This window comes from Sebastes umbrosus, chromosome 16, assembly GCF_015220745.1.
Source record: "Sebastes umbrosus isolate fSebUmb1 chromosome 16, fSebUmb1.pri, whole genome shotgun sequence".
In the NCBI taxonomy this organism is placed as follows: Eukaryota; Metazoa; Chordata; class Actinopteri; order Perciformes; family Sebastidae; genus Sebastes; species Sebastes umbrosus.
In genome coordinates, this window is record NC_051284.1 from 10281698 (window position 1) to 10352911 (window position 71214).

General features: G+C 39.7%; 6 protein-coding genes across 11 annotated transcripts; 2 read left to right on the forward strand and 4 right to left on the reverse strand.

Moving 5' to 3' along the window:
• Positions 1 to 6205: 6205 nt before the first annotated feature.
• Positions 6206 to 26820, reverse strand: maco1b (macoilin 1b). 2 transcript variants are annotated; one of them, XM_037796429.1, is made up of 11 exons: positions 26381 to 26820; positions 22835 to 22976; positions 21357 to 21483; positions 19651 to 19774; positions 18756 to 18934; positions 16401 to 16962; positions 12776 to 12934; positions 12204 to 12386; positions 11974 to 12094; positions 10513 to 10687; positions 6206 to 8535 (listed from the first exon to the last, which is right to left on the reverse strand). In XM_037796429.1, the coding sequence occupies exons 1-11, from the start codon at positions 26458 to 26460 to the stop codon at positions 8333 to 8335; spliced, it is 2055 nt and encodes a 684-aa protein (XP_037652357.1). In that variant the 5' UTR covers positions 26461 to 26820; the 3' UTR covers positions 6206 to 8332. The 2 variants fall into 2 exon arrangements, with proteins under 2 accessions (XP_037652357.1, XP_037652356.1); XM_037796428.1 differs by having other exon boundaries at positions 16401 to 16965.
• A 1641-nt stretch (positions 26821 to 28461) lies between these two features.
• On the forward strand, positions 28462 to 33407 carry rhd (Rh blood group, D antigen). Its single transcript, XM_037796430.1, is given in 11 exon segments — positions 28462 to 28493; positions 28495 to 28652; positions 29684 to 29870; positions 30615 to 30765; positions 30878 to 31025; positions 31167 to 31339; positions 31528 to 31665; positions 31740 to 31867; positions 31957 to 32036; positions 32983 to 33056; positions 33213 to 33407. Coding segments are annotated over 11 exon segments (1296 nt in total). The 3' UTR covers positions 33240 to 33407.
• Positions 33408 to 33442: 35 nt separating this feature from the next.
• tmem50a (transmembrane protein 50A) lies at positions 33443 to 39568 on the reverse strand. Of its 2 annotated transcripts, none has more exons than XM_037796432.1 (7): positions 39414 to 39568; positions 38892 to 39000; positions 37437 to 37549; positions 35550 to 35617; positions 35260 to 35352; positions 34307 to 34367; positions 33443 to 34202 (listed from the first exon to the last, which is right to left on the reverse strand). In XM_037796432.1, exons 2-7 carry the CDS (start codon positions 38991 to 38993, stop codon positions 34157 to 34159), a joined length of 483 nt encoding a protein of 160 aa, XP_037652360.1. In that variant the 5' UTR covers positions 38994 to 39000; positions 39414 to 39568; the 3' UTR covers positions 33443 to 34156. The 2 variants fall into 2 exon arrangements, with proteins under 2 accessions (XP_037652360.1, XP_037652359.1); XM_037796431.1 differs by having other exon boundaries at positions 38892 to 38997; positions 39414 to 39565.
• Positions 39569 to 41948: 2380 nt separating this feature from the next.
• Positions 41949 to 44244, reverse strand: mgst3b (microsomal glutathione S-transferase 3b). Its single transcript, XM_037796433.1, has 4 exons — positions 44014 to 44244; positions 43758 to 43880; positions 43416 to 43488; positions 41949 to 42275 (listed from the first exon to the last, which is right to left on the reverse strand). Exons 1-4 carry the CDS (start codon positions 44137 to 44139, stop codon positions 42175 to 42177), a joined length of 423 nt encoding a protein of 140 aa, XP_037652361.1. The 5' UTR covers positions 44140 to 44244; the 3' UTR covers positions 41949 to 42174.
• Positions 44245 to 46244: 2000 nt separating this feature from the next.
• Positions 46245 to 49935, forward strand: rsrp1 (arginine/serine-rich protein 1). Of its 4 annotated transcripts, none has more exons than XM_037746574.1 (5): positions 46245 to 46369; positions 47520 to 48008; positions 48104 to 48276; positions 49395 to 49475; positions 49588 to 49935. In XM_037746574.1, exons 2-5 carry the CDS (start codon positions 47543 to 47545, stop codon positions 49744 to 49746), a joined length of 879 nt encoding a protein of 292 aa, XP_037602502.1. In that variant the 5' UTR covers positions 46245 to 46369; positions 47520 to 47542; the 3' UTR covers positions 49747 to 49935. The 4 variants fall into 4 exon arrangements, with proteins under 4 accessions (XP_037602502.1, XP_037602501.1, XP_037602503.1 ...); XM_037746573.1 differs by having other exon boundaries at positions 46250 to 46481; XM_037746572.1 differs by lacking the exon at positions 46245 to 46369 and adding an exon at positions 47193 to 47404.
• A 3769-nt stretch (positions 49936 to 53704) lies between these two features.
• Positions 53705 to 62168, reverse strand: syf2 (SYF2 pre-mRNA-splicing factor). Its single transcript, XM_037747108.1, has 7 exons — positions 62059 to 62168; positions 61669 to 61767; positions 60804 to 60929; positions 60021 to 60138; positions 57524 to 57614; positions 56871 to 56969; positions 53705 to 54143 (listed from the first exon to the last, which is right to left on the reverse strand). Exons 1-7 carry the CDS (start codon positions 62074 to 62076, stop codon positions 53978 to 53980), a joined length of 717 nt encoding a protein of 238 aa, XP_037603036.1. The 5' UTR covers positions 62077 to 62168; the 3' UTR covers positions 53705 to 53977.
• Between the last annotated feature and the right edge of the window lie 9046 nt (positions 62169 to 71214).

The window sequence follows — 71214 nt, forward strand, 5'->3', positions numbered from 1 at the left end:
GAGAAAAGTAGACTTATGCACTTTAAAGTTGGACTCATGTTTCATTCAGCCACATGGCTTCTTCTTTATTATTAGGCTTCTAAATGCATTGTCTATTGATGACCACAAATAGATTGGAGGGTGGAAACTACTACAAGATGTTTCTGAAAACATTTTTTTCAGGTTGATATATAAATCAGCTAAATTCATGTTATGCATCATATTAAAGCAAGAAAGTTTTTTGCATCATTTGGTAAAAAAATTCCATAATAACCTTTCAGCATATTGTAATTCAAGTGTTCTGAGAGAAAAGTAGACTTATGCACTTTAAAGTTGGACTCATGTTTCATTCAGCCACATGGCTTCTTCTTTATTATTAGGCTTCTAAATGCATTGTCTATTGATGACCACAAATAGATTGGAGGGTGGAAACTACTACAAGATATTTCTGAAAACATTTTTTTCAGGTTGATATATAAATCAACTAAATTCATGTTATGCATCATATTAAAGCAAGAAAGTTTTTTGCATCATTTGGTAAAAAAATTCCATAATAACCTTTCAGCATATTGTAATTCAAGTGTTCTGAGAGAAAAGTAGACTTATGCACTTTAAAGTTGGACTCATGTTTCATTCAGCCACATGGCTTCTTCTTTATTATTAGGCTTCTAAATGCATCGTCTATTGATGACCACAAATAGATTGGAGGGTGGAAACTATTACAAGATGTGTCTGAAAACATTTTTTTCAGGTTGATATATTAATCAGCTAAATTCATGTTATGCATCATATTAAAGCAAGAAAGTTTTTTGCATCATTTGGTAAAAAAATTCCATAATAACCTTTCAGCATATTGTAATTCAAGTGTTCTGAGAGAAAAGTAGACTTATGCACTTTAAAGTTGGACTCATGTTTCATTCAGCCACATGGCTTCTTTAATGCATCGTCTATTCTAGTGGGAATGTCAGTAGGCTAATGTCATGATGACCATAGATAGATTGGAGGGTGGAACTATACTTCAATTCAGTTGACTTTCACCTTTTCAGGTTGATACATAAAGCAGCTAAATTCATATTTAAAGCAAGTTTTTGGCATCATTTGGCAAAAAAAAATCCATAATAACCTTTCAGCATATTGTAATTCAAGACTTCTGCACTTTAAAGAAATCTATAGCCTGTGATGGGAGACTTTGGCCAATCACAGGTCATTTCAAAGTGAGAGTGCTCCTTGGTATTTCCTCAACTGATCTCAACATGGCTGGCGGGTCACTAACTTTCTCATTTTACAGTTAAACAGTACACTTCAAGATGTCTTTTTCTGAAAACATTTTTCAGTTTGATATATGTTGTTATGCATCATATTAAAGCTTCAGTTTTTGCAGAAAGGTTTTTGCATCATTTGGCCAAAAATTCCATAATAACCTTTCAGCATATTGTAATTCAAGGGTTCTGAGAGAAAACTAGACTTCAGCACTTTAAAGTGTGACTCATGTTTAATTCAGCCACATGGCTTCTTCTTTATTATTGGGCTTCTTTAATGCATCGTCTATTCTAGTGGGAATGTCAGTAGGCTAATGTCATGATGACCACAAATAGATTTCAGGGTGGAACTATACTTCAATTAGTTGACTTTCACCTTTTCAGGTTGTGTCAGCTCTGTCCACAGAGACAGGTGGAGACAGAGCAACATTTCCTGCTACAATGTAGCACATATGAAGAAATAAGGAAAACAATTCTTTACAAAAATTAAATGTAAACTCCAAGATTTTGATTCTCTCTCTGATCAAAATAAAATACAACATCTACTTGGAGAAAATAGTGTCATCGCCATAGAAGCTGCAGGATATGACAGTGCATGTCACAGCCTAAGAGACAACCACAACAACAACACATAACAGATGTAACTCACACTCTGTCTTTTATTTACTCCTCTACTTCATGGGATGTTTTTTTTGTTGTTGTTTTTTACATTTATCCTTTGATATTGCAATATATTGTTATTAATTGTTTTTTATTTGTTTGTTTGTTTTATTGACACAACAAACATGAATTACTTCTTTATTGTTTTCTTTCATTTACATGCATGTTCTTTTTAAATATCTATATATTGTAATTTGCTTAATGAATTGTATATATGTATATATATGTTTTTGTTTTTATTTTGTTCTTTTTTTATTTTTATTTATTATTGAATTGACGCTTTGGCAATATTGTTCACCTGACAGTCATGCAGTCAATAAAGCAAATTGAATTGAAATTGAATTGAATTGTAAAGCAGCTAAATTCATGTTATGCATCATATTAAAGCTTCAGTTGGCAGTATATTTTTGGCATCATTGGGCAAAAAATTCTATAATAACCTTTCAGCATATTGTAATTCAAGTGTCCTGAGAGAAAACTAGACTTCTGCACCTCCTCATGGCTCTGTTTTCAGGCTTTAAAAAATCTAGCCCGTGACGGGAGACTTTGACCAATCACAGGTCATTTCAGAGAGAGAGAGAGCATTCCTATTGGCTGTGTGTTTCGGCTGGTGGGCGGGTGCTTGGTATTTCCTCAACTGATCTCAGCATGGCTGCCGGGTCACAAACTTTCTAATTTTACAGCTAAATAGTACACTACAAGATGTTTCTGAAAATATTTTATGCGAGAAATAGGCATTACAATAACAGAATATTGATTCATATTTGATCAGCGGTGCCTAGTTTGACCGTTTGATCGGAGTTCGTGAGTGATTGACAGCTGCTCAGAGACGGCAAGGCTCCAGCTCAGCTCTGATTGGTTGTTTTCCTCTGGTCTGTGAAATCTTGCAGATGCCATTAGGAGCACCAGAGGACACCGGAGGACATAAAGGCACATTATTTTTTTCAGACTACCTGTCTCATGCATCATATGCAATCATATTTGCTCCATTTCTACCCACTACAGCTTTAAGAAGAACTAACTTTTATTTAAAAATGGCCTTTCAATGTCTGTTTCAAGCAAGATGCTCTGATTTTGTTACATACCCACTTAATATAATATTATTTCTGATAAATTGCATCCTATTCCCTCTACTGGACGTAACCACATGTTCTGCCCTAGTGTTGTAAGGCTGTGAAGATCCTTTCTCAACAAAAAGACACACTGTCAGTGAGTCATTTAAAAAAAAAACGAAAGCCAAGGAGTCCCTGCTTGACATCTGGAGGAGAGGGGTTTCCCTGATGAAAAAAATACAAAGTCAGGGAGATCTAGACTGTAGAGTCTACAGTGTGGAGTAGACAGTCCTGTATAGGCAAGTCCTGGGAACTTTTGGTTGAAACCAAGCTAAAGATGCCTAATTTCACAGTCCTGAAGAAGAAACTCTTCCATTCATCCAAGAGCAATTCATGTTACATTGATCTTTTTTTGTGCATGATTCAAAATACATGTTTATGGGGCACCCCGGTATGTGCCAAAGCCGCAGCGGCCTAAGTTTCGAATCCAACTTGTGGCTCTTTGCTGAACGTCGTCCCCTCTCTGCCTATCCAATAAAGGCCAGAAAAGGCCAAAAATCATCTTAAAAAAAAAAAGGGGGACGAGATACGGTCAACAAACAACAATTCTGTTTAAATTTCTCTTTTATAGTCCCACTTTCTGCAGAGTGTTTTTTAGACGATGCAAGGAAACAGTATATGTTTAGTGAGATAGGCTAACCAGTTTATAGCAACCACAATCATACCCACAAATGATATTTTTATTCAATTAATGCTCGGGTCAAACCTCAATTTTAATAATAACTTTAGTGTTATTTGGTAAATATTTGATAACATCCTGATTTATATTATAACGTTGCTGTTAAGTGATCCTCATCCTCAAACTAAGATATAAAAAAAATATTATTTGGATGTTGGTGCCAAAACCTTTGTATTGTATCGGGTCCATTGTATATTGAGTTTCTCTGAGCTTACATCATCACCCACTGAATGAATCACTCAGGAGAATGGCTCTCAAAAAATCCTGCAGTACCAGAATTCATAGGAGATGACAAGCTCAGATACAAGAGTGCAAGCTCAGATACAAGAGTGCAACAGGCTAATACGTCCCCAGGGGCATATTAGACAACACCACCACTAGCTTCAATCTGAGGCTCAGTTAGCAGTAACATTGTATTGAGTTTATTCTGCACAAAAAATACTTCCAAGGGAGAATTACCACCGCATCAGTGTAGCACTGTAAACCAAACTGTCTCTCTGAACTCCTGCAGGTGCATTCCTTTTACATTTCTTTGTTGGCAGCTACAACCACGCTTCACTGAGAGGCTTGAGACAAAAGAGTGCACTCTTCTGCTAGTAAATCTGCCAGTTACTGAAGCATGCCAGACGTATCTTGACTTTTAGAGCTGCAACACAGGTAATAGTTACAGTAGGTGTGTTTGTTTGGGAAGAAAAATCAATATGTTTCTGCTGGAGGAGAGAGGAGAGGGGGTCCAACTGAGATTATTCTTCAATCTGAAGGGGAGTATGAAAGACAAAATACACATGATTTATTTACACGAGGACAAACACAAGTACACACATCCATTCACCCACATTGTAAATACACTATCTGAAGGGATCATCTGAGAAAAGTAATTCATTTTTAATATGTTCCACCATATTCCGTGTTTTTCAAAGGGACAATATAGAAGCAGGGGGCGCGGAAAGTCTATTTCTGTCAAGGAAATTTGGTCTCTATAGTTAATTGAGTAGGTCAAACATGAGAGCTCTACCTGGAATTTCTCATTTATGGCTTCTTCTCTCCAAACAGCTGGATTTACTGTAGATTAGTGAGGTCTAATGGCATCCTGAGTACAGCTGTGCCAAATGCGGACTGGTAGAAAAGACCTACTATAATCTGTTAATTCCACATGCTTGACTCTGCCAAACAGAGTTGTGCCAAATTGTAACAAGGAGAGCAATAAAATACTGAGGATTGAGTGTAAAACAAATTTATGCCCAACCTAGACACCGGTTAATGCTGAGAAAATGAGTGAGTGGCTTTATTCATATTTGTCTCGCTGCACAGGTTAATGGAGCCGCGTATTTGTTGCCGAGCAGAGGGCTCCTTTCCTGCATTGAAACTCACTGTCCTTGGTTTCTTTTTCTCTCTCCCAAAATTTACCAAATGCATTTGATGAATGAATTATCATTCCAATCAAAAATGCGTGGCAGCCCATAATTTGCTCCCGTTTGTGGTTCCATCACTGACTGAAATCTCAAACTCAGAGGTCAACAGAGTGATTACATCGGAATCTGAAAAGTAGACAAAGGGGACGGGTGTAGAGAGATGCGCTTAAATAAGCCTTCTCAAGACTAGCATTCCCCTCTGGCATTATTGACATGGTGCACACTCCCAACTTCATTTAACTACCAAGCCAACGCTGCAGGATAGCTTTGTGTGAGCACCGTTGGTCACCATGTTTTGACCAGCGGAGATTAGTGGTAAGCATGAACAAATTATTCATCAGTTTCTTTTGTTAGAGTTAAATGGGATTTTATGGTCTTGAAAAGAGGGAATTAGTGGCTCTTGACAGAGTTAATAACCAGAGTGTGTGGACAGATTATCTCTTAACCCACATTATATGGATGAACACTGCCTCATAGTGGCAATAAAGCAACAGTGCATCTAATTTCCAATACCAGAATATAGCCAGATTACCAGATCACAAATTATAATAGAACCCATATGTAACATATTGTTTTACTTCAACTATATTAATGTAGCTAAATCATTAATTATAGCTAACAGCTAACAATAAAATAAATAAAAAATGGTATTTTCCTTCAAAACTGACAATACACCTAAAAGAAACTGATGGGTTGACAGTGTTTGAGATATAGCCATACATGAATTATGGTTCTGGGGTACTCCAGCATTTTAGTATTGCACTTCTAGAAAGTTTAGGGACTTACAAGAGACAGATAAATAAAAGAACGGTCACAATTGAAGCAACAGAGGTTGAGATAAGATGACGTTTAGTCTCTAGTATGGCTCAAACTCCAAAGATCCTACATTTCCCACAATGCAACTGTAAAGTGTCTTTTATTAGATCCCCTGCCTCGCATCCTAAATTCCCAGTCCTTTTAAACCTCACAATTTCAGTTTGTAAAGCAGGCTTTCTGAGACTTCATATTGAAATCTCAAGCCAAAGCTGAACTATGACAAAGCTTGGAAAGCGAAAAAAAACAACCAACAACAACTTAAAAACAACAGCAACAAGCAAAGAGCAATCAATTTGCAAGAAAAAAATGTTTATTCCTTGTAAACCTCACAGAGCGAGAGCATAGCCAAGGTCAGACCTGGGGAGAAACAGAGCAGTGACTGTGGGCATAGAAAACAAATAACAAAACAAAACACTTCTCTATACTTCCGACAATCAGTTGACCAAACAACTGACTAAACTGTCAATTTTCACAACATTTTTTTTTTTTTCCAGGAGCCAATGACAGCAATCTGAGCGAAAAAAAAAGAAGCATCTCCATATAGAGTAGGTGAAAACCACACGCACAACAATGACCATTTTCAGATGATGGTGAAACCACATCAGACTCAAGCGACTTTCTCCCTGCAGGAAAATAACAATAATACCAGAAACAGGAGTAAGGAAAACTGTTTTAAAACAGCCACTTCCCCCCCCCCCAACAGTTGCAAATACTGTAACATTCACAAAAAGAAATGTGACTTTCTAGTCCCTTACTTTTTAACTACACAGTCTACTACAAACAGGTGACCACTTTCTCTACCTGCTGAACAGAAACGTCTGATATTCAACTGGATATTTGACATAAACACGTCAGCCAATGTATCTGCGGTACATTCTTGAACACGTTACTAGAGAAACAAGCATTCCCCGTCTTGGCACACGAACTGAAGTGGAGGATTTAATTAAATTAAATTATTTAACTGCCTATATTAAAGTTGGCATTTTCCAAAGCTTTGTTTTACATTGCACAGTCCATCTTTTACAATTTTCCCTTTTCCAACATCAGCATGTGTTTTCTAGAGTGCAACTTTAAATTGGAAATCAAAAAAGGGCAGCAGCTAAACCGAGGGATTTGGGGGGTTTAACAGCAGTAGAGATGAGCTTCTGTGAGTGGACATGTGACGAGCCGCAGACCTGAAAGCGGTAGAATCTGAGGTGGCTAACATCACGTCGACATACTGACAATAGGAGTACAATTTGGTGCCGTCTAATGTGACTTACATAAGGGACAAAGCTGCTCTCGAGTGGACGCGATGGAGCGGCTTCCTACCAGTTGGGAAATCAGCAGGGAGCCCAAAAGCCAAATCGGCGTCTGAAGGCAACTTTGTCCCACTTCACAAAGCCAGGTCAAATTCTTATCCTTTCCAGCTTAGCCAGATGCTTCACAACTAATTCAGAAGGGTTGGGGCCGTATCTCATTATCAAACTCACTCTTATGTCCTCAACTCAAGGCACTGTGATCGGGACAACTGATGAAAGACTACGCAGAGTACTCTTAGGGCACTCTTTTCTCAAACTCAAAAGTCAGCAAATAGAGCAGGGGGGAAACCAAATTGCTGTTTTCACAGATGCTGAACATTAATAGCTGCTTGGGTTCATTTCATTTTAAGGTCTCTGTTTTTCCGCTTATAACACAAGATCTTTACCAACCGGGTTGCAATCAACACTTGAATCTTAAAGAGTGAACAAATGAGAACCACACAATACACTTTAAAAACTATTTACCATCAAATCCCGAAGCGAGCTGAGAGCAGGGTTAACTTGATGTCTTAAAAAAATAAATTAAACATAACAAGCGGTGAGAGTCTGTGCCAACTTTGCACTACATTCCTCTGGTTGTACAGATGTTGCCTTACTACCCTGGGAGAAAAACAATTTGTCAAAAGAAACTGAGATACAAGTCAGGCTGTGTGTGATAAAGGAGAACTCTGTTTTCCAAGTTTTAGGAGGCAAAAATCAAATAATAAAGCAGCTATTCCCCAGGACCAAAGAGCAGGTAACTGGTTGCAGGTGGTTGCAGTGGTGGTGGCGGTGGTGGGAAAGGGAGAGCAACACCCTTGAGATGAAGATACATACCCGATTCTGTGAGGTTTCACTAGACACTTAAGAGAAAAAAAAAAAATCTGGGACTTCCTAGTTGACATGTGATGTCCGTTTAAAGTTTTTTTTGTCTTTTGTTTTAACTACAACAAATACAGTCACACAATACGACATCCTTCTGACCTGGCGAGGAGAGAAAATAAAAACCCAAGAGAAAAAACAAAGTTCTCAGCCGCAGACGTGCCGAGCAGATTGGAAGGTGGTGTGGCCTGCAGGAAAAAAATAAAAATTGATGGGGAGGATGGAGGCAGTGGGAAAGGGCGGGACGAAGCGTTCACTTTTTGAGTGGCTGGTAAACGGAGGCGTTGGGGTCGAGGCCGGAGGGATTGGTGTCCATGAACTTGGAGGAGTAGTGGGGGGTCACGGGGCTCATGCTGCTGGTGTCGGCTGTGTAGGAGATGCTGGGCATGACGGCCATCACTTCGGCTATCTTCTGCTTCAGATCTTTTATCTCCTGGTCCTTCTGCAGGATCTGACCTGGAAACGGACAGCAACGGGTCAGTCCAAAAACAGGATCACTTTGTGAGCTCACAAAGTATTTTTGAACCATTTTTCAGTGTTGGGTAGAGCAGCCAAAAACTGTACTCAAGTAAAAGTAGTTACTTTGCAAAAAAGAAATGCTGAAGAAGAATTAAAGTACACTGTAAAAAAAAAAAAAAAAACACTGTAAAAAAACAAACAGTTTTTAACAGTTTTTTTCAAGAAGTTTTACATTTTTTGTCTGTATTTCAAAATGACAGAAAAAAAATGTAAAAATGACATGTTTCATTTGTGATTTATATGTAAATGGTCTTAGATTTTACAGTATTTTTTGTAATCACAATCGTAATTATCTGTATTTAAGCTTTTTTGATCATTTTTAAAGATAATTATTCTGGTTTTTTTTAGAGGTTTATGACTCTATTTCAACAATTCATTTATGTTAGAAGAAAAGGATTTCATGGAATTCTAAAAATATTTCTTGTAAAAATACAGATTTTTTTGCAAAACTTCTGAGAGTTAATGTAAATTTGGGCTTTTGCAACATAAAATTACATGTTTCATTTGTGATTTATATGTAAATGGTCTTAGATTTACGGTGTATGACTATTCTAACAATAAATATATGTTAAAAGTAAAATATTTCTTGTAAAATTACAGTAATAAAGGCTAATTATATAAAGATAATTACTGTTTGTTTTTTTTGTTTATTTATGTTAATTAACGGACAGTAGTTTTCCATTTTTTAACAGACATTTTCTGGCGCCCCTGCTGCCGGAAAATTTCCGTTATTTTACACTTTTTATTTTACAGTGTAGTCATCAAAATATCTACTTGGGTACGAGTACAAACATATTTACTGAAAAAGTTACTTGAGTAGTGAGACTTTTATTTGATGTGGATATGACTGGAATTATTTCAACAACAGATGGTCTTCCTCAGGTAAAGTTAAAGAGGTGAAAATACACCTGTATTTATTTGTGATGAAAGTCATCATCTCCTGATTAGATAACCTGCCAAATATACACCAGACAATATTCAAAGTCTGCGTCTCTCAAGTGTGATCACAAAATATGACATTAATATTATAGACCTACTCTATTAAGTACACCAAATCAGTAAATATTTTTTTTCAAATTACATTCTTTGCCTGTTGTCTCCTATATTATATTATGTTTTAGCAAATAAATCGGCAAATCTGAAAATGTCTCACATCAGATGAGTCATTTAGGCTGATTAGGAGATAATGCTGTGATGTTTCATCATTAATATATCATTAATATATCATTATATCATTCATGTCCACATGAAATAAAAGCAGTCTGTCTTTTTTTTTTCATGTCTCTACTTTTCTGTCTCTCTTCATCAGGCTACACAAAGCGTTAAATACACACCGCTCGAACACCGTTAGCTTGAATATTTACATTATGACAGAAAGCAGGTGTAGTAGTAGTTTTGAAGCATGATATACTGTGTGTATATATTATTAAACTTGGCATTATTAACACAACAAACACACAACTCAGTGTCAGCATGGTTCTCTGTAAATATTAGCTGCTAGTGCTATTCCAAAGCCATAACGTTAACGTTACTCCAGCTGTAGTTTCAGCCGTGCCGCTTTGAATGGAGTCATGTGGAGGCGTGGCTGCGGTATAACAGATAACAGAGAGCCAGCAGATCTGGGACCAGCTGCCTCTTAACGGATCATGAATGCAAAAGATATTAAAATAAATAAAAGTAGCGCAATGAACATATCCAAATGTAACGGAGTAAAAGCAATGTTTTCTTCACTATATATCTACTCAAGTAAGAGTAAAAAGTATGCTGCATTAAAACTACTCTGACAAGTACAATTTACTCAAAAAAGTTACTTGAAACGGAGTACATGAAACTCATTATTACCCACTTCTGACCATATTCTCAGTCCACGTATCGTGCGTGAGTAAATGTGTTGTTTATCGAAATCAGACTGACCTTGTGCAATCTCCAGCTGTCTCTTGGCGTCTCCCAGCGCAGAGAAGAGGTCCAGTTTGATCCTGGTCTCTGCACTCAGACTGTTCTCCAGGTGCTGGGTCTTGTCCTGCATGGCTGACAGCGCCGACATCAGCACCTCTGTGTCTTTTTCATTCTCCTTATATTTATGAAGCTCCTGAGAGACGGAGGAGAAAAAGATACAATCGGAGGTCAAGTCAGGAGGTTACCGTCCTGTGTGACTGGATGCTTTAGCACACTGGTGTCAGTGGGCATTTGATTCATTTTCATAACGTCCGTAACTGGTGTGGACAGAAATTCATCGCAACTGATTTGCATGAAGAACAAATGGAGAGCCAAACCTTCACCTAGAATGTAAATTAAACAAGTGCATCACTACAATGAGTCCAACAACCCCATCTGTTAGCACAACAGTGCTGTGAGTACTGTTATTAACTAAAATAAATCTCTTAACATGTTGACTGACTCCTCTCAGAGAGTCTTTACAGTATACACAGTAACAACCTGTAGCTGACTGCTGGTTTGTTCATGTCTAAAATGAGGTGTTTTGTGAGACAAAAATGTCAAATAGATATTTTCTATGCTGCCATGAACAATTTGAATATTTACCAGTTTTCTAAGCTGCCTTCACTTGACCTGTGCACCCTAGCATTATCTAGTTCTTGGGCATTATAACTGGCGCAGAGCTCCAAGAAATGCTCCATCATGATACGGGCATACATACACGGGTTACATTTTGCTGCATCACTTCTGTCTTTTGTGTGGTCGTATTGCAAAAGCTATTTGCATGCACTGACAAAAGCAGAACTGACAATGTACACAAGACTGTGATAAGAGTTCACATTTCAGGAATCGAAACTTCAATGAATCGCTGAGCAGTATCAAAAAGCTTCTCAATAGGGCTGTCAAAGTTAACGCGATGATAACGTGTTAACGCAAATTTGTTTTAACGCCACTAATTTCTTTAACGCATTAATACAACTTGCGATTTAGCCCGGCCGCTATTCGATCTTTCGGAGGTTGTAGCAGGCTAAGTTTTAAAGCTAGAGTGAAGATACTGGTATCATATGAAACTAGAAAACCTAAGGAATAAATTTAAAATAATAAATATATACATACATTTGCATAAAACAAGCATATTTATCCACTCCCATGTTGATAAGATTATCAAATACTTGACAAATCTCACTGTAAGGTACATTTTGAACAGATAAAAAATGGGGTATTAATCGTGATTAACTATTTTAATAGATTGACAGCCCTACTTCTTGATAAATAAAAAGTTTGAAAATAAAGTTTGTAATCACACTGTGACTCTACTGCACTACATATGACCGAAAAAAGCATTACATATGACGGAATGAACAAAGAGAGACAAAATGCATTAGAACACAATAATATTGTGAGATCTTAGTGATGACGGTTCCTATAAATATTTCTTACCTGAACTTTCAATTCCAGCTCTCTGATCTGGTCCTCCTTTAGCTTGATGTCCATTGTTAGTTTCTTACACTCTGTTTCTAATTCAGTGATCCGCCGCCGCAGCGTGTCTGTGCACTCCCCTCTGAAAACATGGGAGGAAAAAAAAGTAGCGGATTTATGATCATAACTTGAAAGAAACAATTTGCAAGTCAGAAGTAAAATGGTTATGGAAAACTACATTTCAAACGTACCTGGATGCCGCTGCTAGTGCTACTGCTCTGGCTGCTGTGGCCTCCTCTAACTTCTTTCGCTTCTTTTCGTCTGCGAGCTGTTTCTCGGCGTTGGCTCGAGCCTCCTGCTCTGCTTTGAGCCTCTTCTCCAGTTGGCCCACTGCCTGTTTGTCCTTTTGCTTTGCCTGCACAGCATTATGGAGCCTACAAGTGCACGGACACACAGACCGTAGAAGAGCACATTAACAATCAGGATATACAGAGTGGCAGGATCAGCTTTTCTTACCTGTGCTGTATGTGTCCACCACTGTTTCACATCTATAGAACTTATCTGAGCAGCCCATACAAATTGTTTGGTATTTGTGACTTCATTGACAAGTTTGCCCCAATCTGAGGGGCCTCTCTAGTAGACATTTCCCAGTTAGAAATTAACTTAATGTTTTGATGCGATGGTTTTTCTGCCGACAACTGCCCTTTCCTACAGTGTTCATTTATACTAACACATGATAATGAACACCCCCAATGCCCCAGTTAGTAATGATCCTAAATCAAAACGATCACTAGTGTGACTTTGCTTTGATCCAGCCACTCACTTGTTCTGCAGCAGCTCGTTCTCCTGGCGCAGTTGGCCCAGCTCAGTGCGTATGGAGCGCTCAGCGCTGCCCAGCGAGCCAATCTGGCTGCGCAGGTCCTGCTCAACCTGCCGGCTGGCCTGCAGGTCTGCCTTCAGTTTCTTCACATCCTGCTCCAATCTGTCCCGGGTGGAAGAGTGAATAGAGGAGAGGCAATTTGACATGCTGCTTATAGGACATTCAACATGATTTAAATACTGATGTTTCATGTACAGTATATCAATACATGCATGCTGTTATGGATACATAAATCCAGATATTGTGGCCAAACCGTGGATTATTACTCATGGCCCAGACAAGAGTAGCAAACAGCTGCCTTAGTAAAGCAGTCCCTAAATCATTATTGCATCCAAAGCATGTTCATATTCAATCTATACAGACTTATAAATAAAATAAGTCTTACATGAGTCAAATAGTGTAACCAAGAAAACTACACTTTATGCTTCTGAATGTTGCATAAATGGTGATGACCTTCTTTCTGAATTGAAAGTGGGTAAAGAAAGCTTCATAAGCGTTTATATGTCCTATTCAGAAGACAGAATATCATCGGTCCTAGTCAAACTTTCAGCATCATTTCAGCAAAGAGCCTGAGATTTATGATAAAAACAAGCTGAGACCTTAAAGGCAGGGCGGGTGATCTTGAGAAACTAACAACAGTACATTTGATTTTTTTTAAAAAGATCTAGCCAAAAAAACGAGCCCAGTGTTGCCGCCTCTTTTCCAATGAACGTAGCTGCTAAGTAGCTCCCTTAAGTGGCCAAGTCGACAACACTGACAGTCTGTCGCTTCAGGCCTCCCGCCAATATACAAAATAAACAAACATTTATATTAGTTTATTACATTTATTACAGTCCTGCGACAGCCACAGATACCAGATTTCGTTCTGTTTTTCGTCAGAGCATTTGATTTATTAATTGCTGTCAGGAAGTAAAGAGAAGTTCAACTAATATAACAAAACAATTCTAAAATCTTTACCAACCCTGCCTTTAAAGTTGAATTAGATGTTGGTATACATTTATTTTGGTTTATTTGCAGTCATCTGAAACAGAAAAAATTGCAACAAGAAACCCACAATGCAAAGAGTAAACCACAGACAAGATTAGATTAGACACTCAGAGAGGCACTAAAACAACCACAGACGCTGCACATTATGCCTATTCTCTTTGACATTTTAAGTTATCTGTCACCATCAACCCGACACTAAACCCACTTCTACCCCTGAGAAATCACTCCCTTAAAAAAACATGATCTCTTAATAAATCAACACTCTACTATGTTGTGTGCAAAAGATTGCAAACATATCAAGAGTGACATTTTTCAACATTCTCAGCCCAATTAAATCACAAAAAACAGCAAGACACCCGCTTAATGACCATCTGTTTGCAATCTGTCGATTCACAACTAAGGCAATTCACAATTCAGGCATTTGTTTTTGATGGATCTGTTCAGGTTATATAAAGCAGGACCATTTTCTGATCCTTTGTTTGTTTTGCTCCAGGTGCACAAGCTGTCAAAAAGTAACCGGTGCGCTCCATAATAAACACTGGGAACCACTTAGTTTTGGGAGAGAGGTATAAAATAAACAATCCATGAAATAAACAGCAGCCTGTCAAAGAGTTTCAGTTAATGATATGCCAGCGTGAAGCGGCAAAGGATGCGAGAAAAAGCAAACTAAAAAAACATAAACCAATGCTTTGAAAGTTATGAGATGAAAGGCTTTGAAACTTTAGTATTCTGATCATGCTGGAGATGAGAGGTTGTCCAAATCCTGTTCAAACCTTTCTGCCACTTCAGATCCACACTGACACTCCTCTGTTGACCGGAGATATTATGCAAAATACCATAGGGCTGTGAGACACTACAAAACATTATAGGAAGCCATCAAAGGTCAGCTGTGTGATGCAGGCTATATTTTCCTACAAAATGTAATGTAGGTCTGCTGCATGGTGTGCACAGTGCAGCTGTATTATACAGGGGGGGAATTAAAAAATGTAATTGAATTGGTCTTGATATTAGTAACAAGGAAACAAATGTCACCAGGACATCCCCAGCATCAACACAGACCTCGACAGTAGAAAAAATGCTTGAGTTTGAGACAATATTTGGTCTAAAAGTCACACCATGGCTTTGGTTCTTAAAGGTAAACAACACCTACATTAACAATTCCAATATGTTATTTCCATGGCCTAGTAAAGTTCAATCACTATTTGTGAACATGAGCTCCTCTCTCTCAAAGCTGGAAACCAGAGAAGTAAGTCTCAAACTTGTGATGTCATAGGGTATAAAGTCTGGAGCAATGAATGGGAGACTGAATGTTTATATTATTTTTTATACCCAAATGAGTTTTATTCTATTGTAGTGTTCTCAGTTGTGAAACAGAACCAGGAGCCAGTCCCAGCTGACATTGGGTGAAGGCGGGGTACACCCTGGACAGGTCGCCAGACTATCACATGGCTGACATAAAGACAGACAGATATAAAGGTCAACCCTCTTGCTGTGAGGCAGCAGGGCTAACCACTGCACCACCGTGCAGCCCAATGTTGCTCATGTTTAATAATATTTTTTGGACTGTCTTAGACCATAGGAATAACATGTATGAATTGTGAAAATGGGAGTAGTTCCCCTTTAAATTATGTTATTTCATAATATGTGACTAGAGTTGTTGCGATACAGATACCAGTATAGGAAATATGTCTGATACTGCCCAAAATTCAGTATCGGGTATCTGTGAGTACACCAGTCTCTGCACCGATCCGATGCCATAATTTATTAACCCAGAAGGAAAAAAAAATCAACTTGTTTAACCGGATGTCAATTCTTCCTCGCCGCTCCAAAACAGAAGCCTTCACTGTGCTGTCGCCCTGGATGTATCATGGCTGCCACTGGCAACTACTGTTTTAGAGCAGCAAAGAAGAACTGATTTCAGGTAGTCTGTCACGTGACGATACCAAACAACAACAGTGCGGTGCTAGTGGAGAGTGTAACGGAAGTCAGAGCGAGGAAAATGTCAGCCAATTTGGCAATATTTCACAGTGGAAAATCAACAAGTAAAACAGTGATATGTACAGTATGTAAGCACCCATGGAGGACAAATTAGCACACAGGCTGTCCACTGAGGAGACAGCTAAGAGCACTGTTATTTATTCCTAACTTCATTTATTAATGTTTTTTTATAACTGACAAACTGAATTATAAAAGAAAGTTCTATGGCATTCATTCTCTGTATGTATTTGTTCATGTTTTACAAAGGGTTTAACCTGAGCCAGGCCATACAACAAAGATAGTAATCATATCACATCCTTACATGGTCAGTAGTAAAACAGCTGTTAAATAGTAATGATAATAATAAAGTATATTTTTTTAATCACGCTGTTATCGGATCGGTACTCAGCATCGGCCAGTACCACAAGTTCAGGTATCAAAATCGGTATTAGGAAGGAAAAATGGTATCGGAACATCTCTATATGTGTCCATAATGTTTTTGTTAGTAGGGTATAGTCTTAGTTACTATCCATCTATTTATCGATCTATCTTAATGAGTATGCGTCTTGATGAATACATCTGTGTCTGTGCATGTGCTCCTTACCTAACAAGTGCTTCTGGCTTGCTCAGCTGGTTGTTGGGGATACAGTTGTCTGTTGGATCCCTGTGGGAGCCGCCCGACGTCCCCTTCCCCACTGCTATCTTGTGCTTCTTCTCGTTCTTCCCCGTGGAAGAGGAGGATGGCGGTGCGGAGGAGGGCACGCTGCCGTTGGTGGCGCTGTGGCCGCGTGGCGAGGAGTTGACCGTCGCCGCGTTGCTGCTGGCGTTTTTGTAGTTTTTGGAGGAGGAGGAGGATGAGGAGGAGCAGGAGGAATTGTTGTCCTCTTTAAGCAACAGGTTCTCTGTGCTGCCCAGCTCTGTGGTCAGTCTCTTGTTGTTCATATGGTTCTCCATATACTCCATCTCTTGGAGTTTAGAGTCCACTGATGATGGCAGGATGCTGTTGCTGTTGTGCTGCTTTTTAGCCTCCCCGCCGCCCTTTCCCTCTTTCCCTTTTTCTCTATACTCTAACTCCGGCAGCGGTGCCGATGTCTTTTTATTGGCTGGGGCGCCATTCTGTGACACTGGAGGTGTGTCCACTTCAGATATTCCTTTAGCTGCTGCTGCTGCTGTATAAATAAAGAGGGGAGTGAAGGGGAGACATATGATATATATATATATGACAACTGCCATGACTCTTCATCTTAAAGAGTCCTGAGATTCCTGAAGTTCTCTATCCCCTCTTGACCTGTGCGTAACTCTCTGTATCTTATATCTGAAACATGACTTTATGTAACCAGTGTGAGTACTGACAGATTCACTTAAGTGTTTCTTAAGTGTTACTTGTGTGAAATGGCCAGACTTTGCCTAAAACTGCACAACAACCCAGACAGCTGTGGTGAATTTGAAGTGATATTTTTCTTAATGGATGGCTGCTGAAAGATCCTTTACTGGCTGCAATTTTGAGAATTTTCCACTAACTTCTCTCTCTCTCTCTCTCTCTCTCTCTCTCTCTCTCTCTCTCTCTCTCTCTCTCTCTCTCTCTCTCTCTCTCTCTCTCTCTCTCTCTCTCTCTCTCTCTCTCTCTCTCTCTCTCTCTCTCTCTCTCTCTCTCTCTCTCTCTCTCTCTCTCTCTCTCTCTCTCTCTCTCTCTTTGCCTAATCGCACCCAATGCGCAGAGCCTCTTGTGATCATAATGAGCATGGTGTGTTTGTTTAAACTGTGAGGCAGGTACACCTGCAACCACAGACTTTGGATAAGGAGAGAAATGCTGCAAATGTGCGTTGCAGTAATTTTGGTTTGTTTGTTTGACGAGACAGATTCAAAACAAACCAACTTAAACCTGATAAAAGCCTGGTTGTTGTGATTTAAAAAATAGTTGTTTCCAGGGTCCACGTTTATTGTCACCATCCATTAAATCACATGAAAAGGACGCAAAATCTCTTGGGAAGCATTTCTCCCGGGCCCCAACATAAAGACAACAAGATCTACAGGCATTACTGCCTTTTCTTAAAACTATCTTGTGGCTACCTCCTCTTTGACAACGGTCCTGACTGACAGATCATTCAACTACCAAATCCATCACTGACTCAAGGCAGCCAGCTAGCTAACCAAACAATAATTATGTTTCCATTCAATTGTCAAGCGAATTTTAAGCAAACTTTTGAAATGTTCCAACGAATTTGGCGCGTTTCCATCAACTGGTTTGGAGCGAATAAACTTGGCTTGTTTTGTCAGAAGTTGGCACTACAGGCTTGCATGGCTGTAATCCGCCAGTAAACAGAGTAGAAGAAGATGTAGAGGTTGTGAACCGGAAACAAAACAAGTGCATCTAACCATCTACGACAGAAAAAATGTCAAATGTCAATGAAAAAAGGTCTTCTGGAATTAGTTTCAATTGGGCAAGTTTTAATTGTTCTTTCATGTCAGCTAGTATTTGGTCATGTTTCATGCTGTCTGGAGACGAAGACAAGCATTCATACGTTATGGGAATATCTAAGAAGACGCCGACAGCGGAAAACAGCTGATCGGTCATGTGAGTTAAATGTGCGCTACGTCAGAGGTTATTCTGCAAAGGCGTTTCCATAATCCATTTAGCGCATCAACTCTTTTTCAACAAAAGGCAAAAAACATCTCAAGTGAGCGTAAAAACTTTTCCGCAATTGAGCAAGTTTTATCAAATTTTTCTGTTTCCATACAGCTTTTCTCATGTGACACTTTAAAATGCGAATAAAAAAAATTTGTAAATGGAAACACGGCTAATGAAGTGACAACACTATATGCCTATTTTGTGATTGTTACACGCCTAATTAATCAAATAATGGGATTTTATTGTTCAGTCCTGGTAGATGATGTATGTGAGCCTCAGATTTCCTGAACCAGATGCTTCATGTACAGTATATGTGTGTTTGAATCTTACCTTCTTCTGCTTCTCGCTCTTGCCTCTGAAGCATTTGTTGCTCTGGAGGCAGAGCCTGCTGCAGGAGCTGCATGTAAAACTCGTTCTCCTTCTGTACCTCCTTCTGCTTCCGGAGGCGCATCTTATAGCTTACGTAGCTCTTGAAGCCGAAGCCCAGCGTGACCACTGGGTAGCCAATGCTACAGAGGAGGACACAAGATGTACACTCATAAGTCTACTCTGGGGAAAAAGATTTTTAAAAAAGTACTGATTTGATCAAGGAAACGTTGCTACAGAAATGCACTTTAGTTATCAATCATTTAGAATGCTTTATTATAGTATGGCAACAGCTCAACTTCACAGTATAATATAGGTTAATACAGCCAAATCCAGCTGGAAGCTCCTTTAAAGCTTGATTCAAATTGTAGACCTCTCTTAGCCTTACAGTTTACGACCCTACACTGTAGAAGTGTAGGGTCGTGTTTTGTTTTTTGCTTTTTGAAATAAATACTGTAACCTATATGCAAACATACAGTTTTCTGTGGTGCAAAAACTTTCTTTGCACATGGCACAGCAAATGTCTCTACACTTACAGTTCTTACTTGTACAATAAGGCATATATAAGTGCATTTATTCATTGAAACATTCATGGAATACAGCCTAAAACTGATTTCTCATGAAAACGAGCAAAGGGACGAAAAAGAGAAGCATGTGGTCCACCACATAACCAATCATGTGACATTACTGCAATGAATGAAGCTGTGTGAAAATGTAGATTATAATGCTGTCTTCACATCATTCCGCTCCACTATTGCTGACATATTCATAGTCGGCACTAAATCCAGACATGCCTTTCAGTTGTAACGCGTCTGTCAAGGACAGCGTTCCGCCTAGTTAAAACAGAACAGTGGCTCACCAGTGTGCAGCAAAAGGACGACACAAGTCCACATGGAAATTCTTCAGGTCTTTGAATCTGATGGCTGCCTCTATGTACACAAAGAGTATCCATAGCGACACGGTGGGCAGACAGACACCTCTCTCTGGAAGAAAAAACACAAAGCAGGACAGAGATGTTATGAATGGGCATTGAACATCAGCACTATGAGTACCACCTGAATGGTGTCCATAGAAATAAGTACCGAAAAATGGCAAAATTGGATTAAATGTAGGTCTGTGTTGCAACAATGTGCCTGAGCTTATCTTTATGACAGAAAACATTTTGAGGAAAAATGGATACCCAGACATGAACTCCCCAATCCCCCTCGTTTTTTCTCACATTATCACCCTAAAAAATTTAAATTCTCGGACAAAATTATCAATTTTAATTAAGTGATTCAGTATATTAAAGGAGTTTTTTTTATATAAATCAACTTTCTTTAATGAACATAACTCGTCAGTGTGTGAGCAAAACAGTTTTTGACCATAGTGAAAATGTTGTTTTTGAATGGCTAAACGCCAACAAATATGGATTGAAGCAGAATATTTTGTAAGATAAAAACATGTTGTGAATTTTAGAAAATGACTACATCTATCTTTTTTCAATAAATTTAGACTTTTGGACTTTACTATGCTCTGGAGTTATTGGAAATGTTTGATTAACACGAGTCGGAAACAATCCTGCGCAGCCACCACTGGAATCTAATCTTCTACAAATAGTATAATACTAATAATATTAGTGTGGCCTGATCTTTATCTGCAACTGAGCACAAATATTGGACCCAAACAAACTTTAGATTACGGAAATTGGCAGGGTCTTTATGGACTCCGTCATACCCCTGCTGTGAAAGTTACATTTTTGTCTGCGGTTTAATAGTGAATGGTCCAACCATCCAAAATGTTATCCGATGAAACAGTACCTGCCCAAAATTTTGTCATGAGAGTATAGACTTGATGAACACAGACCTGTCCTTCTCCCTCTCAACATGTGATCAGGTAGACCATCATTTGAACTTTTAGCATCTCTACACACTACATAGGTCTTTATGAAACACCATTAACCCTGAACACACAAGGTGGTCAAGATACAGACACTAGCCATTGTGTCCTTGGCTGCAATTAACGGCAAGACAACTTTCACCACCAGGCTGTGGAGTGGTAAGAGATACTAACACTCTTACAGTGAATATCACTGGTGAGAAAAGTTGGAGGGCTCCGTGTTTCTCCCTCCCCCAACTGGCACTAGGATTTCCATCTGACACCTGGCCTTTGGTCAACGCAGGGGGATACCGCTAAATCAGACTGACAACTAATCCGCAGACTGCGGATCACTTACACACCACGCAAAATTCTAAGAAGCAAGCCTATTAGTAAATAAGATAACACAATGTGCATGGGTATTGCACAACGCTTTTCACACCTGCTTTTCCCCAAAGTATAAGCGGAAGAACAACACAAAATAGTGCAAGTTCTAAGAATTAGTGTGATCTATTTATCTTAATAGTCAGTAAATACACACAAAGCTTCTTCCTTCCTTCTTTTCTTTACATTGTTAAACGGAACTAATGTACTGACAAATACGACTAATGTTACAGGAGGAGCCAAGTTAAAATCACTTGACAATTTCTCATAGGCAGTATTTATACTAAACAAATATCAAGACACCTATACATCGGAGGGCCTTACCTGTGTGCCAAACATACTGCACCCACACATAAGTACTGGCAGCGAAGAATAGCCATTGCACTGGGATGAAGAGGAGGCAAATGATGTCCGAGGTAAACGCCACACACACAAAGAATACTGAGAAGGCCTGTTGGGGAGATGAGAGGTGGGTATGATAAACCAGCAACATATGCAGCAAAGAAAGACGCAGGTTGTTTGTACCTGTTAGTAACACATACTCAAAACTTAAAGCATTCCCTTAAAAAAGAAAAATTGGAAATGCTTCTAGGCTAACAACAAGCCTTAAGATGTTGGACGCCAGTTCACAGAAGGGTTGGCTGCCATATCTAAAACCTTTATAATGGGAGTGATTTTGTTCTGGGTGATTAAATTAATCGTTGAATTATACCACCATGAGTGGTTACGCAAATGTTACATTTTTGTTTCTCCTTTTCTGCATCTCTGTGAGACACAGACACACCAACAAACACACACCTACACAATGCATTTCAATGAGAACAAGCTGTCCAGCATCAATAATGGACCCGCGGCAAAATTTAGATAACAGGAATACTGATGACCTGCAAGCCTGATCAGATCTGTAGTTTGTGCGTTATGTCAGATTAGAGTTCTGAACCTATGAGGCAGCAAACACGTTAAAGATTGACTGACTGAAAGATCAGATTTGTTTAGGATGGCCCTACGTTCATGATCTGAAATGCGTTGTTCATTGTACACCTGCAACAGCCTCTGATATTTACAGCAGTTCTCTCCTGTTTATCATCCCTGGTCACCTGCCAGGTTCTAAAGAAATTCCTTCTCCTCTTGTTTGGTTTTGGCTGTCTCCGAATCAATGGTACCATCTTGTGGGTTATTCTATGATTCTGAGGAATATCACTACACTCTTTACACTATCACTTTTCCTCTTGCTAACTGAGTAAATCACTGATCATATTTACAAGCATACAAGGCATCTGATTATTGGGAGAAATCAGGTAAGACAATAAACCATTTGGGCAGACGATGCTGTGATAATACAGGTTCTGTAGTGTGAGAGACACTTTTGTCTTACTGTGTGCATGTGTCCGTATTTTACAAATAACCATGAACAGTTCAGTAAGTTGTTAATATTTCCTTTCATCACACCACACTGCTATCTAGTTACTTGTAACTGCTTTTTGTTCACATGACATTAAAAACTCAAGTTACTGCAGAAAGACAACAATAGCCTGGTTACTAAATTTCACATGCAGTTGCAGTGACTATGACAGCAGCGCTATGGCACTGAAGACATTCAAAACTCTACATCTCATTGGGGAAAAATCCGAACAGGATGATAATCTAAGTCCATAATTATAGCACATCTGTACTTGCTTATTTTACTGCAACATCTAAAAGTTCAGTGGTGAACAGAGCAAAACAAACAGGTTGAAAACATGGCTATGCTCTTTCTTCACATTTATGAAATCATAATAAATATAAAGGACATAGCCACTCACCAGCCCCTGGTATCTAAAGGAGTCGTACACACTCCGGATGAAGAGCCAGAACGGCCAGAGGTACTCAAACCTGAACTCCAATACAAAGTCTGCCAGTAGCACCAGTGCCCACACCACCAGGAACTTCAGGTACAGGAAGGTACTAAACAATGAGAAGAAAAAATGGATCACACAGGTTGTTATATGATTTGTGCTAACATGAATGGTACTCATATTTACCCCTAACAATCAATGCGTAGCAAATCATCATTAAGTCAGTACATACAAAGAGACTCAGCTTTATTGTAAGTGTATGTGTGGGTGTGTGTGAATCAAGTGTAAGATGCATGTCTAGACCCTGTTGCTGCTGTTTGACAGATGAAATGCCTGTGTGCACTGCACTTATTCTAAGTGGCTGATGTTATAAAATGCAACTCTGCATCCACACAGAACCAGTACATACATAGATATTTAAGAGACTTGTGAAGACATTTAGGAAAGAGATCTATGCCTGCACTGTGACATGTACTTTTGTTATGATGATGCTTTGAATATTTGGACATGGACAACAGTGCCAAACTACAGAAAGTCAATTTCTTAATGGCTGTGGTGATAACGCATACACACAGTATATTGTAATTTGTTGCTGGTTCTTTCCTAATGCCACAATTCATGTCATTTTAGATTAATTTGATGATTAGCCTCAGCTGTACTTAGTAGCAAATAGTTGCATGCTTACACAGTAAACTAATACATTAACATTATACTAAGCATCAGTTTGTTGTGAGCAATAAGCATGTTGATGTGCAAATGTAGCTCAAAGCTGTGTCTAAGTAATGTTACGGTCTATCAGAGCTGCTGGCGTGTAGACTAGTCTTGTTTAGTGTTCTATGATAGTAATTTTGATCACAGTTGACATGTTTTGTTGTTAGAGCACTGAGACCCAGAAAGTGACACAGCTGGTGGTGCTCTGATCTCAAATCATGACTGTTTTGTTTCACAAACAATAAATCTGTGCAATATTAATACACTGAATGTGAAATACATTTGACTGTGCAATATATCCTTGATGCAATATACACCTCAAGTGCAACTACCTTTGTTTACATTTTATTTATTACATCTACCCTACCTATTTTACAAGTGCAATTACCTCTATTTACATTACATCTATTTTATATTTTATACTTCTAGTGTAACACTTCTGTTTATATTTATTTATTACATCTACTTTACCTGTTTTTATTTGCTTTATAACTGTGTGTGTGTTTTACCTGTTATATGTTTTATCTGCCTCGTTTAGTCTTGTCAAGTATTCGTTTTAAAGCACTGACCAGAAGTGGAAACTGTGAATCTCGTTGTATTTAATACGATGACAATAAAGCTTTGTATTCTATTCTATTCTATTCTTGAGATGGGGGCACCTGCTCTATAATTCAAGAACAGCCCCACATCATCTCTAGGTCTAGTGGCCCTTTAACAGTTTGGTTAATGAGATACATAGGAAGTCACATAGAGATAGGACCTATCAGGTGTGGCTGGGATGGACAACTAAGCAACTTCCTATGTATCTCATTAACCAAACGTTAAAGGAATACATAGGAACAGGAAGATACATAGGAAGTTGCTTAGTTGTCCTTCCCAGGCACACCTGACAGGTCCTACCTCTATGTGACTTCCTATGTATCTCATGTTGTCTGAATAGTGCACAACACAAGGTCTTCAGAAGTCAGACAAACTGACTGCAGTCTTAATCAACTCGTGTTTGCAGTTAATGTTAACATGCTACATTACTGGATAAGTAAGTGGTGTAGTTAGAAACAAGCAGACAAAGCTGCTGTTGTGCTAGTTGGTTGTCTGTGTGCAAGTGTTTTGTATGAGCAAGTTTTAATGTTGTTAATTTATGTGTGGTCTTTTACTTTCACTATAACTGTCTTGCTGCAGATCTCTCTTGTAAAAGAGATCTTTGATATCAATGGGACTAACCTGGTTAAATAAAGGACAAATAGTTAGCTAACACAAGTTACTAACAGGGAAGCAGCTAATAGTGGCCTTTAACAGTGTGGTTTATGAGATACATAAGGAGTCACATAAAGGTAGGACCTGTCAGGTGTGCCTTTGAAGGACTAACTAAGCAACTTTAAGTTGTTTGAATAGTGCACAACACAAGGTCTTCAGAAGTCAGACACACTGCCTGCAGTCAGACTTAATGTTAATGTTAATGTTAACAGTCTACGTTACACACATTACTGGATAAGTAAGTGGTGAAGTTAGAAACAAGCAGACAGACGCTGCTGTTGTTGTGCTAGTCGGCTAACAGGGAAGCAGCTGATGTGGCTAGCAGACTGACTGTGGACAAACAGTAGACAGTCCGTGTTGTTTATATAGTGTCCAAATACCAACTACAACTTATTACAGACAGTAAGGTTTCTGTGAAAGAGACTTGATAGTGACATGGTGGCTTTGTTTTGGGGCCTAGCGCTGCAGCTAGCTTAATGTACAACAACATACACTATGCTATCAGTAGCAGCTAGCTTAATGTACAACAACATACACTATGCTACCAGTAGCAGCTAGCTTAATGTACAACAACATACACTATGCTATCAGTAGCAGCTAGCTTAATGTACAACAACATACACTATGCTACCAGTAGCAGCTAGCTTAATGTACAACAACATACACTATGCTATCAGTAGCAGCTAGCTTAATGTACAACAACATACACTATGCTATCAGTAGCAGCTAGCTTAATGTACAACAACATACACTATGCTACCAGTAGCAGCTAGCTTAATGTACAACAACATACACTATGCTATCAGTAGCAGCTAGCTTAATGTACAACAACATACACTATGCTACCAGTAGCAGCTAGCTTAATGTACAACAACATACACTATGCTATCAGTAGCAGCTAGCTTAATGTACAACAACATACACTATGCTATCAGTAGCAGCTAGCTTAATGTACAACAACATACACTATGCTACCAGTAGCAGCTAGCTTAATGTACAACAACATACACTATGCTATCAGTAGCAGCTAGCTTAATGTACAACAACATACACTATGCTATCAGTAGCAGCTAGCTTAATGTACAACAACATACACTATGCTATCAGTAGCAGCTAGCTTAATGTACAACAACATACACTATGCTACCAGTAGCAGCTAGCTTAATGTACAACAACATACACTATGCTACCAGTAGCAGCTAGCTTAATGTACAACAACATACACTATGCTACCAGTAGCAGCTAGCTTAATGTACAACAACATACACTATGCTATCAGTAGCAGCTAGCTTAATGTACAACAACATACACTATGCTATCAGTAGCAGCTAGCTTAATGTACAACAACATACACTATGCTACCAGTAGCAGCTAGCTTAATGTACAACAACATACACTATGCTATCAGTAGCAGCTAGCTGGGTTAAGAAGCTAGAGGCAGCTCATTGATTCATTATGAAGCTTCACAGTCTGCAGCTATGAAGCCTCATGCATGCCCAGTCAGACCCCCCGGTGTCCTCCTCCTCCTCCTCCTCCTGCAGCAGTTACCTGCCGTAGATCCCCTCAGTGATCCGGTTCCGTTTCACCGGCCGTCGGAGTTTGCTGCAGTCCGCATTGCGCCGCTTCATCCTCCTCCTCTTGGCTTCGGCCTGCGACTAACCACTGTAATCTGATCCAGTTTTCTTCTTGTATGCGGACAAAGATAATAATAAAATGAAGTGCCTTGCGGTTATATATATATGTGTGTGTGTGTGTCGCTGTTATTATTGTTATTCTTCCCTCTACTGGAAACAAAGAAATAAATAAAGGACTCTTATTCAGAGGAACCTCCTCTTTTTCTGTTAGCGCAGACTCAATAAACCCAGCTGGATTTCATGTACGTCCGCTTGTCAGACGGCTGGTACATCCAATCAAGTCTACCCGCCGAGGAGTCTCTGTGTGACGGATACAGAGAGGAGCCATTCACCGTGGCTCCGGAGCTCTGCTCTGCTCCAGCAGGAGACCAGCAGCAGAGGGACGTCTCGTCGTTCAACCAATCAGGTGCTTGTAGACAAATCGGTCATCGCTGATTGACCAATGAGCTGGTCGCGGAGGCGGGGCTTAATCTGAGAGGGTTTTTTTTGCCTTTGGTTTATTATGGGCAGAAAATATGCAGTCTTTGGGACAAAATTCCCTTTGTGCAAGACACAAAACACCCATTCCAACATACGGGGGTTATTTATATCAGGTCCTTTGTGTGACAGACTTGCCCCAAGGCCTTGTATGCTATTATGTTTTGTTACCAGCCTTAAATATGATGAACTTTACCCATGGCTTTTTGTTTACCATTTGTTTTAGAACCATAACAAAGTGGCATGGTACAAATGAGAGAGGTAGAGAGATAACCCCTAACCCTAACCCTAACCTACGCTGCATGTGGGACGTCTCGTCGTTCAACCAATCAGGTGTTTGTGGCCAACTCCTTTGTGCAAGACACAAAACAAAATATAAATATGATGAACTTTATCCATGGCTTTCTTTGTTTGCCATTGGTTTTAGAACCATAACAAAGTGGCATGGTACAAATAAAAGAGGAAGAGAGATATTTTTTAAAGATGTATGTCCAAAACTGAAGTGATGTTAAAGCTTAAGTAGGCAGAACGTTTTTTGGCATCATTGGGCAAAAATCCCATAATAACCTTTCAGCATATTGTAATTCAAGTGTTCTGAGATAAAACTAGACTTCTGCACCTCCTCATGGCTCTGTTTTCAGGCTTTAAAAGTTCTAGCCCGTGACGTGACGGGAGACTTTGGCCAATCTCAGGTCATTTCAGAGAGAGAGCGCTCCTATTGAGCATTCCGATTGGCTGTGCTCCAGCTGGTAGGCGGTGCTTGGTATTTCCTCAATAGATCTCAACATAGCTGCTGGGTCACAAAGTTTCTCTTTTTATAACTATACAGTACACTACAAGATGTTTCTGAAAACATTTGAGACGAGAAATAGGCATTACAATAACAGAATATTGATACATATTTGATCAGCGCTGCCTAGTTTGACTGTTTGGTTGGAGTTTGCGAGTGATTGACAGCTGCTCATAGACGGCAAGGCTCCAGCTTGGCTCTGATTGGTTGTTTTCCTCCGGTCTGTGAAATCTTGCAGATGCTATTAGGAGCACCGGAGGACACAGAGGCACATGATGTTTTTCAGATTACAGATTGCTCCATTTCTACCCACTGCAGCTTTAATAGTTTTCGTAGCAAAAATACAAATGGAATTGATACATATTTGCTGTGCAAGCTGTAGTTGTATTTTATGACATAAATGTTTTAGGGTGTAAATTAGACTTTTAATTCTAACTCTCTAGATGTTGTCAAGGGACAGAACAAAATGTAGCATTATTAGCATATAATAATTATTATTCATGACCTCAATCCTTTTGTAATTTGTTTTAAAGGGGGCTGCATTGTGGCTGTTTGGTTTAAAGGAATAAAGCGTTTTTCTTTAATTAAGCATCAAAATAATCTTCACAAGTTCACAAATTCTGGCCGGTATCAGGCAAGGCTAGTCAGACATGTCCCCCAGCAGGCGGCTGATAAATATGAAAAGATGTGCTCTGAGTTTCGCCCTGCTCAGAGTGCCAGGGCCACTCATGCGTCAGTTGGAAGAGGAGTGCTCAGGGAAGGTCTCCAATGGCTCCTCAGTACGCACCAAGTCTGCGCTCACGTCTGGCACCTTTGCTGATTTTTCTGCAGACAGGATTCATTGTCATATATGCCTTTTACGTTGAGATCGAAAGCAATGCAAAAGCAAATGGGATTACCTTCAGCAACCTTTACCCAGGTGAGTTTGGAAGGGGGTGGGTGAATCAGGGTGGTGAGACAATGGAGGTTTAAAGATGAATAGATCATGAATGAAACAAATATTTTAAGCTTATGCTTCTTTAAAAAGCTAAATAAACGGACAAACTAGAATCCAGTAGTAAAGGGGAGTGGCTGCAGTTATTACTGTTGGGCAGTGATAAGGTCAAACAGTTGCTGGTTCTTTAGGAACAGATGACCTGGGGTTGTTCAGTACAGCAGAAATTATAATGTTTTGTACATATTGTGATTCAGGTATCTGGCACTTTTTTTTTTCCACTTTAGTTTTTATTGATGTTTTTCAAAGTTATGCACATATCAACAACATATGGGCATGTACACAGTCAGACCCACAAACATAGGGAACAATACATACAGGACTCATGTTTGGGAGTTACACTTCCATTATTCCATACATTCTCATGTCATTTCCAACTCAATCAGTTGTCCTTTCTGCCGTCTTCGTCGCTGTTTTGGTTTTTGAATAATGTCCATTTCTCCCACTTGTCTTCCATCTGTGTTTCTTGCTGTCTTAAACGATGTGTCAGCTTCTCCACTATGTATATCTCCTCTACTACCCCCATGCACTGTTCATATGAAGGGGGTTCCACTCTACCCCATTTCCTTGTGATAGCTTTCTTTATATATAAGATATAAGATAGATATCTGGTCAAGATATTGTTAATATATTAACAATATCTTGACCAGATATCTATCACTTATTCCTACGTTTCCCTCAGTAGAATTCAAATTACACAGATAGAGAATCATGTAACTCATAGTGATATCATATCCTAGTACCTTTTGTACCGTGTTGTGTACCACCTTCCAAAACAGTACTATTTTGGAAACATAGTGATCAGCATCTAGTGCCCCACATTCTCTCCATGGTAGATTTCTGTTTACATATTTACTCTTGACTTTCGGCGTGATGGAAAATCAGATTACATTTTTTCCAAGAGAATTCGCTATATCTGGCACTTTTTAAAGCCTACTATTCCCTTTCTCTTTCAGAGTTCCAGGATGTGAATGTGATGGTGATTCTAGGTTTCGGCTTCTTGTGCACTTATCTAGTGCGGTATGGTTTTAGTGGCTCTGGGTTCAACCTCCTGGTGGCTGTCATGGCAACCCAATGGGCTATCATACTCAATGGAACAGAGTCGTGGTATTACAAAGGAAAGATCAGGATAGATTTGAGAAGGTAGGTCAAAATTTGATGTCACACATCTGTTTGAACAAATGATCTTTACAGAATCCATTTGTCCCAGTACGGCCTATATAGCAAAAGAAAATGGCACAGAGATGTATTAAAGGACCAGTGTGTCAGTGTGCGGATCTATTGTCAAAAATGGAATATTCATAACTTTGATTTCATTAGTGTATAATCACCTGAAACTAAGAATTGTTGTGTTTTTGTTAGCTTAGAATGAGCCCTTCATATCTACATAGGGAGCAGGTCCCTTTTCACGGAGTCCATCATGTTGCTCCTCCATGTTTCTACAGTAGCCCAGAACGGACAAACCAAACACTGGCTGTAGAGAGAGCCTTTCACGTTTTTATGTTACCTGAAGGCCACCGTAGTTCTCCGACACGCTTGTGAAACTGCAGTAAAGTGAGGCGCAGAGTGCAAAAACGTGGTACCGCCAGCCGCCGTCTGACTTCCGTTGCTCCTAAAGTAGTGTTATTATGGTAAGGATGGCGTCTGAGCGAGGCGAACGACGTTACCACGGTTTTGCACTCTTTGGCTCACGCTACCACAGTCTCGGAAAGGGAGGAGTGAGTGGAGGGGTACTCATTTGGTTGCAATCTGCAACCACACCAGTAAATGTCGCCACATCCTACACACTGTACCTTTAAACAACAACAACATTCTGAAAATATACATTACTTACACAAAATACACATTTCACAGTTCTGAGCCAATGGTTCTAATGTCCTAATATAGCTTAGTGGTTGCTGAGATGTGCACAGCCTCTGCCCTCATTTCAATCGGAGCCATGCAGGGGAAGACCAACCCTGTCCACCTCATCCTCATGGCCCTGCTGGAAGTGTCAGGGTTTGTCCTGAATCAATGGCTCCTCCAGACTCTACTGAAGGTAAGCAATTGTTAATCATGTGTTTTTCACCTTTACATCAGTTCTTGAGGCCAAGTATATTCACATCATACATATGCAGTACATAGAAATGTGATGTTTTCTAACCCCATAGGTCCAACCTCTGAACAGCATCATGCTGCTTCACATCTTTGGGGCCTTCTTTGGACTCATGACGTCCTGGATCCTGTATCGGAAAGGGTGCGAGCAGCAATTTGAAAAAGAGAAATTTGACCGCAAAACAGGATTATTCGCCGTATTGGGTAAGGTGTGAGCTATGTTTTTCTGATGTTACTGGGTTTTGTAGGACGGTGCAGCCAGTGGGTTGGCTAACATTCAGTTCAAACCCTACATTATCAAGCATCTACCTTGTTAAAGCAGAATCTGAATCCTCTGTTCTCCAGGGACTTTGTTTCTCTGGATGTTTTGGCCCAGTTTTAATTCAGTTCTCGTGGACAGCCGTACTCCTGGGAGGAAGCTGGGCGCCGTGTGCAGCACCTACCTGGCCCTGGCTGTCAGCGCTGTAACAGCAGCTGCTGTTTCTGTGCTCTCCAGCCCCAAGGGAAAACTCAACCCGGTATTCTGACACTTGATATGCTAACACAACATTATGCTCTTTCATGAACATGAGTCATTATTGGCCCGGAGTGACAGGACTTTTACCTGTTTAAGCACCACGGGAGCCACTCAAAAATCAAATCAGTGAGTTTAAATACCAGTGAGATCTAATTTATAACGGGGCGTATATCTTCACTCCTCTGTCAGATCCATATGCAGTCATGCATCCTCGCTGGTGGTGTTGCTGTTGGGGTTTCCATGTCAGTGGTTCGTCAGCCATGGGAAGCCATGACGATCGGATTCACCGCTGCTGTTGTGTCAACCATCGGATTGCGATATCTCAAGGTTATGATCACCGCATACACACATAACCCCTTGATTAAATACATCACAGCTCATCATAAGCTCTTATTTTCCAGATCCACATGCTGCGTGCATTCGAGTGCCATGACACCTGCGCTGTCCTGAGCACACATGGGCTCCCTGGTCTACTGGGATGGGTGGCACATCTCCTCCTACAGATTAAAGACTGTGATGATCACACAACGTGAGAACGCAGCTGTGATAATATGATTGCATTGCAACACACACACACAAAAGGTGTGACACCTGTGTAATCGGTCCTTTGTTTTGTAGGGCAATCCGGTTTGCTGTATTTCACATTTGCACTCTCTTCATCACCATCGCTCTGAGTCTGTCCATGGGAATCATTACAGGTAAATCTTCTCTCTAGTAATAGGGCTTCCATTATTAACAGTCTGGCTCAATCATACTAGAAGACAGAAGGTCCATTTTGAATTATTCAGTCGCAACAGAGTGCCATCAACAGTGAAATTTGACCCAATACATATCTTACTTTAGGTTTTCAGTATTTTAGTGAAATCTAGAGGTCATCTCTTTTTTTACAGTGTGTAACAATACACAGGTTGGCAACCACAGGTGTATATCAACACCGTATTATATAGGGCTGTGTATTCACAAAAATCTGGCGATATAACACGTATTATGATATAGGGGTTACGATTCAATATATTGCGATTTTGAATGCTACCGGTGCACTCTTACGCTACTTCCTGTCTCAGTATATGTGGGAGTGGAGGAGTCGAACTGCTGAGCATAGATTACAACGCTGTCTGCCATGAATCTTTGCATGTAAACTATTAATAAAAAACTGATAGAGTTTATGAGAATCAATACAGTATCACAAAACATAATGTAGAGGCTAAGGCAAGCTTTAAGCCAGTGAGGTGTTGCACCGGGCTCACCTGATTGACACACCGATTTACGTTACCGCCTATAATCAAGGTCCGAAACACACTTCATGCTCGTTTGTTCATTTTTTCCATGAAGTTTATCCCTTAACTGGATTACAGATTCACTCAAAACACATCATACAAGTAACGATTGCAGCAACATGCTGCCTCAGCGTTCAAAAACTGTTTATGCTTCTGGGCGGAACACCTGACCCGGCCAAGATTGGTTCCTACTTATGCATTTCAGTAGGCTACCAATAATCCCCAGGAGACCTGATACACCATCTGGCTCCTACACATAATATTGCAATACTCAAGTGTGTGGATATTTTCTTACACCCCTAGTATTATGCAGTATGCTTGCCATTTGTGAGCTTTCCTAACTACTTTTATATGTCATTGTTTTCAGGGCTCCTACTCAAGTGGAACTTCTGGCGACCGCCCCAAGACAAGAAATGTTTTGATGATCAGGCTTTCTGGGAGGTTGGCAATCAAGACTTTATCTTCTTACAATTATATCACTTAAAAGATCAATTATAATGATCAATAATGATACTGAACAGTGATGGAATTGGTGTTATTTTGTGTTGTGCCATACCATAAAAAGGTAAAAACAGCAAGTATTTTTATGTTTTGCAGTTTCCCCATCTCGCAGTGCGCAAATAAGAAGACGGAGAAAGAAGGAGACCAAGTGAGATCCTGGAAGTACAAACTATTTTTGGTGTTCATTCATGTCAATATATATAATTTCTTACAAATTTTCTTACTTTCATGCAAAGTAGTTATTAGACATTTTGTGTGTGCACAACTGGAATAAATTATTTTTTAAAAATCAAGCTTGAACCGTGGAAGCATGAATGCGAGACTCATTTACTGCCCAGTATGTTTCTGTTTAATGTTGCCATGGTTGTCAGAAACTGACCTCATGGTTTGGATGTTACACAAGCGAATGGTTTAAGTGTTGCAGTCGAATACAAATCTCCAGTACACACATTTAACACCCAACAGTTGCGAAACCTTTGTTGACCTCATGTCAGCAGTGTGAGCTAATTAACCTTCAACAATGAATCTGGATGACTGCAAAGTTTCAGAGCTGACTTACTGTTATTTCAGGAAAAACACAAACAACCCCATATGGTTACATTCAGTAAATGTGTACAGTATTATGAAATATTGCCCTCAATGATATTTTGTACCACTTAAAAAGACTGTTCAAATTAAAAGGATGTCATAAAAGTAAGTATACCCAAAAGGAAATGTGGACAGTTCAGAGAAGTAAAGCTCCCAAAATACACATTTTGCTATACACAAATTGTAAACCATTATAACAACATGGCTACACAGTCTGAGTGCAAATAGACACATCTGAAAGATGTGCCACATTCAAAACGTTAAAGGAATCTATGAAACTTTGTGCTTAGTTATGATTTAGCCAGTATACAGTCAACAGTATAAATTAAACACGTTAATTTGAAAGCGAAACAAAGTTCATATATAAAGTAAATAACCACTAAAGCATATTGTCTCATACAATATAGAAAGCAGAGTGTATAAACAGTGGACATGAAGACACACAGAGTCCATCACTGCCACAGATCCTCTGTACGTCCAAACTTGAAGACCAAACCCCTAAATCAGAAGACAGGAAGAGAGTGTAAGAAAAATATGTACACATAAATACCTGTGATGATGTGTAAGCATGGATTTGAAGTAAGATGCTGCCGAAGACTCACCCAAAGAAAATGAACGCGTTTTGGAAGAAAATGGCGATACCAGGGTACACGACACCCTTATCTGTAAGAGACAACAGATTTGCAGCTTACAAAATGAGACCAATGTGTAGGGCTGCACATGGCAAAAATGATAATCACAATTGTTTTGATCAATATTGAGATCACGATTATTTATCACGATTATTCATTGATTTTAAACAACAACATATGTTATTGCACTTTCAAATGAAAATAAACAGAGCACTGCTTTCACTTCCATGCTGTGCTACATTCCTGTTAATGTACAAATTAGGTCTGCATGATGTTGGAAAGAACTGACATTGCAATATTTTTTTTCTGCTATATATATATATTGCAATAAGGAAAAATACAGGAATATTCACCCTACCACTTTGTTAGCTACATTTTAAAGTTAAATGCTTCAATCTGGTGCACTTCGAGAGCAATATTAGAAATACTAAGAGTTAGATAAACAATTTTTTGCTCTTATTTTAATCATAAACACATTGGTTGTATAGATAATATCTATACCCAAAAGTGAAACCAAAACATCTCGATCACCAGCTGGTGGCTGGCTGTTGGTTTAGGAAGCGGTTGATTTGATATGCAGCAGAGTTTTCATTTTACACATCAATATCGCAGGCGATCATGCTCATTTAATTGTGGGAAGCCAAAATTGTGATCGCAAATTAATATTCGTTTAATTGTGCAGCCCTAGCCATGTGTATAATTTGACACAGTGCCACATGTAGTAAATGAGGAGCTGTTCATGATTGGAATGAACAACATTTTGCTCGCTTCATGCAGCATATGTATATGAAGTAACTGCATCATACTGGCTTCTCTTTCATCTCTGCAATTTTCAAAAAACACTGTGTTGCTTAATACTGCTTGTCAATGTCACACACCAAAACTGATTACTGAACAGTCAGTGCGAGAACAACAGGACTTACGAGGCACTACGAATCCTCCAAACAGAATCCACATAGAGGCAATGAGGGAGCCGAAAGCCAGCATGAAGCCAATGAAGAGCCAAACTCGGGCGCCTGCAAGCAGAGATAAGAAAGGGTGCGTTACTGGGTGACGCTCCACAGAATTTTTTTTTTATGGGTTTGTATTTTACTGCATGTATGTTGTAATGGTAATACAAGGAAACAGGCCATCATTAGAAATGAGAAATGAGGAAATTAAGTGTTTGTGGGGGGAGAGCATAGAGAAGTTCATCATGTCCTCTCATACTCACCCGTCTGTCCAATGCAGCCCTCACTGTAGCTGTCTCCTCTCACTTGGCCGTTTGAAACAGCATTTATCCTAGATGTGTCAAATGAGATAAAAAAATAATTACAAACACATCAGAACAGAAGCTACCTTGTAGGTTACTGTTTTACCTGATTTCTTATGTTGACAGGTCACAGGGTAACAACTGAATACAATTAGTAAGCCTGTCCCATAGACTGTAAAAAGTATAGGCATTATTAGGGATGCACCGATCCAACTTTTTCAGTCCTGACACCAGTACATGGGCTTTGGGTATCGGCGGATACCGAGTACCGATCCTATACCAGTGTTTAATTAATAAGCTGTATACCTCACTGTGTGGAAGTGACTGGAATCATCATTTTATGTGTAAGGCAACATCAGGCTTGACTTAAACATTACTTTCCTAATATTGCAAAGCAAAATGTAACAAATAAATACATAGATATACATTTACGGAATTGTATTAAATAATAAATCGTATACCAACAACTTGGTAAAAACATCTTCAAAATTAACAGGAATTACCATTTAAGTGTAAACCTGTTTAATGCAGCAACAAATTGGTCAAAACTTAAACAGGAATCAAAATTCCAGTATATAATGTATATAGTATATAAACATAGAACCAATATTCATAGAACATAGAATTCAATAGATCGGCTCTATTGTCACCGGCTGCATCCTTAGGCATTATGAAGGTCTCAACTCCTAAACTGAAGCATCTATGGAGCTGGTAAATAACAACAGGAGGATCAAATCATTACCATCACAAGGCCCACTTACTTAGTGTTCCAGAAGCTTTCAGCCCCGTGTCATGGCCCTGGCTTTGCTCATTTGTTATGGAGATGGTTTAGTTGGTGAAAGATTAAAGAGGCCATCGACATCACCAGACACCATTCTTGGACAGGGACGAAGGTAACGACCGAGCACCTCCCCAATAGACGACCACCAGTTATCAGGTGACTGAAACTCCACACTTAGATCACGTGATAATAACTATATCATCTCCATGACAAATGAGCAACTCCATACGCTGAGGAAGGCCTGGAGATGGGGCTAAAAGCTTAAAGGAACAGTGTGCATCATTTCAGGGGATCTATTGGCAGAAATGGAATATCATATTCGTAATCTATGTTTTCATTAGTGTATAATCACCTGAAACTAAGAATTGTTGTGTTTTCGTTAGCTTAGAATGAGCCCTTCCTATCTACACAGGGAGCGGGTCGTGATATTACGAATCCTACTATAGCGAAGGCATGATCGCCCTACTCTGCCTCGTATTGGCTTACCATGATATTCTTACCCTAAACCTAACCAATACAACCAACAAAGGCAGCAAGTACTAGCCAATCAGAAGCAGTGTAGGGCGGGCCATGCCTTTGCTATAACATGATTCGTGATTTAGCGTGCGGGTCCTCTCCACAGAGTCCGGCATGTTTCTACAGTAGCACAGAACGGACAAACCAAACGCTGGCTCTAGAGAGAGCCTTTCGCATTCTTACGTTACCTGAAAGCCACCGTAGTTCTCTGACATTCTTGTGAAACTGCGGTAACGTGAGCCGCAGAGTGCAAAACCGTGGTACCGCCAGCCGCCGTCTGACTTCCGTTGTTCCTAAAGTAGTGTTATTATGGTAAGGATGACCTCTGAGAGAGCCGAACTACGTTGTTTTGCACTTGGCGGCTCACGTTACTGCAGTCTTATGGAAAGGAAGGAGTGAGTGGAGGGGTACTCAGTTGGTTGCAATCTGTAACCACACCACTATATGCTGCCAAATCCTACACACTGTGTCAAATAACTGAACCTTGTGATGGGACCTGTTTGTGAAACTGAAGAATTTAACATTTCCAGTAACAGAAAGAGTCCGCTTACATGAGAAAGGCCACTGTAGCGATGACTCCACAAGTGTGATAGGCATGATGAAAGTCTCCCTCATTAGGATATTTCACTGCTGCGTCGATGATGATCCACCAACCGGTGAAGAACTGCAACAACAAGATCCACAGTTAGAAGAAAAAGAAGAAGAAAGGCACTTTATTAATATCGAGGGGAAATTACATTTTTTCACTCTGTTATATATACAGGACACACACACATGCACAAACAGGACTTATATACATGCATTAATGAGAGAGATGTCAGAGCGAGGGGGCTGCACCTGACAGGCGCCACGGGAAACCTCTGTTGGTCTGGAGGAGCTGCAGCATTTATTTCTGCACAAACGTCCACTGTACATTCACTAGATATTCTCAGAGCTAAACTAACTCTTCTGCAGTGAGGAGTGTGCGCGCATGCACGTAAGAGTGGAGCGAAATAGTGAGAACGAGCGCGGTGTGTGAGTGAAAGCAAGCAGGCAGAGGAGCAGAGGAGCAGAGTACAGCAGAGACTCCGGCCCTGGAGGCCAAAGCTGCGGTCTCCCCCGCGTCCTCCGACCGCGTCCTCCGACCGCGGCCTCCGACCGCGGCCAACACTGTTTAACAGACGGGCTTCACTAGATATAACGGTTTTGGTGCTTCCGTGTAGTTTGTGTTGGAGTCTTGTCTGAACAGCGCAGCCACACGCGAGCACGCATGGGACACCGACCCAGATTGATTTATACGTGTAAGAAGTTACAAACAGTCCCTTTAATTTACTTGTTCTAAAAACCACTTAACTTAAAGGTACAGTTTGTAGGATTTGGCAGCGTCTAGTGGTGTGGTTGCAGATTGCAACCAACTGAGTAACGCTCTATTCACGCCTCCCTTTCCAAGACTGCGTAAAGCGAGCCGCCAGTGCATAATCTTGGTAATGTCGTTTGCCTCACTCAGAGGCCACCCTACCATAATAACAATACTTTAAGAGCAACGCAAGTCAGACGGCGGCTGGCGGTACCACGGTTTAGCACTCTGCGGCTCAAGCTACCGCAGTTTTACATGCGTGTCGGAGAACTACGGTGGCCTTCAGGTAACATAAAACCATTAAAGGCTCTTTCTAGAGTCAGTTGGGGGTTTGGTGCCTTGCTCAAGGGCACCTCGGCAGTGCCCAAGAGGCAAACTGGCATCTCTCCAGCGACCAGTTCACACTCAGTACTTGGTCCATGCGGGGATTTGAACCAAGTCCTAGCCAAGTCCTTTTGGACTGAGCTACTGCCATCCCAAGGGGGACTTCAGAGACAAGTATGAACATGATGTCATAATAAATCTGCACATCCTGGTTATTCAAAACAAGAATACACAGGTCTGCATGATCATTAGTAACTAGGCAAACCACAGAACAGGAAGACACATGAGAGCACCCTACATTTCCCCTCTGTAGCTGCAGTGTATCTGAGTGAAATCAGTGTAGTACCAGCACTCCAGCAGCTATAGATGCGATGGCGTTTCTTCTCTCTCCCCAGTCCACATTGCACTCACAGTCTCCACACCGGATCCCGTCCAGGAAACCTGACATGACTCTGCTGGAGGAAAAGAAAAGGGCGTTATGTCCAACAATAAAACAACAACTGTATAGAAAGATATGAGAAGTCTGTAAAGTAGTTAGCTGTACAGTAGGATGATGCTCAACTCTCTGGTTTATAGACCAAGCACCAACAACAAACACCGACTATCTTTACACTAAAGCTCGGTGACATCTATTCCACAATAAGTCTGTCGAGGTATCCACTTGATCGTTGTGAAAACACAACATGCAGCAGATTAAAAACAGGCCCGTGTCGTCTCTTTTGTTCACATTTCCTTGAAGCTTTCTTGTTGCTACGAAGTTGCTAATATAAATACCAGCACAACTCAAACGACAGCGGTAGTACCGAGCTAAAAACACACCCCGACAGCATTACTGGCTTGTAATGTAATTTTTTCAAAGGTTTTTTACCTTTTATTTTCGGTTTTTGATGTGTTGAACCTCTCTGGATAATAAGCCCGACTTTGCTTCCGACAGAGCTAGTGATGTGTTGGTTACGAACGAGCCGGTTCATTGAGCCGGCTCTTTTGAGTGAACGATAAGAACCGGCTCCCGTCCGTTTTTTGTCTTTTTCTTTACTTAATTCATGGCAGGATGATAGGACATCTTCTCCGCGCGGTCTTCAGGTACAGAGCAGGAGGGAAAGGAGGAGAGAAAGAGAGAGGAGTGTGGTGCGCGAATAGCAGACAAGATGAGTGACAGTCGGAAACGAAGCAGCATGTGAAATTAAGGTATTCTGGAAATTATAAGGTTTAGTATAATTATATTGAATAATTTAAGTGATATATGTGCACACGTACTAATGATAGGTCAAAACAGCGCTAAATTTGGCTGAGTTATAAAAGGCAGAAGTGGTAAAATGAAGAGCTGTTTGGGAGCCGAAAGAGCCGGCTCTTCTTGGTGAGCTGAGCCAAATGATCTGGCTCACTAAAAAGAGACGGAATTCCCATCATTAGGTAGAGCTCAGTGACGCACATGCGCAGTACAGACAGCCGTTTGATGAGGGAGCCTCTTGATACTGGTGCGTTCAAGGTGTTGTGGACAAAATGGGAATTTCTGTGCAACATTCCAAGCAAATGGGCTACTCAAAAAGTCCTATTTGGTATGTAGGTATATTAATACGTACACACACACACTTATCTTTTTGATATATTTACTGTATTGTTATTATTTCTTTATATTAATCTTGTCTCTAGGTGGAGGCTTCAGATAAGCCCAGTGGTTTTTTTGCACTCTTCCTGCACTTTATATTATTCATTTATTTTTGTGTTATGTTGTATAGTCTTAAATTGTGAAAAACAAATAAACAAATAAACAAACAAAAATACGTCAATTGACTTGTGAAAAAAGATGTGACATAAATTAGCGCATGGGTAGTATCACCTTATATTTTCATTTGATCATTATACATTCACTTACGTTTTGGACTCAAATGAAAGATTATCATTGTGTACAACTCATCATAATATCAACATTTTTTTCAAATTTTTTAGTTAACCAAATATACAAAACATACAAAACACAAACTCACACAAAAATGGCTCAAAATTCCCTCCCTATCCCACCCACATACAAACTGAAAAAGAACCATACTCAAAAGGAGTAGGCTAGTTAACTATTAATTGTATTAAAAAAGATATAGACAAAAACAATTAAATACACAAATAAAGAAATCATAAATAACGAGATGCAGTGTTCTGACTTATTCAGATGACTAATGATGTATCAAGTCTAATAATTTTGTTATATCAAATCCGATATAGGTGTTGGTAAGGAGTCCATATAGGTTAAATAGGGTTGCCAAATCTTCAGAAAGGTGTTGTATTCATCATAATATCAACTAGATTGTCAAAGTGTCATCACTGTATGGTAAATTTTACATACATAAACATAAAGTAACACAAGTTACAAGTTTCAATGGATTTTTAAAAGAATATATCAAGACTCAAACTTATAAACACTATAAAAAAGGGATAAACTGTCAAAGTGTATAGTGAGCTCTTTGAATACGAATAATGTTTTTTTCTTATAAATTGATATTTTTAAAGTGTATTATCCCTATTTTTTTAATTATCACTGTTATTTCTATTTATGTCTTTAAATTCATTCCTCGTTTCTCTGTAACATTATGTTGAGTCTGCAATGTTTATGCATTTTAATGTTTTTTCAATAATAATAATAAAGCATCACCTTTCATACTCAAAGTGACTGTGCACATTTTCTTCAGTGTAATACAACAGTTTCAGTCAAAAACTACTGAATATAGGTGCCATCTGTTACAAACACTCACCAAACTATAGAAAGCCGACTTTGTAGTTATTTTCTTAATTATTTCCCCAGAAAATGATCCCTGGATGATCACCGTGGATGAGCATTTTGTAGAGACCATACACTTTCACATTCATTTATGAAGCTATTGAAAACTGCAACACAAGCTGGACTCGATAATGAAAATATTACAAGAGTAAGCTACATTTGAAACTAAATTAACACATGTCTAAGCAAAAATACAAAACAAAAAAATACTTAAATATAATTGAAACATTAAATAATGAAAAGATACATAAATATGAGAGGATGTTAAACAAGGGATTTATGTGCATTTTATTTCCTTGTATATAGGCCTATTTGCATTTGCTTAATCTGTGGTTCAGTGGTGTGGGTGCAGAGCAGCTATATAAATACTTGTTTAAAACATGCTGTTTATTGAAACAAGGGGAGAAAAAGTTACACTAACAGAACATTTTCTTAGATCTGTTATTGCTTGTTAACATGTTTTATACTCTATATGTTCTTGAAGCCATTTGCTTTATAATCTGATTGGAGATCTGTGCCTGCAACATCATGTGTGAGTCACATGGGGCTTTCATTCACGCTGCCGACCCTTTCATTATTCACAAACTGCGATGCCTACAACTATGAACAGAGCACTAGAGGACACATGGGGCTGTAGCATCAATCAGCATCTACATTTATTTATTGTCGATGATCACATGGAGACATTCACAACAAATATTGGAAGACAAAGATATCAAGTTAGTGGTCCATAAAAATAAATTTAGCATCATAATTTGAAATTAGCATTTAAAGACTTGTACAGCTACTTCATAGCTGATACATTTGAAAATCCCACACAAGCTGGTATAAATGAGTAAACTAGATGGCAGTCGTCTTAAAAGACTCCAAGCAATTGCAAGGCTACAGATATGGACAGAAAGATGACGCCGAATAATCCAATGTAGCCATAGGCACCATGCATCCTCTTGGCTGGATCTGGAATAAAACATAAAACAGGACAATGCAAAACTTTCACCAAAGCAGAATTATATGAAACAACAATGAACACTAAACTTGTTCACGAGGGAATGTTTGACTTTGAAATTCAGAACAGCTAATATTTTGTTGGTAATACATTAGTTTACTTGTTCTTAACTTAAAGGTACAGTGTGTAGGATTTGGCAGCATCTAGTTGTGTGGTTGCAGATTGCAAAACCGTTGTAATGCCGTTCGCATCACTCAGATGCCATCCTTAGAATAATAACACTACTTTAGGAGCAACGAAAGTCAGACGGCAGCTGGCGGTAACACGGTTTAGCACCCCGCTGCTCAAGTTATCGCAGTTTCACAAGCGTGTCGGTTAACTACGGTGGCCTTCAGGTAACATAAAAACATGAAAGGCTCTCTCTAGAGTCCGTGTTTGGTTTGTCCGTTCTGGGCTACGGTAGAAACATGGCAGAGCAACATGGCGGACTCTGTGTAGAGGACCCTCTCCCTATGTAGATATGAAGGACTCATCGTAAGCTAACGAAAACACGATTCATAGTTTCAGGTGATTATACACGAATGAAAACATAGTTATGATATTATAAGCCATTTCTGCTCGTAGATTCCCGAAATGTTACACACTACTGTTTCTTTAAATAATTACCATAATTTCGACCTCATTGATGCATGTCTTTAGTGTGTCAATAACCTTTGCTCAATGTTATCTTCTGCAAATGATTAAACAAAACTAGGTGAGGAGCAACAGAATGTAGCAATCACTGTAACCTCTGGAACGCCTGGACTGCAACCTTTACACCCTATGTTATGAGTATTTGTTTGCGGAAATTATAAATGGATTGTTGTGGGTTCAATTTCTCACAAGAATAACAGGATCAAATTCCATCGGTCAGGAGTAATTTTCTGACCTGTGCAGAGGTAGATTGTGTTTTATTCCTTTAGGGTCCCTATAATCATATAACTTTGACCCATGCACTATTATATATTATTTGAAACTTATATCAAATATTGGTGGTCTGTTATTTTAAATGCATTATGTTAACTTAGAAATGTGTGTGAAATCTATTACATATATTACAATAGAGTGGGTGAAGTGAGTTTAAGTGCTTTTGCTTTAAATGTCAGTCTTACCTCCTGTGTAGTAGCCCCAGGCATAAGAAAACCTGCTGGTCACCCAAATAGCCCCCAGCACAGCTGCTGATAACTAGGATTATGAACATAGAAAAAGAGAAATACAAACAGTCAGGAAATACATGGGTGATGAAAATATGCTTAATCACTGTGACACGTGTCTTTGGCTTGTCATCATCTGGAGAATTTATGCCAAAGATCATGAGGATTGCTTGCCCCTCCCACACCAGGTTTAGTAGCCCTTAATATTCACTTCCAATCCCTAATAGTGTGGCAAAAGATGAACACACACTAAAGTAATCTGTGGCTATATATGAAAAAGTGTGTAAAAAGTATACATACCGGGTAAACAAGAGCTGCAATGGTCTGGAAAACGAGCCACTGAGGGTAAACCTCCAGGGTGTTCTGATGTGCTCTCTGGATACAGTTGAATACCTGATCCTTGTCACTGTACATGTTGGGATACTGCAAAGTAAAGTATCAAACACATCATATATTAGCCAGAAACACTAATGAAAAACACGTCCAATGCAACTATGAGCGTCCAGTATTAACTTTACTTGCACTTGTTTTCATTATAAGTCAAATTGCAACTAACCTTAACGTCGTACTTCTTCCTGGCACCCCCAACCTTGACAGCTAAATAGCCCAGCATAATCCAGCTGTACAGGTAGGTAAATATGGCGTATCCAAACTCGGACGGCAACACAGTCAGGACGTCCATCTCTGCTCGATGTGTTACAAGTTTTCAGAAGACTGCAGCGAATTTGTAGCCTAGTGGAGAGGAAGCAGGTATTTGTGGCTTGGCGCAGGAAGCAACAAACTAACAGTGTAGCTACACAAAATATCGCGAGATCACGTGCCTGCCTGGCGAGGTTATAGCAGGTTATAGCTCATTTAAAGGGCAATACCACTATAATAATAATAATAATAATAATAATAATAATGTCTGATCATAATAATGTGCACTGAATTGATTGTTAATGGAATTGTATAACTGCATTCCTAAAAGTATACATGCACATACATACTTATATAATCATTCAGTCCATGTATAGCCATTTAAAGGGCAATACCACTATAATGTTCCAGTGCAAGTGAAATGTTTGTGTCTGCAGGCATAAATACTTTTCAAACTGTATAAAGAAATCTCACGTACAAATTGATATGCGGGCTTAATCACTCTGAGAATGACATAATCTTGTGGTTGTCTAACATCAGATTTAACACTACACGGTACCAATCACAGCTGTGGAGGCACTGGTATAGTTCTTTATATGTAAGGCATTGATGTTTGTATATATATTTTTTATATTTATATTTTTAATATCTTTTAATCATTACTTTTTATAGTGCTTTCGGTCTTTTTAGTAATATTCTCATTGCATCATTATATGCAATATACATATATGTATGTATACTTTTTTATTTTATTGTTGTTGTTTTGTTGTTGGTCGTTGGTGCTTTATATATATATATATATATATATATATATATATATATATATATATTATTACACCTGGACACTGGAGAACACAGAGGCACATTATTTTTTTTCAGATTACCTGTCTCATTCACTACTGTCAGGATATAGTGACCGTTTAAAAAATATTTTTTTTAAATCATATGGGCTCTATTTCTACCCACTGCAGCTTTAAAGTTGATTCAGATTCTGAATTAGGACATGCTTTTTTCTTATCTCCACTACATGCCAGGCTCGGCTGGAACTTAAATTTATAACATATGCATTCATAACAGCTGTGACACAACAGGCATTGAAGGGCATTTTTTTTACTAATACTGTATTCTGCATTTCACCCTATTTTCACTCCTTTTTTCAAAGTGGATCCAAACACCTCTGCTTCTCTGTTGCTTTGCAGGTCGGCCCAAATTATTGGATTCTTTGGGAACTTTATCAGAGTTTGAACAAGCTGATGAAGAATTCGTTATCCTTAGAATTCATTATCCTCAGAACATTTTAAAAGGAAATTATCATCACATTTAATCAATGATGTCTAATTATCTTTTGACATGTTTAGATATATTTTCTTTTATGTATTTCATTGTTTTTGTTGGATTTTTTTCCACTGTTTGGTTAGGTTTTTCTGTACATTTTGTGTGCTTCTTGTCGTTGTTTAACTTTTGTTGTATTTTTTAAATATGTTAGTTTAGATATTTCTTCCTTTTTTGTTATTGTTGTTTTTTTCTCCTGGGGTTGGGGGGAGGTCCTTTGTTTAAGCCTGTAAGGCTTCTTGACCTCTCCCGACACATTTTTTTTTTTTCATTGACTGGATTTTGTGCAGTTTTATATATGTGCAAATAAATAAATAAAAAGTAAATAAATAAATAAATATGTTTAGATATATTTTCTTTTTTTTCTGTACTGTTTTTTGTATGTATTTCATTGTTTTTATTGGATTGTTTTCCACTTTTTGGTTAAGTTTTTCTGCACTTTTTGTGTACTTCTTGTTGTTGTTTAACTTTTGTTGTATTTTTAAAATTATGTTAGTTTAAATCTTTCTTCCTTTTTTTGTTATTGTTATTGTATAAGCCTGTAAGGCTTCTTGACCTCTACTGACACATTTCTTGTTTGTTTTTCATTGACTTAATTTTGTGCAGTTTTATATATGTGCAAATAAATAAATAAATTTGGCTGACTTGATTTCTTGAGAGACATAATGAAGATGGGACAGTAACAGACGACCTCCAGAGGGTGGCAGCAATGCAACATCCTAAAACACCAACGAAGAAGAAGTTTAAAAACACGTGACTGGAATTTTCCAGAGCCAACCGTTGCTCCGCCTCCACGTGCTCCTCCCCATGATGCACCGCGCGAGGCCACCATGTTGTTCATACGAGAGACGACGACGGACCAGACGGAGCGACTTCACCGAACAGACGACGATTTAAACTCATATTAGTCTACAAACGAACAACACTTTTGACTTCTATTCGTAAGTTATCATCTCGTTATTCGTCTCTGAAAGTAAATTATCGTAATAACAGCGTTATAACTCGTTTACATCGACGTTATCAGAACAAAGGCTTCCAGCTTCAGTCGACCTGGTGAGTAACATACAGCTACAACAAACAGACTATCGTTTATGTGTGATTAGACATGTATTGTCCTGTAATGTAAGGTTTATGTCAGTGTTTTTTAATCATAAGTGTAAAGGAAATGGATATGGCGACTTGTTGTGTTGATAACAGATGGTAGCTCAGCGGGTTAAGCGAGTTAAGCTATCTTTAGCTTGCGTCATTCCGGAAATTTCCAGTAAGGCTCCTCCTCCAGTCCGAGGTCAGCTGTTAGTCACGTTGCTTTAGTTGCCATGTTACGCAACAACAGCCACGTGCTTACACATACACTGTGGCTGATACTATCAAAGCATTTACCTTAAACGTTTTTGCTACTTTGACTACAAGGGGTGAGCTCATTCAAGGTTTATAGATAGATATATATATATTGATCCCGAGGGAAATTCAAGTTTCCAACATCACAGTTCCAAAGTGCAAAAACATGTTAGTAAAAAGTAAGTAGCACAAAAAAATATACCAGATATAAAAAATACAAGGAGATGAAGAAAACTGTTAAAACTGAATATAGTGCAGAGTAACACTTGTGATACACGACTATTAAAAAAGTGAATATATTGCAGAAGAGACTGTTAAAAGTGAGTATACTGCATTATTATCTGTCCTGCAGACCGTCCTCCCTTGTCCCCCCCTCCTCCATAGAGAGGTGTTGCACAGTTTGATGGCTCGGGGGGACAAAGGATTTCCTGAGTCTGTCTGTGGAGCACTTGGGGAGCAGCAGCCTGTCGCCATATGAGCTCCTCTGTTTGGTGATGACGGCGTGCAGAGGATGGCTGGCGTTGTCCAGTATGGCCAGCAGTCTGTTCAGCGTTCTTTCCTTTGCCACCGTCACCAGAGAGTCGAGCTCTGTGGCGACCACAGAGCCGTCCCGCCTGATCAGCTTGTCCAGCCTCGAGGTGTCCCTCTTAGTTGTGCTGCCCCCCCCCCAGCACACCACAGCGTAGAAAAAATAATTACTGTAAAAAGTTATTATTTTAAAGTACTTATGAAGGTTTTTTTGTCTCATTTCAGCTCGTGTGCAGACAACAAAAACAATGACCAAGGCAGAAAACTCACATTCAGAAATGGCCGGTGTTCGTCCGAGTGATGGCATCAATGTAATCTTTGACCAGGACAGCCCTGCCTCATCTCGATCACCTTCCAGGGGCAGCCGTGGTAGTAAACCCTCCGTTGGCTCTGTCCGCCACAGGGGACGCGGCAGCCACAAAGGACGTAAGAGGTCTTCATCTTCGTCCCGCAGCAGGTCCTCCTCTCCCACCAGGTCCCGCTCTCACCCCCGTTGCCACAGACCTTCCTCCCGCTGTCGGTGTGACAACCATCGCAGATATGGCCGTGGCCGCCAATCCCCACCACGGCGCCACAGGTCCCGCTCCAGGTCTTCCGACCGTGTGAGCAGGCACAGGAGGGCTGTGAGCAGGTATTCCCAGTCCCCACCCACAACCCACGGAAGCGGCTCAAAGTCCGGATCTTCAGGGCAATCTGTCAACTTGAGTTTGGATGGTAAGATGATTGGAAAAATGAGGGTCATTACTCTGGCAAAAAATGTTCAATTTAAGTGATTAAAGCTTATCTCCAACCTTTTTTGTGTTCCCCAGATAAACGTGAACTACTCAAAGCTGCAGAGGCCAATGCTACGAGGATCCTAGGAGTGGAGAAGCTGGAACTTCCTGAAGGTGTGAAACCAATCCTGTCAGAGCAGTCGGTTGAGTCCGAACAGGTTTCGCCAGACACATGGGTGAGACAAGACCCTGAAGAGACTCTGTCACAGGTGGGTTTCTGAGAGTGAATGTCAGCTTCACATTGAACATTATACGCACTAAAAATAAGGCTTTGTCACATATTCTTATTAAAGGCATAAATGTATTTTTCCATCTTGGACCACATATAAATACAAGGTAAGGGGTGTTGAGAATTTTTTGAATAATATAAGTTGATCATAGCTGTCACACCATTTTATCAAAGCTACACTGTGTTTGATATACTGTATCTTTGTTGCAATGTCTACAGGTGTCTATTGATTAGTGTTGAAATTCCTATGTCTTGTGTTAACCCATGGACCCCTGAGGGAATATACATACTCTCTGTATTTATTCCTGTCTTCATAGATAACATGACAGTGGTCTCCTTCACTCACCGGCACCTGGGATTAAAGGGCTGTCATGTGACTTGGGTGATGACAATACGTTTGCGTGAAAGTTATTCTGATAAGTCTTGTAATGTTCACAATGTGTAAGTTAATCAACTTGGAGGTTTGCAATTAAACAAACACATATGCAGATTATCAGCCAAGATGCACACAGTCAATACAAATGCTAATCATACACATAGATGATGCACGAGCAATTCAGATATTGTTACACTCACTCCACTTCATATAGAGAGGCAGTAGAATTGACATTTCAAATGTATTGATGCTTGCCGTTGAAATGGGTCGTTGTTATTTATCAGAATCCTTCACTCGCTGATGGAGCACAGGCGTGTGGACTGCGTTATAGTGACTATCCCTGTCAAGAGAGCTAAAAACGAACTGACGAAGAACTCCTCTCCGTATGCCAAAGATAAGTGGTTCACCAGCCGTGTGCTGAGGGCTGGGAAACCTACGTCACCATCATGCTGCCACTGTAGACAGAGAAGACATCCTTTTTTTTACTCTGATATTTTTTTATTTTATTTATTCTGTTTCAATATCTTTCTTTGGTAGGATTCATTTAATGGTTGAGCCTTTGACAGCAGTGGGATGGGAGGGGTGTTAAGTGTTGAAAATAAATATTAGCAATGGGAACTATAATCCATCTATATGAACCTTACAAGCTGTTAAAGCTCACTCTACTGTCAGTTGTACACGCATATCTAACTAGGTCGTTTTTTTTTGTCTTTTTGAAACAGAGCAGTGATGAGGAGTCTGATGATGATCTGTCCAGCCCAAAGATGTCCCCAAAAAGGAAAACAATCTCTTTCAGCATTAATGTAAGTGACTAAAATTACAGCTTTTCCTAAACTGTTAATGTTGAAAGCGAAATCAAACACTGCTTTACTTATTATTCTAATTTTTTTTTCTCTCCTAATCTCATCCCATTAGAATTCCGTGCTCAAACCAATATTGGCCGCTCCGTCTTCTGTTAAGGTAACATCCAGAATGGACAGCTATGAGAGCAGGAAGCCCTACGGCCACTGGATTGCAGTCAAATCGGGCCGAACCTCCAAAGCACGCAAACACACACTCGCCTCATCACACTAGTGTGGCAGAGTACATGGACACTGTAAATATTATAAATATTTTTGTACATATGTTTTACCATTTTATGGTCAACGTTTTCTTTCAGATGTTAGAGTTAAGTGAGACGAAGTGGAGAATTCATTCAGGTGCGATTATCTTTCTTTTCTCCCTAAGTTGTATATTGTGATTCAATAAAGATATTTATTTGATAAAAAAAAGTGTCTGTTTTTGTAACTAGTAAATCAATGAACTGCACTCATCTTGAGCCTTTAACTGTTCAGGGAAAAGGTGTAATTGGGAGTTAACAAGGTTTTGCAGTTTCCAACACTGACTAATATCATGCCCGTAGAGAAATTAGGTATTACCTCGATCAATAGTGACACAAGGTTAATTATCCATACAGGAATATTCCTTACTACTTAAGAATCAGTTACTAGAGTAAAGTACTGGTGTATTTTAGATATTCCAGTGGGTAAATAAGTAAGGGATAATGTACAGCAAGCCGGTCATTGTTGTGAAATAAACCCCGACAGCGTGATGCTGAGCTGTTGGATAACCCTGAATTATGGGGTTTATTTCACAAAAATGGTGCCGCTAGCTGTACATTATCCCGCTTATTACAAGGCTACTTACTAATGAAATCAATAATTTGACACAAGCGATCTGCCAGAGTCTGAGATCAGAACTTTGCCCATAGCAACGATCCGTGTTACATAGCAACGGTCTGCTATAAAGAAATAACAGACCGTAGAACGCCGTGATTGACTAATCAGAATCAAGTATTCAACAAAGCTGTGTAATAATAGTAAATAATGATTGGTACATAAATAAACAATTCTGTGCAACTGAATGTTGGTAAACTACTAAAGAAAAAAACATTTATGGTGGGATATGCCAAAAGCTAATTTGTTGAGATGCAATATAATTATTTGAAACTCCAAAAAAGGACTAAATACCAATAGGTCTTTTTCATGGAAGACATTTTGGCATTTCACAGTAGGAAAAACACAGATGTAAATAATACAAATTAATGATGGCTGACTTCCATGTAGCTGCTTTGATTTCCGTTTCCTGGTTATTGTGCATGCAGGCTCACAGTCGCTCACTGGAACCCTTGAACAGAGCTGAGTCGTCATCAGTGTTATTAGTAGGCCTAAAATCTGCACTTTTCCTACCATGACAAGTCAAAATATATGCTGTGAGAAAGGCCTATTGCCTAAGTGGCCACAATAGTGAGTACATGTACAAACAGGTAAACAGAGATTTGGCAGATTTGCCTCATTGCAAAAAAAATACAAATTTGTGTTTTGGCCTTCAATTGCACATTTACCCTGTTTCCAAAGGGGTTTTAATCCTTCTGAGTGTTTATGTGTGGATCAAAACCAGCTGCATATTTTAAGATGACCACATGGTGTCAGTATTGCCATACATGTTCATGTTTCAGACTGAGGTTGATGCAGCAGCCTGAATCACCACCAACATGTCTGATTTGATTGGTGATTTAAATATGAATGACGATACAAAATGGCAATTCAGTCTGAATATCAGGGTAGCTGATGCACTGGTTCCAAAGTTACATACAAATAATAAGGTATCCACATACTGCTGTGTTATAGGGAACTGTTGGCAGCGGTCGGACGGAAGACATTTCAACAAAGCACCGGTGTTAAATAATAAACTTAATGATTCCATTTAGCTTTAGGGTCCTGGTTTAGTGCATAATTGTGTTTACTGGAGCACTTGAACACCACAGATCATCGTTAATATTATTATTAACACCTGTGCTTTTCCTAATAACACCTGTAATACTGTTTTATACTGATCGGACTCAGTTGATGATGATTGATGATCATCTGTCTGCTTACACGTGATTTGAACACGTTCCTTCTTGAGTAACTTGATATATCCTGCTGTTGTGGCCGCTGCTGCTTACCCTAAAGTGCATGTGTGTGTGTGTGTGTGTGTTTGGACTGACTGGTTCTTGGCACAGGTTAAAAATACTAGTGTATTATTGCCAGAAGGTAACGTATCTATTGAGCCAGTGATAAATTTAATATCCCAAGATTTCCAGACTGATATTTAGATACATGTCACAATCTGTTGTAATAAAAAGGTAAAAAATCACACAGTTTCGATTATGTCTCGCTCCCAGACTGCGTGTCTCCTGCTATAAACTTGTCTGTAATTCTGATTAATTACTTTGGTTGGAGATAAGACATGCATAGACACACTGTAACACAGTGAGTCTTAGTAGTGTGAGTGGATGAGAAGAGATAGAGAACAGGGGGTAGGCACTGTTTACTTCATACACACCAAGATCATTGATATGCACTTCAACATGTATAATAGTCTCTAGTTCAACCAGATGAAGTCATCACATATGTTTTGTTTACGGCTGTCAATCGATTAAAATATCTAATCGCAAATTCATCACACATTTTTTTATCTGTTCAAAATGTACCTTAAAAGGGAGATTTGTCAAGTATTTAATACTCTTATCAACATGGGAGTGGGAAAATATGCTTGCTTTATACAAGTGTATGTCCATATTTATTATTGGAAATCAATTAACACAAAACAATGACACATATTGTCCAGAAACCCTCACAGGTACTGCATTTAGCATAAAAAATATGCTCAAATCATAACATGGCAAACTGCAGCCCAACAGGCAACAACAGCTGTCAGTGTGTCAGTGTGTTGACTTGACTATGACTTGCCCCAAACTGCATGTGATTATCATAAAGTGGGCATGTCTGTAAAGGGGAGACTCGTGGGTACCCATAGAACCCATTTTCATTCACATATCTGGAGGTCAGAGGTCAAGGGACCCCTTTGAAAATGGTCATGTCAGTTTGATCCTCACCAAAATTTAGTGCAAGTTGAGAGCGTTATTTAGCCTCCTTCGCGACAAGCTAGTATGAAATGGTTGGTACCAATGGATTCATTAGGTTCTTTAGTTTCATTTGATGCCAGTATCTTCACAACTTCCGAAAGGTCGATTGCATTATTGCGTTAAAGAAATCAACGGCGTCAAAACAATTTTGCGTTACTATCGTGTTAACTTTGCCGCCCTAGTTTTGTTTATTCTATTTTTTTTTTTTTAAATAATTGGTGCCACTTATTCACTTGCAGGCTCCTGTGTCTATGGAAAAAAACTCCCCTATTAAGACTCACACTGTTATTTATCCAGTAATTTCCCTACATTTACTAGGCTTAAATCATACCCATTTTACTTTACAGGGAACACTTTAACTGGCAGTTGGCCTCGAAAGAATCAAAGGTGTCAGTCAGATCATCTGTGAGACACACCAGTGAATTTATGCAGTGTTGTTCCTTACGTGATTCCCAGCCAACGTCTTCAGGCTAATCAGATAAGACTACAAACAATATCGCGACTGTACATCTGAACATTTAATCCACTCCCTAACAGCTCTAGAGCAGAGTCAGATATCAAAGACCTTCATCAGTAAAGCATAAACAACTTGTGTCATGGCGTCTTTGCACACCATCCTTTGAGGGCATCTCATAAATTTATCCTGGGAGGTTGATTCAACCAGATTAGATATATTGATTCAATTCAACGCTGGTATGACTAAACACACCGATGACTGCCCACCCTGTAGAGGGTGCAATGTCCCTACATTCCCACAGGAGTAGAGGAAAGGGAGCCTCGCGTGGGAAACCTGTTGTTGTCCTCGATCTCTTCTCCGGTCACAAGGCTTTCCTACTCATGTCGCAGCTTGGGGGCAAGTTAGTTAGACTGAGATGTAGATGATAATGAATAAATTGAATTGCTCAATTGTTGGTGCTTATCTCTCTTTGAGCACCTACACTAAAACATTCTTTTGGCTGGCATCTTGGACTAAATGTGCCCTGAGGTTTGATGGTAGTAAATGGCAGTTCATTCTCACGCTCAAGACACCTCCCATCATGAGACCACACGCAGAAAAACCCGCAGAAAAACAAACAAGTGTGATAATATAACTGTAAGTGGTTTATTTAAAAAGAAAAAGGATAATAATAATCATAAGTTGTTTTAACTTGTATTACTGTACAAAAGAACACCACAAATCATTTCTTACAGATAACTGAACTCAAAAATTAAAATGTTAGACGACTGCCTTAAAAGACAGAGTCCATTTTTTAGCATTTTTCATACATGTATGTTGTGTATACAGAAGAAAATGATGCATCCAAGATGAATAAATGAAGACAAATCTCAACATGTCCACTGAGGGAACTGGACCCGCTAGACGGCCGTGCCTCTCTCCAAGTTTTGTTTGATCTCGGCCGTGTATTTGCCGTAGAAGCGCTCCGCCTTCTTGTTGAACTTGGCGTTCCTCTCGTTGATGTAGTCGATGTCGGCGTCGTCGTTGTACGCCCTGCGTCGGCTGTACTTGGCCCGTTTCTCTATCCTGACAATCACAAATAAAAGCAGCTTTAGGGAGGATTTCGTAAACTGGAATGGCCACTATCCATGGCATATCCAATAGCAATAATTGGCTACAGGCAATAATTTAGGGGTGGTGGGGGTGAGGGGTGTGCATTTAAATTTGGCAAGGAGAGTGGCGATGGAAAACCCAACACAGACGTACGAACTCAGAGGAAAATACTGTCAATTTGTGAGCTCCCAGTCTTGATTCGCTGTGTCTTCAAAGCATTGTTGTGCGTCATACCCTGGCAACTGAATCCTTGTCTAATGCCCCACAGTCGCATCTCTAACACGAGCCTGAAGACTGTCTCAAATATAGAACAGCTCAGGGAAAGACCCAGGTAATGAAAAGGTGAAAAGGACTTCTGAAGCAAAGATAAATCAGTGAACTGTTTGAAGCAGAAGTCAGTTAAATGTGAGGGACATCGGAGGCACGGTTTGATCCCGATGTGTTCTGACATCATAGTGGCTTTCATAGAGGTTTGCCAAACCATCTACCCACACACACACACTTACCAAAACAATTAGCATGGTATGGACCATTAGTTTGACATAAGGTCATGTACATGGTCTGACCCGGACCCTGAGAAGTGTTCCGTTTAAGGTGGTCCATTTGGGTAAGTTGCTGCCCTCTCCCAACCTAAGCAACACCCCATGCAGATAATAATGAACTGCCTCCTCTGGGGCTGATTTCTTCAGATCAGAAAGATCCTGGTTCACACGAAACATCCCCCGTCTTCCAAATTGGCAAAGAGGTCACAAAGTCACTCCCTCCACACATAATTTATTATGACTAGCCTCATATGTTTGTGGTGAACCAGTGCCGGAAAAAGGTCTGAATGTACCCACTGTCTTTCTGAGATACATGAAAATAAGAACAGAAACTAAACCGCCTCGCGGTCGGATGCCTCCAGTCAAGTTGCAGTTCACATCCATGTCTGTCCAAAATGTCATCACTTCATCATTTTTATTCCATTAGACAGTTGTGTGAAATTGTCATAATTAGCATATGAATTCTTGTGTTACAGCCAAAAATGAGTTTTTTGAGGTCACGGTGACTTTGACCTCCAAAATCTAATTAGTGAGGATGACCTTGAGTCCAAGTGGACATTTGTGCCAAATTTGAAGAAATTCCTCAGAGGCGTTCCTGAGATATCGCGTTCAGGACAGTGGGATTGACGTGAGGCCTCCGAAATCTAATCAGTTCATCCGTGAGTCCGAAGCCCCTTTTTCATACACAAAGTGCTGGCTTGGTTTGACTGCACGTCAGCCAAGCACGGCAGGGATGTGCATCTCCGTTACAACAGGGCTATTCGCTTGCAGATGTGTGTAACCCATAGACTGTATAGAAGAAGTGGACGTAGTCACTGTGACGTCACCCACTGGTTTGTGGACTGCCGTTTTAAAGCCTCGGGTTCGGCTCAAGGAGGGGGAAAAGCAAGGCTTATTGAAAGAGGCTGGGACACGGTTTTGAGCTCTGGGGTATGACACATGCACAGTGTAACTGGAGCTGCGGTCATGCAATTTCGTCAGTGCACACTGTACATGTGTTGTACCCCAGAGATATGACGCGTGACTTCTCTTCAGAGGGTGAAAACAGGCGAGGTCACGCGTCATCAACGCGTCATATCATTGGGGTACAACACATGTACATTCTGCACCTCCGAAATTGCACGCAGCTCCAGTTACACTGTGCATGCGTCATAACCCAGAGCTCAAAACCGTGTCCCAGCCTCTTTCAATTCCTTGGTTCAGCTTTTTGGCCATAGCCATTTAGTTTTTTTGCAACCACAAGTGACACGAGATGGTGGAGCTAAGTACAACCGAACGCTGAATAAGACATTTTCAGGGGACAAAAACGGTTATAATCAACTTTCATGAACTGAAAACACACTGTGAAAGAGCTAAAGATGTAAGACAAAAACACAGAAAACTACCAGATAACGCTGTGGTAGCGTCATGTCGATCACAAGGTAGCCACACCCTAAAGCATCCCCTGCTTTATGGTCTATTTGACTACTGAGGTAATAAATCCAGTGAGAAGTAGGGTCATTTTCTCATAGACTTCTGTTTGCAACCAGAGGAGTCGCCCCCTGCTGGCCATTAGAAAGAATGCAAGTTTAATTCACTTCAGCACTGGCTTCACTTATTTCTCTGTATGGTCCTTACCATAATGTTGTCGGACACCTACAATAACAATCTGAGCTCGTCGGTGACAAAAACAAGCCGTTTTAGTGGACGTAAATTCAGGGGGCGCAATTGTCCGATATGATTCCACTACAGCCCGTTTAGCAGCTGCCGTCTGCAGCGCTCTCCCTCAATACTGGTCCAAATTTCAGAAATTGTTGTCCCTATTGGTGACTTAGACACAAAAACATGAGAAAATAGGGTCCAGGTTGCCCTTTAAAAGGAATACGTCACCCATAAAATGACCATATAATCACCCTGAACATTTAACATACGACTAATGACCTGCCTTATTTACAGTTCATTATTTTGTCAAAGTTTCCCGTCATTCTTGTCGTTTCTCACCGGCCGCAACCACAGAGAGCAGAAATCAAAGAACAGTGAGTTAGTACGAAGGTTTATCTTAGTGGTCTGCACAGTGAGTCAAGCTGATACTTAACGGGCAGGCTGAGTGCGAGATGACATTAATGGAGGCTCAGGAGAGGATGTGGCATCTCTCTTTTACTCTTTGAGCGTGACTTACTGTTTCTCAACGTCTTCCACCATGCGGTCAACGCCCTGCTTTGTGGGAACATGGGTGCCGTGGATCAGGCTGTTGGTCGTGGGGTGGAAGTCCTCACCGCTGTGGAGCACCGGCAAAGAAAAATTAGAAACGCACAACCACAGATAATCACAATTTGAACATACTTGAATCTGACTTTTCTATTCCATCATTGTGATCATGGTCATCCCCCTGAGAGGAAATAATGTGGCTTCAGGGAAAACATGTGTATTTGCATCCTTCATGGTTCTGCATGAACGTCAGAGGAATAACCTGCAGGCGCCGAACTCTTCTTCAATCTTAACGTGCGTGCATTGCACTTGAAAATCCTAAAATTACTTTGGGAGTGTGTAAACACTAACCCCAGGGCAAATGAGGGGATACACAGCTTAACATATAGAAAATGCTTTGTGCACATGTGATGGGTGAATTCTGAGATGATTACAGCAAGCAAAATGTTACAATTAATTTTACTTGAGGAGAAATTTCACAGTTACGGTCTTTATAGCAGAGAAGTCTCATGTCATAACACTTATGGCCCTGTTAGTGGGAATGTATGTACACTAATCTAGTAGTGATCAAGTATTAACAGGCACAAATACAGCAAAAGAAGACGGGACAGAGGCTTAACTCACCATTCCTCTCTCTGCTTCTCATAGCCCTCCATGTCTGGTCTGATTTGCTTGGTGAGCCTCTGGTACTGTCGGAATTGAGCCTCGGCATAACCTGCAGTCCATTGTGTGAGACGGAGAGGAATAAAAAAATCAACCGAGTTATAATTACCGGAACAAACAGCAAGCAGGCACGAAGCTCAGCGGACACAACCTGTGGCTGGTTAGGGAGGGATGAAGAGGCAACTCTCCTCCACCCTTCCTCTCTTGAAGCCCCTCTGGTGATAATTTTCTCCCCAGAGGTTTTAATTCAGAGGAGGTTTTGATGCAACAGATGGCAGCCATATTTAGGACACACAGCAGTAGATTAAACTGGGAGCAGTTGAAGATGATTAACATCCCGAGGGATCCTTACATTCATCCAGTATTGCTCATATACTGCCGCTATGTTAGGCAGAGACATTTTACTATGTGGCAAAGAAGTGGAAAAACCTCTCGGTCACATGCCAGCAGAACAGAATCACGGTGTACCACTTGTTTTCTCAAGAGTAAACTGTATTAAATTACAATTTACTAAATGAGTAGACTGAGGTTCTGTGGTGTCATGCCTAAAATAAAACAGTTTGACTGCAAACCTTGATCATATTAGGTGTGAAAGGGACAGAAATGCCCTCTTGATTGATCAAGAAATGTGTTAATTACTTTAGATTTCGCTTCAAAAGACTAAGATAAGAAAAGATATTCCTTTATTAGTCCCACAGTGGGGAAATTTGCAGACTGCAGTCTTTAGTCTGTGCTTTGAGCTTAAAAAGGTGCTCTAAACGATATTCAGAGCATTAATAAAGCAGCAAACAACAATGTGCTATGTAAAGATATAGAGGAATAATATCATTCTGTAGAGAATGAAGTTGCTCTCCATCTGTGTGTGTTGTAATCCCAGCTTCTCCTTGCTTTGTTGACGTAGCTGGTCGCACATGCCTTTAGTGCATGTTCATGCATGTGACTGTGCCCCACTGGCTCGCTCATGGCTGTCGCTCTGCACTGCGATCATACGGCGGTTACCGCTGACAACGCCGCCCCGACCGACACCGTGGAAGCGTAGAACATCTTATCAAACGGGGGACCCTGGGACAAAATCGTATCAAATGGGGGTCCGTGGTCTAATTTGTGTCAGGTGTTGGAAATATATCATGAAGAATAATATGGCAAATGCTTAAACTATTATGTTACGAGTTCAGTGGGTTGAAGATGTTTAGACTAGAATTAGAAGATGAATACTGTGGCGTCTGAGGGACGTCTCGTGCAGAGTCTCAAGGGTGAGACGGCATAAACATATTTTTGTGTAGATAGAACAGTCTCAAGGACTCAGCCTTAGGGAAGAAACAGATAGGGGGGAGAGGACAGAATGATATGACCAGTAGACAGCGTTGTCTAAGGATGGAGTCAGATAATAGGAAGGTCAGATATTGTGGAAAAGTACTACAGTGATATTGTGGAAAAGTACTAAGACGGATCAAAACCCTGCCCTCTTCAGAGAATGCTTGTTGCTGTGTATAAAAGCAAATGTAAAGAAAAGCTCGGGGTTCATTCACTGCGAACTGAAAACTGTATTACATGTTATCAGGGACACATTGATGAATCCAGAACTTCTGTAATAACTCTTTGCAACTTTGATGAATATATCTGCGGAATAAATTGATACTGATTTAACCTAATTTGCAATCTTTTATGATTTTAACTCTGAGCTTGCAGCTGCCTAGAAGATAAACCAACACGCATGAAGGTGACGATTCCCTGAGGGGAATTCCTTCACAGGTTAGGGGTCCCTGACATGACAAAAGTTTTGGAAACACTGGTTTAGAGAGAGAGAGACGATTGAGGAAGTCCAGTTCTAGTAACAGATGCATGCGTTAAAAGGCTTATCAGACGCCAAATCACTTCGCAATGAGGTGCAGTACTCACCGGTGGGATTTTGCAACTTTATCACAGCAAAAATTATTTAATCAAATTATGACAAACAAAAATTACTTTCATCACAACAACTGTAGGTAAACAGTAAACGCTGTAATCCACCAGGAATGTACGCTTGCATATATTTGATTGGCCAACGCAGCACCTTGCTGGATGCCATTGTGATATGCTGCAGCAAAGGTTGAGCAAGGTTCAACTGTTTTGCTGGACGACCCTGCAGTATTTTATTGGAACCCCATGCGTTGGAACCCCTGCCATGTCTGCAGACTGGCTCCATTCAAATGAATGAGAGGTCTGCGTCTTTATCACGCAGAGCCTGAAGTTGGTCTGGACATAGCCTTAATCACAACAATAATAATCCTGTGATTTTATATTTTGAAGATAAACTAAAAAACTAACTAAAAGAGACCAGGCCGACTCTGACAATGAGTTACTTACTAATGAATTCATTCACACTATGACATGTCTCATTCCCCAATAAAATAAGTGCAACCAAAGAGTGCACTGCAAACAATCCATGTCTGTCTTCACTGGAGACGCTGCCACCAACCTGCAAATCCTGTGTCTGGGTTCTTCTTCTTTTTCTTCCTCTCCCAGCGCTCTGCATCGTCGGCTGTGATTTCAAGCAGTTTCACTCTGTGATAGTCCTCCCCTCTAGAAGCACAGTCCTGAAAGCAAAACATTAATATTTATATGTATATAGGACTATTTGATTTGATTTTTCACAAGCTAACTGCCCCTATGTTTAGTTTGTGGCAATATTTAAAATGTACTGGTGGAGGTATATTGATTCCCCAAAAGGCATCATTATTAGATATATTATATAGATCCAAGCACCAGAGGGCCATGCATAAGGACATCACATAACGTCATGGCCATCTGGAATGAAGCTAAGTGGTGAGTGAGAGTGGTGTAATAATGGTTGACAAACGCCGCTTTGTTTCATGTCATATATATCATAACAACGGCTTGTATATACGCAGTACTCGGTCTTCCGGTTCCCTTTTTGAATGACGAATACAGACTACCGTGCCCTGCTGGTCTGGAGAGTTATCTCATCTCACTCAGGTGCAGAACGTACATGGTAGTTGGCTGTCGGCTGTAGTCTTTGCAGTGTGTTTGAGTGCAACTTTGTGGCCAAAACAAAGGTGACGAGATGCAACGCAACTGGTAGCCTTCGTCACCGCTAGTTCTCTGATGTTGAGTTGGTCTGTCAGGGCCTTTAGTCAGTGCAGTTTTACCTAATGTCAGTGACATCTTGTCATCATGCTGAATATGCAGAGTACTACGGAGTTTATGAATACTATACTAAATAATTAAGACACTTAAATACCTTTTTCTTTTCGTCTTCAGCAAGCTCCCACTCCAGTCTGGCTTTCTTAGCCTCCCAGTTAGCAGGTAGCTTCAGCCTCTTGTCCTCCTCCACAACCTCCTGGTGATTGAGCTTACGGGCTTCATTCTGCAGTAGAAAATAACACATCTTTCTCAGTCGTGTTGATTCCTTAGACTCGGATAACTTTGTGGCTGATTAAAGTTTGGTGTGTGTGTGTGTGTGTGTGTGTGTGTGTATGTATGTATGTATGTATGTATGTATGCATATATATGGATACAGTATATGTGTGTATATATTTGACCAGGAATATTTCAAACGAAACATTGGAAGGACCCCTGATTGGTCTTTGTGTTCAACTCCTGTGCTTGTTTTATGCATGTTAGTGCCTTAGATGAGGTGTACTGTCCTAGACCTCTAACAATTTATCATTATTTATTTTTTTACTATGACTATTTTATTTTATCTGTATATTTGTGTGTATTTATTTATTTATATTTATTTTTGTACACTTTTTTTTGAGTGCCCTCTGGGTATTGTCATGGGGGGGGGGGATATCTATCAGTCCAAACATGTTTGTGCAGTGGATTGTCAGAGTTGTATTAACAAAATTCAGAAATAAACTCTGTTTAAAAAGAAAAGAAAGATAATAGCACATGAGGACATGTTGTACAAGCAGCTGTATGCAGTGTGGGATCCATCAGAAATACCCATTTAAGTATTTTCTTGTTGTTAAAAGGTGTTTTTTCACAGCTGTGAGTCAGTCCAGCTACATAGGCAACCCGTTTATGGTAACATCCTACAATAAGCTCCAGTCTCTATAAGGTAAATGTGCTTTAATCAGGTGAAGGTAGATGAACAGACTCACCCGTTTGAAGTGTAGCTCTCTAAACTTCCTCAGAGTCGCCTCTCTCTTCTGGGACGGAAGAGCTTCAGGTTGTTCCTTCTCAGTGGCTGGAGCAGACTCCTGAAAACACCCACAGTTAACGTTACCACTACCTCTAGATAATCCAGTATAAACCCAGACTGTTTAACGACCAGGTGTAGTCTGTTACAGACGAGATGGACGAGAACATCTGGCAGAGTAGTCGTTTGTTAGCTTTGTTAGCTTAGCACAACAACAAGAGACTGTAAACACAATGTGCGGAACAGAAACACAGTCTCCAACCAGACACAATGAAACATCGCTGTCAAAGGAGTTATATTAAACCAGTATTATCTGCCACAATATCAAATAAATGGTAGTTTATAAGCTTACCTGACTAGAGGACGCCATTGTTGCGTTAATGTTGTTACACGGAGGAAGAAGACAGGAAGTGTGACGTTCTTACCGGATATGACGACACAATAAACATTTTACATTTTATTATTGTCAGAAAATATTGAAATACAGAAATGTAATTTTCTTAATTGATAAAAGACAAAACCTAATATGCAATGATAATAATAACAAAAGTAATACTACTACTACTACTAATAAATAAAAAAACAAACATTTATCTATCTATCTATCTATCTATCTATCTATCTATCTATCTATCTATTTATCTATCTATCTATCTATCTATCTATCTATCTATCTATCACAACAATTGATATACACATGAAAAATAAATGTATTATATTGCAGTATATAACAATTCAATACCTATTAGATTTGGAGTATGATCCTAGTTTGTAGTTTCTATTCACATACTTATTCTATTTTATTGTCTAGTAAGTATGGATTTAACTGTATTCAACCAACTGTAGGTTGTCTATCTATCTATCTATCTATCTATCTATCTATTAGAAGGCAGGAAGTGTGACGTTCCTACCGGATATTACTTAGAGGATAAACATTTTATTATTGTCAGAAAATATTGAAATACAGAAATATAATTTTCTTACCTGATAAAGACAAAACCTAATATGTGATGATAATAATAATAATAATAATAATAATAATAATAATAATACTAATAATAAATAAATAAACAAACACATGTATCTATCTATCTATCTATCTATCTATCTAAATAATAGATAAATATAATAAATACAGAAATATAATTTTCTCACCTGATAAAGACAAAACCTACTATATGATAATAATAATAATAATATTAATAAAAATAATAAACAAACACATCTCTCTTTCTATCGATCTATCTATCTATATCTCGATCTATCTATCTATCTATCCATCTATCTATCTATCTATCGCAATCTATCAATCTATCTATAGGCAGGAAGTGTGATGTTCCTACCGGATATTACGAAGAACACAAACATTTTACATTTTATTATAGTCAGAAAATGTTGAAATACAGAAATGTATTTTTCTTACCTGATAAAGACAAAAGCTAATAATTAAAAATAATAATGATAAATAAACAAACACCTATCTATCTATATCTATCGATATCTATCATCTATCTATCAATATCTATCTCTACATCACACACACACACACACACACACACACACACACTAACACACTCACAGAAGTACTACATAAAAACACATGCAAATGATATGAGGATTGACTATAATTTGAAATATGTGTCAGCGTTTTCAGAAGTCTAACATAATCAGCTTTGCATTTACAAAAGAACATGGGGCTCTTCCTATAATAGTACCAAAAAGGCTTCCAGTGAAGTGTCTAAATGTGTCGATCACAAATATAAAATGTACCGCTATAACTAGTGTGCCAATGGCCTCCCAAGTCACGAAGGTCCTTTTTGAAAATTCTTTCATGTGAAGAGTTTTTTTTACATCATTTCTCTCAGAAGAGTTTTAGGCTTTCCAGGAGCGGACATAATAATAATAATAATAATAGCTTGTATTATTAAAGCGCTTTCAGGGAATCCAAGGATGCTTTACGGAGAAAAAAAAAAATAAATAAATAAAAATAGAATCAGGATCTGATATTTAAAAAGTCTTGTCTGTGTTATCTGAAGTTATGTGAAAATTGGCAACCCTGTGGCAGTTTAGTGTCATCAGAGTCAAGTTATCAGACACAAAATCAATGTTACATCACCACAAGAAACTCTAACTTTAATTACTTACTGTAATGCAATGATCTTTTTTATCATGGCACCGTGGCAAATGTGATTGCCAGGCATCTTGTAGTCTACAGTAATGTCTTTGTGTATATTTTTAAACCGGGCCATCTTGCTTTCCCTTGAAGTTTAAATTCATCGAAAAATCCTGCTAGACTAATGGAAACTGGCAGGCCGCACACAGACAGCAATTATGAATATGACTGGAGGTTATACAGTGAGAGGCATGAAAGGTCAAGTATAAAGTCATCAGTGTGCCACACAGAGAGTCTGTTCAGACTCCCCTAAACTCAATTGTTATGGTTGCTTTTGCTGCATAGAAATGGAATTCATATGTATTAGCAATGCATGTTATATTTACCCACAAAAAACCCAAGTATCAATCAGGGTCTTGGAACATAACCTCTGAACCTCCGAATATGATTCTATGATCAGATCAGAAGACGAAAGTAAACACTTTCAAGAGCCATTTGAGCGTGTTTGACTTGCCAAAATGGATGTGCTCCCTGTTTGATTGCATTATACTAATAGAGCTCTTTTGGAGGATGTAATTAAGTGGAGTTTATAGTCTTAGATTAAAGCATCCTCTAGATCACAGGCAATGTTAATGGAGTGATGCATTTTCACTGGAAACCAGATGGGAGCACATCACAACAGAGCAAAACATCATTGGCTCCAGTAATGGGCAGGGCTCTACTATTGCCATGCAAAAGAGAAAACATCTTCATAATAAATGACTCTCAGATGAAGAGAGAGTAACAGAAACGTAATAGGAAAATAAGAGGATGGAGCAAATTAGCATTTCCTGTGTATTTAGTTCAAATTTACAACAGCAGTGTGCAGAACAGTTGCAAAACAGGTATAGAGTTGCATATGACTTAAATTTCCGGACATCAATAGAAATGAGCGTGAGAGTTTACACGATGTTTTATGGGTGTGTTCTTTGTCTTCAATAGCCGTTAATCTCTCTGTTAATGTCGTCCACACATCCTTTACACTTCTCAAGTATTCTCATATGTTAACTAAACTCTCCTCAGGGTGCATTCGCTCACTGCCCTGGAAGCTCCAACATGTTTTGCTTGGACAGAGAGCTGGCTAGTAAGAACTTATGAAGTGTTATCTCATGTTTAATGTTCATGTCATGTATGAACCCAAGGTACGGTCTAGTAGATTCCATTCTAGCAACAGTTAATGGGGATTCAAGGCCTTATTGATAACATTTTTATGTACACGAATATTTAAAAAAATATAATACATCCGAAGAGCCTTTAGAAAGGTGCCGAATAAAAGTATGGCTTTTCCTGAAAAAATGATTCTGATTGTCGATTAATCATTTTAAAAGTTTTGGCGGGTCCAAAATGAATGTTTTGTTTATCTTTGTAGAAGATATCTGATGTTTGGTTCCCACTTCTAACAAGGCTTGTGCACCAATAGTAAAACAACAGTGGTATCACGTGGTATCTCTGGGTCGTCAGTTAGTGTGGAAAAATTGGATAAATGGCTGATAAGTGCCTGGCAACGACTTGTTGGGAAGTAAATGCAATGGAACGGGGGAGGGAGAATGCGACATCTAGTGGCTGAATATTATCAATGTTATCAATAGCACCTTTAAACAGTGTTTGGGGACCTGCTACACATACATTATAGTCGACATTAATCAGTTAAGAGAATATGAATTATTTGCAAAAAGTATTTACAGTATTATGTGAACATTACTGTAAGTACATATTGTGACAACACTCTAGGTCTGATTAAAGGTACAGTGTGTGGGATTTGGCGGCATCTGGTGGTGTGGTTGCAGATTGCAACCAACTGAGTACCCCTCCGCTCACTTCTCCCTTTCCAAGACTGTGGTAACGTGAGCCACCGAGTGCAAAACCGTGGCAACGCCGCTCACCTCACTCAGAGACCATCGTTACCATAATAACACTACTTTAGGAGCAACAGAAGTCAGACGGCAGCTGGCGGTACCACGGTTTTGCACTCTGCGGCTCACATTACCGCAGTTTCACAAGCGTGTTGGAGAACAGAGTGGCCTTTGGTAACATAAATATGCGACTACCACCGCCTGCTGGTGTGGAGAGTTATTTCATCTCATGCAGCCACAGAGCGTACGTGCTAACTGGCCGTCGGCTGTAGTCTTTGCATTGTGTTCAAATGCAACTTTTTGGCCAAGATAAAGGCGGCGTGAGGCAACTCAACGGTCGGCCTTCATCGCCGCTAGTTCTTTGGTGTCTGCTTGGTGTGTCTGGGTCTTTAGTTTCAGGTGATTATACACTAAAGAAAACATAGTTATGAATATGTATTCCATTTCTGCTAATAGATCCCCCAAAATGTTACACACTGGTCCTTTAAGGCAAAGGAAAAGGAGTCTTTCTGTTCATTCCTGTTCCAGTGTTTATCATGGGCCCGACTACAGCTTCATACGTTACAGTAGAGATTGGTTTGCTCTAAATTTGAAATCCAAACTGGCTTTGCGACAGGCAATGTGAGGATCTAAGCAACGCTGTCATTGCCATTTAAGGGATACTAAACTTTAAAGCAGTGCGACGTGAATCTCACATGTGTTGGGGCCACCCAAAAATGCTGAACAACCACTCCTCGATATTAACTTTTCCAGTCAGGCAAATCATGCCTGAAATAGAGTAACATTATATCTGCAAATAAATTGCACTTTCGGGGCACATTTATAAACACATAGCCGAGCTCACCGTCTTTCATAACCATTAATCAAACCGGACGTGATATTAGTTCAGTTTGCTCCATGCTGTCAATGACATACTTTTTTTTTTGTACACACAGACATACATTTAACTGCCGCTGTTATCTTGCTCTTAATAAGAGTTCCTCTAGATAGCACATGGGGGGGGGGGGGGGGCTCTTGCCGCGCATACAGCTGCTTCACATCTGGAACTTAATATAAACATCATGGCCAATAAAATCATTCCATTTCCTTAATTACTATTCCTGTCATTTCCGCACTAAATGAAAAGTTATTAATTCGGGGCCAACACAAACATGCTTCTCCAATACGAGGAGCTACTCGTGAAGCGTCGCCACCCTGACTACAGGCCGCTGTCACTGGACTGGAACCACAAGCTCCTGCCTCGCTCTGCCAGCGTGCGTTTGTGTGAACGTGTAAACGTGAGTGTGTGTGTCTACGTATAGGGGAACAGAGGCCAAGGCGCTGCAGACATGAATGGAACACAAGATGGCGTCTTGTTTTCCATCTCATCCAAATGTTCCCGCTGGTGCCAGTATAATCATGACAGGCACAACCCATCCTGTTTCATCTCTCTCCTCCCCTCCGCACTCATGCTCTTGTTCTTTTGCTGCTTCTCTGTGTTCAACACATGCCCTGGTCCATAGTCCATGTTGGATAGCAGGCTTGTAACATATGGGGTGATGATAAGACATATTAAGAGAGCATCCGTTTGTAAGGTTGCCAAAATGCTTACTGCGGCTATACATGTTCCAAGTGAGAAATTGCAATCTCTCACAGGGTCATATGTCATCAAGCTAATCTTCAGCTGAAACATTCCTCACACAGCCCATCATTACTCGTCGTCCCTTGTAGTCAAAATGCTTCCCATTGATTTGCTGCTGTTATACATATCCAAAGGGCATGGATGATGGAGGGAACACAGAGCTATTAGAACGGCATTCCTCGTAAAACGCCTGACACCAAAAGCATCTTTGTGTCAACACAAATGCCAGTGTATGTGCGTCCTTATAGCTCTTGATTCGCCAAATACCATCTAACCCTGTAGGCAAAAATTGCGCTAATATCACATAGATCAGGAAGTATGTGATTTAAAACGCTACTAGCTCATCTGATTTCCAACTGGAGCCATTCACAGGCAAAAGAGAGGAAGAGGATTTGGTGAGCGACACGTATACTTACACAAAAGACGCACTCAAATACCACCAGTTTTGTAGTCGATGCTTTTGCTCCACCACACACAATTAAAGTCCCAATTAAAGGCCATTATGGGTTTTCCACTAGCAGCGACCGCAGGGAGAACAGCTCCACGGCCCGTACATTGCGGGCACACAGATGTCTCCTCTGTTGTCATCCAAAGGAACTCGAGACTGATCCGCAAACTTTATGATCATAATTACTGATCAAAATTAAAGTGCAACAACAATATAAACTCGCAATAAAAAAAAAAGTTTGAGCGATTCCGGTAAAGCGGGCCAAGTGGGACTATCAGAGGGGGAGTGTTTGTGAGATCCTGAGGTATAGTGTATAAAAGTGAAGTGATGATGAGCAGTGAGTGAAGCCACTTTCTCCTACAGCCCATTAAACTCCCATGCACCACAAGAGGGAGGCATTTCCCTCATATTTTCACAGAAATGACCCTCCTGTTAATTCTGAGTGAGAATATTAAATAAAACGCTTTTTCATGTTTATTCTTACTTCTGCAATTGTGTCCCAGATTATATCCCACAATCACAAATACACAGATGAAAGCACTGGCCTCCGCATCTGCTGCACCACCGTACCCACACACACAAGTTCAACAAGAGTGTCTTCCCTTGAGCGGGGGCCCAAAAGCATCATGGGTTTCCGTTTCTGCGTTCCCATCCTCTTACCCAGTGACCTTAATGAGAGAGTAAAGTTCTCACTTCGCCAAACAATACACTGTTGTAGAGGGCTGCGATAAGAGGAGGCCAGTCAACAGCCTCTGGACATGCAGCTGTGCGTCTTTCCCTATCTGTCCCCGGCCTGACATGCAAAATCAGTTGCCAGATCAAATAACCTCACACAGACACACACGTGTCAAAATGCATGTGGGGGCGCACACTCACACACACACAAAAGTGAATCCCATTCCCACCCAATTTTGTGCTCTGAGAACTAACACAATCCGTTTAGTGCAAAAAGCTGCTGTGGCTCCTTTCATCTCGAGTTCAAGGCAATGAATCTAATTCCAAATCTGATGATGAACAAACCAGTGCCAAATATCTAAAACAAGTGTCAACAACAACACTACTGTGAACGTCCGGGTGATAAATGAGCTCTTTCTTCGTGGTCAGTATGGTTTATTCTCTGAGCTCTTTAGGGCTTAAAGAGGGCTTTTATATTCATGAACAAACTCAAACTTATTTTTTGAAGCAGAACATTTTAATTTAGCCATCTTCAAGGTGGAGAGGATTTTCCCCTGGGAATGATGTCAAAGTTAAATTTGCAAATGTAAGAAAATGTAATACTTTGATAAAGATAAGTCGTAGGACTTGTATTTTACTTTCATTTTGTAAACACATTTTGTAGGCATAACAAAATCATTCATCTTGACATTAGAAAACAGCAGTTGAGACAAAACCCCCTCACCATTTAATAGCCGTTCTGCTTTCAAACATACATAAGGATAGTTGTTACTGTATATATCATATAAAAAGTGCTCTGAAAAAAATGGGAAAACTTCCACGAACATGATGAGAATCACATCAAAAGCTCCAGGACATTTACTAAACGGACCCCGTGTGAACATTTTGATACAGACACTGTAACACTGGTTCACTGCTCTGCTACCTAAGGGCTGATTCAGGAAACAAACCAGGTGACTTTTGGTTAAAAAGCAGGCCTACAATGTGCACCAAGAAGCCAGAGCAGGCGAACAAACCCACAGGACCAGGCAACCAGCAACATTTTGAACCAAAACCATTCACTCAATAGACTCACCACTATCAATGGCAGTGTTTCTGAGTAGAGCTCAACTTTGGTGAACACACTACAAAATCAAACATGATATTATATATAACACTGAAACTTGATGTCTATTAATGTAAAAGTAATCCGAACAAGAATTTGGACTTGCGTTGGCAGACATTATTGGCACATCAAATATTGATGGAAGAGTCAGACAGCCACGTCCAGATTTTACTGAAAGGTTAAAATTAATTTCTTCTTTCCTCTTTTGAATCACTTATTGGAAGGACTAATAATTATCAGTGGAATTTCTAAGAAATTCATTAATTTATATAAATGAGAAAATGTAAGAGAGGGTAAATATTTCTACAATTTTTACTTTGAAAATGCACTGCCACCTTTTTTGTAATTTTTGTACTTTAAAAAAAAAGATTAATTTAGCATTTTTGCCTTTCTGCAGTATAGAAATAGACCATGGGGAGAGAGAAAGGGGTATTGACATGCAACAAACATCCCAAGGATATTTTATTTTATTATGTTGTATGTATCTTTTATACATATACATATCTTATATATTAGCTACTTAAATGTGGCCAGATTTGTTCTGTATGTTGTCATATCTGTTCTTCAAAGGTTTACTGTAATGCCTCATACACAGTTCTGTTTTGTGTCCGTGATACGCCCTTTTGTGTTAAACACAAGAAAATGCATCTCTTTACGTATGGATGGATAGAACCGCCAACGCAGACATGGGAGAGAAACCATGATGCATGCACTCTATATGTTACACTGCCAGCATGCTACCAATGTTAGCTAAATATGCCGTCGAACATTTCACTTAGAACATTTTTAGAAATAGTGCTTTATTATATTCATAAATCAGTTATTAATCTGCTATTAAATGCTAACTTCCTGTGGCACACAGTGCATACAGTCTGTCCATAATCTGCTACAAAAGTTACAATTTTTCAACGTACTCAAGGTTAACAAAAACAGAAGGAGGAGTTTCGCAAACACATCGGAGATCACGGAGGTACCCATAGGAATGAATGGACTACCAGTTGACTCGCATATGTACACAGATCTATGTGGAAACGAGACATAACACCTCTTCCTAACATACAGCGACTGAGCAAACTCTGGCGAACGGAGCATGAAAAATTGTCCAGATATATTACGAGCGATGTCTCTATTAGGCTACACAGAGAACGTGATATTGATTGACTCTCAGTTACTGTAGGCATCGATTTTCACCAGTGAAAATAGTTTTTTTTGTCAAACAAGCGGCACGCCGCTTTGTTTGTTCGCTTACGCATGGAGCAGGTTAGGACATCTTCATTGGGAAAAATTGAAACAATCTGTTCGTTCACTCGTTTGTTCGCATCGCGTCCAGTTAAGAAGAGGTGTAAGATGGTGTTGTGTTGCATTATTGTTTTAATTTTTTGGTGAATTAAAAAAAAGAAAAGTCCAAAATGGAGGAAATTATCCTATTAGCTTTGTTGCAGAACCTACAAGCTTCCAGCACCCCCTAATTCACGCACAAATTAATTTTGTAATGCCGCTTACCGGTGTGACCAATTGACCTGGAGGCACAGGCAGGTGAGTAAACCCAACAGTGACGTCTGGTGGGCAGGTGAGGAATGGCAGGTCTGAGACAACAGGAGAAATTAGTGTGCACACAGAAGTGACGAATAAGAACAAGAGGCAGGAGAGGAAA

Coding starts and splice junctions, on each gene's coding strand:
- maco1b (XM_037796428.1), bottom strand. CDS start 26,460: ATGAAGCGGCGCAATGCGGACTGCAGCAAACTCCGACGGCCGGTGAAA. Junction 22,977..26,380: donor ACTGAGGGGATCTACGGCAG/GTAACTGCTGCA, acceptor CTCATTGTTTAG/TACCTTCCTGTACCTGAAGT. Junction 18,935..19,650: donor CGTCCTTTTGCTGCACACTG/GTGAGCCACTGT, acceptor CCTCCTCTGTAG/CATTGGCTACCCAGTGGTCA.
- tmem50a (XM_037796432.1), bottom strand. CDS start 38,993: ATGTCAGGTTTCCTGGACGGGATCCGGTGTGGAGACTGTGAGTGCAAT. Junction 35,353..35,549: donor GGGCTGCATTGGACAGACGG/GTGAGTATGAGA, acceptor CTCTGCTTGCAG/GCGCCCGAGTTTGGCTCTTC. Junction 34,203..34,306: donor AACGCGTTCATTTTCTTTGG/GTGAGTCTTCGG, acceptor CTTCTGATTTAG/GGGTTTGGTCTTCAAGTTTG.
- mgst3b (XM_037796433.1), bottom strand. CDS start 44,139: ATGGACGTCCTGACTGTGTTGCCGTCCGAGTTTGGATACGCCATATTT. Junction 43,881..44,013: donor GGAAGAAGTACGACGTTAAG/GTTAGTTGCAAT, acceptor TTTACTTTGCAG/TATCCCAACATGTACAGTGA. Junction 43,489..43,757: donor TTGCAGCTCTTGTTTACCCG/GTATGTATACTT, acceptor TCATAATCCTAG/TTATCAGCAGCTGTGCTGGG.
- rsrp1 (XM_037746572.1), top strand. CDS start 47,278: ATGGCTGGCGTTGTCCAGTATGGCCAGCAGTCTGTTCAGCGTTCTTTC. Junction 48,009..48,103: donor TGTCAACTTGAGTTTGGATG/GTAAGATGATTG, acceptor TGTGTTCCCCAG/ATAAACGTGAACTACTCAAA. Junction 48,277..49,394: donor CTGAAGAGACTCTGTCACAG/GTGGGTTTCTGA, acceptor TTTTTGAAACAG/AGCAGTGATGAGGAGTCTGA.
- syf2 (XM_037747108.1), bottom strand. Junction 60,139..60,803: donor CTGAAGACGAAAAGAAAAAG/GTATTTAAGTGT, acceptor TTTTGCTTTCAG/GACTGTGCTTCTAGAGGGGA. Junction 54,144..56,870: donor GTGGAAGACGTTGAGAAACA/GTAAGTCACGCT, acceptor TGTGATTGTCAG/GATAGAGAAACGGGCCAAGT.